General features: G+C 42.2%; 3 protein-coding genes across 11 annotated transcripts; 1 reads left to right on the top strand and 2 right to left on the bottom strand.

Annotated features, from left to right (window-relative positions):
- Positions 1-13,415: 13,415 nt before the first annotated feature.
- On the bottom strand, positions 13,416-34,250 carry xxylt1 (xyloside xylosyltransferase 1; the record flags this gene model as incomplete). Of its 2 annotated transcripts, none has more annotated exons than XM_080505820.1 (4): positions 13,416-14,364; positions 23,777-23,909; positions 30,992-31,139; positions 33,714-34,250. In XM_080505820.1, 4 exons carry the CDS (start codon positions 34,248-34,250, stop codon positions 13,968-13,970), a joined length of 1,215 nt encoding a protein of 404 aa, XP_080361946.1. In that variant the 3' UTR covers positions 13,416-13,967. The 2 variants fall into 2 exon arrangements, with proteins under 2 accessions (XP_080361946.1, XP_080361947.1); XM_080505821.1 differs by having other exon boundaries at positions 33,840-34,250.
- Positions 34,251-39,323: 5,073 nt separating this feature from the next.
- srsf11 (serine and arginine rich splicing factor 11) lies at positions 39,324-47,801 on the top strand. 7 transcript variants are annotated; one of them, XM_080506767.1, is made up of 12 exons: positions 39,324-39,650; positions 41,205-41,338; positions 44,766-44,875; positions 45,491-45,580; positions 45,668-45,714; positions 45,809-45,942; positions 46,074-46,155; positions 46,294-46,368; positions 46,497-46,586; positions 46,665-46,736; positions 46,826-47,003; positions 47,092-47,801. In XM_080506767.1, exons 1-12 carry the CDS (start codon positions 39,529-39,531, stop codon positions 47,308-47,310), a joined length of 1,353 nt encoding a protein of 450 aa, XP_080362893.1. In that variant the 5' UTR covers positions 39,324-39,528; the 3' UTR covers positions 47,311-47,801. The 7 variants fall into 7 exon arrangements, with proteins under 7 accessions (XP_080362893.1, XP_080362892.1, XP_080362891.1 ...); XM_080506766.1 differs by having other exon boundaries at positions 46,494-46,586; XM_080506765.1 differs by having other exon boundaries at positions 46,255-46,368.
- A 546-nt stretch (positions 47,802-48,347) lies between these two features.
- On the bottom strand, positions 48,348-70,037 carry dazap1 (DAZ associated protein 1). 2 transcript variants are annotated; one of them, XM_080506241.1, is made up of 12 exons: positions 69,913-70,037; positions 68,638-68,678; positions 66,775-66,941; positions 66,246-66,311; positions 65,021-65,128; positions 64,752-64,800; positions 60,584-60,666; positions 57,148-57,295; positions 56,950-56,982; positions 56,062-56,211; positions 54,349-54,513; positions 48,348-49,332 (listed from the first exon to the last, which is right to left on the bottom strand). In XM_080506241.1, the coding sequence occupies exons 1-12, from the start codon at positions 69,942-69,944 to the stop codon at positions 49,124-49,126; spliced, it is 1,251 nt and encodes a 416-aa protein (XP_080362367.1). In that variant the 5' UTR covers positions 69,945-70,037; the 3' UTR covers positions 48,348-49,123. The 2 variants fall into 2 exon arrangements, with proteins under 2 accessions (XP_080362367.1, XP_080362368.1); XM_080506242.1 differs by having other exon boundaries at positions 65,021-65,125.
- Positions 70,038-72,089: the final 2,052 nt, after the last annotated feature.

Below are 72,089 nucleotides of genomic sequence, written 5' to 3'. Positions count from 1 at the left end.
ACTCCAGAAAGACAAAAGGTGAAAGGTTGGAATTCAAGTATGTCTCCCTGGTGTTGCTGGTGTCAGCACACTGTGTCCAAGTGTAGTTGTCAATTTCTCCACGAATGGTCTGATCTTCAAACAAGCAGCCGTGAAAGGAGCCTGTCTCTTTAACTGTGAGACATCATTATCATTTCCAGGATCTTTTTTTTTTCTTGGTGTTTTTCTATCATTTGAGACTTGTATCATGTGTGTGCTGCACATTGCATTTGAATAGCTTTGCCAGGCTATTTCACTTTTCACAAACGAGCAGATAGGAGGTTGTTTTAAATAGCAATAAGGAACTGAAAGGTAGTTACAAATATAAAAGTCAGTATGAAAAATTAAAAACTTCATGGGGTTAAAAGAAATGCATTATGTTTGAGAAAAGAGCATTGGGCTTATTTTTGAAGGTCTTCACATTGTCTGTTCATCTTGGTAAAATGTTCTGCAACTGTCAAACAAACACTGAATGTATTATGGACTGCACGAGTCTCCATCTGTTACCATCTGTATGAGTCGCAGAGAAAGGGAGAGAGAATGCATGTGCATACAAATGAATTGTCCCATTTAGAGGAGAGCAACAGTTCCGCCCATCAGAGAGCAGCAGTGCCTCTCATAGGTGGCCTTTGGGATCTGTGGCGCCTCTTAATGCACCGTGTGAACAGAACATAATGTTCAACAGATATATTGAATAGCTGTAGTGCAACCTTTGGGCTCCTTTCACTGACAGCGATATCTATCGGCCTCGTAGTTTCTCATCTTTTTGTGGGTTTTTTGCTTTTTTTTTTGTTTAACATTTTTGGATTTTTGGCCAGCATATGGTATTTGATGCATTTTAATTTTTCCCTATTTTGGACTCAACTGGTTGCTGTACACTACAAATGACTATGGAAATCCAAACAAATAAAGGACTGCATGAATAATTAAATTCTCAAAGCTCAAAAAGAAACCAGTCCTGATTTTAAGGTGACACGACAGTCTTCACAGAACATATCACTGTCTGTGAGAAATGCCACTCAGTTCTGTTATTCGGATGAGCAAACGTAATTCTGAAGACATTTCTGTGTAATGCAGATGACAAATGGCTAAACAAACATCGTGTTCTGTCACCTCCTGCTACCAAGACTCTGGAGTAGCTGTGATCAAAGTGGCATTGATAAATCAAACTTCCTCTGCAATGATATCCAGAAATAAAGAGCTGTGACCAAAGTGACATAACACAATCAACTGGGAGAACCGCAGAATGCTTGAGCATCAAAATACTCTTCAGTGACTCTTTAATAACTGCAAATTGATAAAAGAAAAGGTTAAAGTTACACACTCTATGGGTTTCTTCAGCAGCTTGGTAAATTGTACATTTATCCGCCTAAAAAAAATTGCATGAAATCCAAAAATAAATATATAGATGAAGAGACACCCAAACAAACATGTGGCATTAGCAAATGCCAAATTGTGTGTTTGTAAAAATTATTTCTACAAAAACAAACCTGGAAGGATGAAAATGAGCATCTGCATCTGTTTATGGACAGTATGATCACTGCACACTGTTAACAGATCATATCAGTGGAGCACAAGTCACAACAGAGCTGCAGTGGCTGCTTTGGCGTTGTGCCAGGGCTGAACTGGCAGCCAGTCGGCGACCAGGAGGAGGAAGTGGCGGCGCCGCGGAGGAGGGACAGCTGGTTGTACTGCTATCAAGTAGACGGAGTATTTTAAGGCATCAAAGTGTGAAGACCGAGCCCGAGATGCAGTCAGATCATCCAGACATCATGTACGTGCTGTGTGTGGGGTGTGTGTAGACCATATGTGTCTCACATCTTAATTTCTAAAACACTACACACACACACACACACATACACACACACACACACACACACACACACACACACACGAGGACACTGCGTTGTCTGAGTTCCTCATGTGCTTTAAGGTCATCTGTGTCAAAATGAATCAAAATAAAGGACTCTTGGCTTCATTCAAGTTCAAGCAGGTGTCGTCCTCACTGTGGGTCTCTGCTGTTTGCTTTTCAAAAAGAAGTTGGATAAAATGTTGCCGATTTGAACAACTGAACCTTTGTTCGATTTCTATTTTCTAATTTAGTCAAATGTTTTACTCTTCTGCAAAGCAAAGCTCACAAATCTCATTTCATTTAAAACAGCTACACCTTTCAGGCTCTTGTCTGGTGCCTTGCCTGTTACTGATTGGCTGAAATATTGTGTTGTGGCCTATTCATTGTCGTTTTGTATAATTGTCATAAAGGCCCACTGGGGCCATTATGGAACCAGAGGATGAACCCACTACCTGCATAGACCCCCACGCACAAATGTTGGCTGTGTGAGCACCTTGCATGGCAGCGTCACTCCATAGTGTGACTGACTGTGTAAAAGGTTCTTGTGCATCAATGGGTAAAAGAGTTTTCAGTATTTTCCACCAATGCAACATGTGACTGCCCAGTCAAAGCCAGCTGTGGTGAATGGGAACTGGCTGTGAGGCTTGAATGTAGTTCTGCTTTCTGTCAGTAATTATTGCCTTCATATAAAGTTGAGTGACTCATTGCGACGCCACTGACTGCTGCTGTTCTCCTCAGTGCAGGAATGAAAATGGCTCCTGAGTGTGAATTTTGAGGCTGTGGATGAAAAATAAAGATTTTCTGACAACTCAATATTATTCAGTAGTTTTCTGACATTCATTTACCATTAGCCACAACAATGTCGTGAGTGTGTCTGTGATTCAGTTGATATAAGACTTGTGCAGGCATTTATAGTGTATAATTCATGCAAATTATTCATAATTAGTATGTATATTTTTATGAAGTTCATCCCAAAAAATATATGTATAGAATATTCTAAAAATCATTTTGGATAGAAGATAAATGTGGAATTAATGGCTAAAAGAGCAAGTGTTAATGAATTTGATAACTAATACATCCCTGGTATCCATGTGTACATTTAGTTTATGTGAGGAGATTGTGAACATGGTGTCTCCCTTTCACGGGTGTCAGTCCGATGACAGCACGGGCATCATTTTACCGGGCCTCAAATGTTTGACTCTATAAATGCCAGTGAGTCACCACCACTACAGAGACAGAGGGTGTGGACGCTGGCCATCTGGGCCAAGTAATGAGGACAGAGCCTGGGCAGGCCTGATGCCCACGGGGCTGTTTTGCTGGTGGTGCATAGTGACGCTCCTCAAAATAGAACTGACACTTGTTGATGAGAATGTCAAGTGTTTTGGTTCAATTCAACTAGTCAAGGAATTGATAGCAGAGTTTTCAGACAGGTGATATTTGTTTTTGAACATTCCCATCATTTCAACGAACACACACTGACTGCATGAACAGGTCAGACCGAACCAAGGTCGTGTTCTTTATCCATGCAAAAGTGAGGGAATAAACAAAACTGTGGACAACGTTGTCATAAGCACACAGATTCATGGGGATTGAGCATGCAGTCAGTTTTTTTTAGCAGTTTGCATGCTGTAGAGAGGTCCTGCATTAGTATTCAGTCACCATAGAAGCACCACAAGGCAGTAAAGATTCTGAAACACCAAAAAAGGGTTGATAGGGGGAAAAAAATCTATTCAATGTTCTTATTAATAACAGTGAATGAAAGACTGAGTCGTCATTGTAAGACATGTCAAGCTTCAATTGTGTCCAGTCTTCATCCCCTCAAATAGTCTTGGTTCAGTTTACGTGCCAGCATACCTTGCTTCAGCATGCTTGTCGGCACGCAATTCAAATTGTCATGCCGCTTTAGTCGTTGCCAGGTCAGCTCCTCTCCGTCGTGAGGGTTGAACCCACGTTTTCTGACTCACCGTCTCCATCTGTTCATGACACCAGTCTCCCGCCCATTGACAATACTGGACATAGTCCAATTCTTTAATTGATCAATTCAAACAAAACAAGTCAGCCCAGGATGATGTTAATGAATCACTCACCCACGCTTCCCCTCAGTACGTACATCCTCTCACTTTATCTGTTGACCTTGTAATCTAGGTCTGACTGGCTGTTAATCACCTCTTGATATTCCTCGTTGCTTGCCTGTTACATGCACAGTAGCACACTGACCTACTTCTCTGGTCTCCTCTTCCTGTATTTCATATCTCACCAATTCACGTGCAATCACCAATGTAGTCAGTATATCCGGGACTCGTTATCCCAGCCTTTCCTCAGGGTTTTGGTGTGAGACTATGGGGTTGTTTTTCTATCAACCAACATGTGTAAGGTAGATGATCGATGGGTATAAAAGTGAATGCATTGCATTTGTTCCACTGTACGTGTCATAAGGATGAGAGATGGACATCTGTTGTCTTTGTATTACAGTCATAATAATAATAAATCAGTGAAAACAACAGAAGCGGATTTATGAGCAATGCTGCCCTTTATTATTAAGTCGAACCGTCAGACATGCACAGCCAGCGGTCAGCTCTTTCTCCAAACTCTCAGAAATACCATCTTATGATCTGGCCTGAAGCAATTGGCCTCAATAAGAATCAGACGTCACCATACTGAGAAATACCAGAAAAAGAGGTCACAGATATTTACCCTGTCAGGCAACGAACACGTAAAGCTTTTCAAAGCCGTTGCAGTTGCACTTGTGGTTTCATAGTATACGCATACTGGCAAAGTACTTGAGAGACAATCTAAGAGACACTGATCTAAGACAGGTATCACTCTCTCCAAGGTAACTGAGCATTAGTGCTGCTCTTTTGTAAAGCCTTCAGAACGAACACACTTCATTTCTCTGATGACAATGGCATTTTATCAACTTGGTTATTATGATACAGAAAGATAATAAGTACTGTTCAATCTCAGCATCAGCTTGTGTCTTCAACTTTAAATGATAGATTATGAGTGTGGGATGGAGGCGAGGAGAAATTACTACCTAATTTGCAGTTGCAAAGTTAATTTAGTAATGTCACCAAGGTTCAGCTCAAATCATCAGGATATGTGGTACAGACTGAGATCACCCAAACTGTATTTTTTGCTTTTCTTTTCCACATGATGGAAGTTTCCATCATTGAAGATTTAATAGTTGTTGTTTTTTTGGTTTCTTCTTCAACTTTATCATTTTTATTTCATCTGTCCAGCAAAAGCTTTGAACACATACAGCAATAGGTGTCTTTGTACAACTAATAGTACTATAGAAAACGTAAAATTATAGGAAAAGTAAGTGTGGAGCGGCTCTGGCTCGGTTGATTGTGTGGTCATCTCTCAACTGGAAGAGGTTGCAGGTTCGAGTCCCCATCTCCTCTTGTCTACGCGTCAAGGTGTCCTTGAGTAAAACGCTGAACTCCAAACTGCTTCCAGTGGATGGACTGAACGCCGCCTCCACTGGTGTGTGAGAGTGTGTGTGTGTAAATGGGTGAATGTGAATGACAGTGTAAAGTGCTTTGGGGGTTGCTCAAGTGGTGGAAAAGCACTATATAGGTGAAATCCATTTATCCTTTTGAATCTGCATTTGTTTTCACATAAATCTAAAACACAGCAGCTTAATCACCATTAATTCATGTCTAACAGGCTACAATCTTATGTTGCTATTTCATAACATTTTAATAAGACTCTAACTGGATTATTATTGATGGGACACCTTTAGAATTTGTGTCTATAACCTTGTGAAACTAAACAGAATCTTCTGGGTTTTTTTAAACCTGTTTCTTTCAACTGGTGACTGAATGTTAGTTTTTTTATACTATTAAAACAATAAATTTCTTTCCAGAAAAAAAACAAACATGCAAATAACTTATACGTCTTGATCTGGTACATCAGGTGAATGAACTGCACTGCACTTAAAGCAAAGCTCTGCTAAATTCAGCTCATCCTCGAAGAATAATTTGCCACATCATATTGTCAACCAAATACAAGATTAGATGTGAACTCGGACATTTCTCCCCATGGACTTTGAAGTAGGGCAACACAGAGACCTAATTTCGACGAGCTGGAGCCATATCCTATGTGGGTCAGCCTCCTGCCCGGTGTTCACAGTTTGTGTACTCCCAGCAGCCTTTGTGAATCCATATCTTGACAATGAATGACTGTAATTTGTCTCGGTAGCTCTTGAGACAGACCCTTCCTATATCTTGCTGCGTGATCTTTGTGAGGCGGTGAGTTCCCTGAGGTTTGTGACGCACCGCCCACATTAATTCCCTGTTCCCACCTGATCTCACGCTGTTTATGTCATGTCATGTCATGAATAAAAACTGAATGCATGAGTGAAACAGGCTTATGTGTCTCAAGAGTTTTCATTCTTTCCGTTGATGTACCTGAATGATACTGTATGAATGTATATCCTTCGACTGTACAGAAACCTCAGGTACACTTCTGCACTGAAAAAACCTGCTGTGACATAATCCATACAGACTAATCCATATAGATTGATACTGCGACCACATTGCATTGACAAGTTCTTTTTCTTTCTATTATAAATGTGAAATAAATACCTAAATAATAATATTTGACTTCTACTTATTCACAAGTTGCTGCAAACAATCAAACTTTTTTCCTGAAGAAGAAAGCGACAAATCGTAATAGGCAGACGCCCAATTTCAAAAATATGCACAAGCTGCAGTAAAAATGAATAGTACTTTCGATTTCTGAAAAATGGCGCTGAACAGGACTCTGAGGAGAAGCTGTCGAAATCGCAGGCCACGCCCCCTCACAGCAGGCACACTTCTCTGAAGCAGCGTTTTAACTTTTCAACTTTTCACAGCTTATGTCTTGCTTCAAATGTTTTCAAACATACATTTCTCTGAACTGTTTCAGTAGCAAAAGAGAAGGTTAGTGTGCGAGCCGCCATGTTGGTCAGGTTTCAACCGGAGGTTTTAACCAGGAGCTGAGAGCTTTGAGTGATGTGTTCATCATTTAGCATGTCAGGGTTAGAGTAGTATTGAAATATTTGTTTGTTAACACACATTGTCTGCATAGATTTGTGTGTGAATCGCAGTTTCGTGGATTATAATTATGTCACATGACATATATTGGTGCTGCACACGTCAATGTGTCATCAGCCTCAGATGAAACAGGCAACATTGATCTATGATAACAAAGTTTCTTCAAGTTATGGACAGTCGCTACTTGTTGACACTAACTGTCTGTTCAGGTTTGAGCAGAAGTTATTAGATAATACGTATTACAGGAAAGAATTAAACAATTCATTCTGGTGAATACAATCTGTTTGTCTTTCTTCATAGTGTCTCCTCACCTGTTTCTGAGATGAAATGTACATCTTTTTTACCTTTTATCTTTATTAATTACCTGACGGTAATAAATACTTCTTCTTCTTCTTCTTCTTCTTCTTCTTCTGACGAGGAAGGAATTGCTCAGTTTTTATTGAATTTTTTTAGGGGTAAACCCTATGTGATGAATTACATTTGGATGAAGAGGACAGATTGACTGCCTAAGTGACTGCTGCTCCACTCTGTCCTGTATTTAGGTGGCGTGTTCTGCTTGATTCATCTTGTCATCTTGTGAACTTGAAGCAGTTGATCTTGGTTTGAAACGCCACCAGTTTTGTACACTTGTGCAGGAGCTGTCAGACATATCAGACGTGATGGGACTACTGATGTTAGTAGAGGACTACTGTTTTAGCTCTGACAGTGAAATATATCCTGCAGGAAATCGCGATAAGAAGCCTGTGGCCAGATAGATGAGAAAGTGTTAACCAGCTAGTTGACAGACACACACATAAAGCTTGAGTACTTGGCGATGATGGTGCAAGTGTAGCGTCATCTTATCGTCTTCACTTCCTGCCTGAAGCCATGGGAGCCACAGGCCCACGACAGCTTTTCATGAAAACGTTGTGATTTTGTTTGTAGGCCCTGTGATTCAGTTTATCATTGCTGACACTCACCTTGACACCCGCCATTGTTTGACGGCTGCCGAGTTTTCAGGAAATGAGTTCAGCCGCTTTTGTGGCAGAGCTCTGAAAGAAGGCGTCACGTGTGATGCCGAAGCCGTTGGAATTGGCGCGCAAAAATTTCTCACATGGTTTGACCTACTTCGGAGCGACTTGCAGCAACAAGGTGCTTTTTCATTCAAGTGTTCATCCTGTGTCACTGTTGTCAGGTGAAACACAATCCGGGATTTTAATGTAAACACAAGACTTCAGTCTACTCAGCAGTGCAGTTCTCTTTTCCTTAGTTCATGTATAAATCTTTTTTAGGGGTTTTTTTGTTGTTTTTTTTAAGTTCACGATGGGCTTACCACTCAATGTGACGGTGAGAAGGTGATACCCGCCTTCTCACTACGAACAGAGAGGTTTTCACATGCACACAAAATCACTCCCAGACACACACGCATTGTTTATGAATTAACTTATTTTTAATCTGCTGGGGTTACCCGATGGAAATGTGATATCGATTGTCTTTTTTTTCTTTATGGACAATGGAAGCTTGTGTTGGGAGTGAAGTTTGGCGTCAGGTCTCCTCCATTGTATGGCCATTAGGAATAAAAATAATCAATAAAACATTCTTGATTACGTGTGTGTTTGGTGACGCTGGATGCTCTGACGTGAGCCTCAGTTCTCTCCTGGCAAAGTCTCCCAGTCCTTGAACAAGCTTTTGTGTGACGCCTTCTCAAGGTTTTTCTTTTCTCTGTTGCTCGTGAGGCTTGAGTCGAGCAGATAGACGATACAAGAGCTGATCTACTCTGGTTTAACTTCAACTTATAGTGCAGGGGGACAATGACAGGTCTTCTGGACAGCTGTGAAGTCAGCCTGTCCCCCATGAACACAGTAGAGCACCTGAAGCTGACTGAGACATTCATGATATTGATACTATATAAATGTTTGTTTTTTGTAAATATGATCCTTACATACACAGTTTAATAAATGTTTTGGCCTCCGATTCCAAGCGGACACCGACAACATCTTATGTGAGTGTTTATAGTTCAGGTTGAATCCCAAGTTCTTCCAAATACTGTAAGACCACGTTGCATTGGTGCCATAATGATTGTCTTTGATTGTGTGGCTGAATAGAAGCAACCATGCAATTATCTGGGTCTCCTCCAGACCCTTCAGGTCCCTCATTAATACAGTTGTTAGGTTGACCGATGACTTTAAAATGGCTGCTGTTGTCGAAGTGTGAGGGGAATTGTTTTTGCCACTGACCGAGCTGCTTGTTTGGTGACTACCTTTTATACCTATATTACTGGAGGAGTTAAATCCATCTGATTTTTCCATTACAGCAATCATGAAGTAGTGCAGCTGCATCATCAATGTTATGTAATTATTTGGAAAAACATTTAATTTGGATTAAACTATACATGATATCTTTTAGGCATTTTTTTTCTTTTTCAAATAAACAACTGAAGGGCAATAGTGAAGGAAAGGGTTTGACAAATGCTTTCATTTGTATATCGTTTCCTGTTGAAACAACAAAGTCTTGTGAGAAATGGACTGACAGAAAGCAACTTTGTTTTTGTGTGAACCATCCTAAAACTAGCAAATAAAAAAAAAGAAAGTTACCACTCAGCAAATTCTTTTCCTCCATATAATTGTGCAGAACACATAAACATATCAATATTAATCTTTGAAAAAAAAAAAAAGTCTGAAAATGTGAAACACTTATTCAGTTCTAAATTCTATATTCTATATCTAGAACAGAGCACTCAGGTTATGACAAGTTATTGACCTACTTTTTTTTTTTCAAAAGGAGCAACATGCCAGCTGCCCTCACATGAATGGAGGTTAAAAGATGTCAATACGTCACATGCACATACTGACACGTGTGCACCGTTGCAAATGAATTTACGGTTAATGAGTCTATGGTCTGGAATGAGACCTCCATCTTCATGTAGTGAGGTAAAGGTTATAATCACTGGCCATACAGACTGACCAAATAAAGTCTTTTTCAACTTAAAAAAACCCCAAAACAATTAAAATCAATTAAAAAGCCAGTGTTTACAAGCCAGTGTTTACAAAATGTTCTTCAAAATTCAGTAATCACCTGTCGCAACAGTTTTGACTTGTTGCTTTCTACACAATGGTAAACATGTAAAGAATTAAAGTGAAGTTAAGTACTTAAGTAAAATTAAGTAAAAAAAATCTTATCCATCCATCCATCCATCCATCGCACATACTGTATATATGCTGTCAGGGGTCAAGACTGACGTATTTTCCTCTGTGCAGACGATTCACTGGCTGTATTGCAAACTTGAGTGACAGAAGTAGGTCGCCTCTTAGCTTGCAGCAAACAAACAACAGCACACAGACAGGCTTTTTATTTAATATATAACAAGAAACAGGATGGCCCTCTATTAACTTTTTTTTTTTCAAAATCACATCTCAAGCCTGATGTGGCTAAAAGGATCCTTTCTTTTTGTGAACGGAAGTGTTGACAGCATCGCCTCTCACAGCCACAGGCAGATGAGAAAGCCCAGTTCTCCAGCACCTGCTTGGAAACCACGATAATGAAAGATGCGTGTTACTTATTAGTTTCCATAACACAGCGACATACCATACAAAGTGATCATGTAATTTAATTAGGGAAAATGAACACTCAAGGTACATTTGAAAAAGAAACAATGAGTGAAAACAAATTAGACCTCTTTAATAAAGTGTACCATTGAGTCTTTGAGAACAGTGTTTGAGTGTAATCAAAAAAAGAAATTGAATAATAATTGTAAAATGTATTTCATGAGATACTGTAGCCCTTACAGAAATAGAAAACAACTGCTGAATGTCATGAAACCATGACTGGGCGATACAGCCAAAACTCTGGCAAGGTCAAAGTGAAATGACAGAACAGTAAGACACAAACATCTGTAACTCCAAATGTTTTAGTGCATCATACCTTCAAAACAAGAACAATTTCAACATCACGCCAATTTTAAATGATGTATCCTGGTGTAAAATACAGGGAAATGTCGCATTCAGTATGGCTGCAAATACAAATGCCACGACAACTGGACTATCAGCAGTTGCTCAGTCACCTCAGGAACCTCTGGACTCCCGGTTTTGGCCCACAGGTCATATGTTAGACCGCTTTTTGACACAATCACGTATTTGATGGGTGGAAACCTCACTAAGTCAGATTAAACTTTATGGCACTGCATGTAATGAATGTAATGTAACTCCTATTATTAATGTCTATTTAATTAAAGTATGCTCTGAGTTTAATCCTCACATCCATGTGTTCACGTGTCTTACTGATCATTCAAAGTATTTTTCAGAGGCAGAGCTGAGCATAATGACAGAAATCATTAATGAGAAGCTCCCGCTCACAGTTTCAGAGGTGCTGCAATCAATTTGTCCTGCACAAACATTTGGGCGACACTTTTTTTTTTGTGTTGCCTGCAGATTGCGTTTTTCTTCACATCAGATGAGTGAAATCATCATTTCCTCCTCTTCGCTTTTTACGTCGCACTGTCGCTCTGTTGTGTCTGTCTGCAAACTAGACAAGCGAGCGGCCGTGAGAGCAGGTAGGGGCGGGGTCATGAGAGCAGGTAGGGGCGGGGTCATGAGAGCAGGTAGGGGCGGGGCCATGAGAGCAGGTAGGGGCGGTGTCATGAGAGCAGGTGGGGCGGGGTCATGAGAGCAGGTAGGGGCGGGGCCATGAGAGCAGGTAGGGGCGGGGCCATGAGAGCAGGTAGGGGCGGGGTCATGAGAGCAGGTAGGGGCGGGGTCATAATTGCTGGGCCAACGTGCTTATTAAGCAGCTTCTAAAACTAAATGGTTCAGTTCCGTCACTACCAGTACTGGATCAACGGCCCACTTGTGCAAGCTTGGCAGCATGCGCGACGGGAAGTCTGCTTCCCCGAAATGTAGGGGACTTTGAGTCATACTGGGCTGCCGATGGGTTAATTGCATTAAAAATGTACAATTGGATTAATCACAATGACGGATGAAATCTGTGTTAACGCGTCACTTTTAAGCTTTACATGAAACACAATATCATAAAACAACATATAGAAGCTTCTTCCACGGGGTAAAAACATTCACACTGTAAACATCAGTTCCTTTACGTTTGCCACCTCTTAATGCACTATATCAAAAGTTCATTTGCCAAAAACATTAAAAAAACATAAAACTGATGACGTACAGCATGCACATACGTCAGAACAAAAAAGAAAACAATCATATTACTTGGGGGGGATTCCAACAGGTTTCTTTTTTTTTTTGTGCCCTTTTTAAAGTGTAAAATCCCAACTATACATACCACAGTCCTCTCACTGTGCTGGACATAGTTCACAATAATGGCAACCAGAGCAGCAGGTTGGATACAATGATTTCTACAACATAAAGCCACCTGTCTGACCGGTGGTAGGCTTCCACTGTGGATAAAGTATTTCTTCAGTCTTGCTCCTTTACGTTCATGTCACAGTTTTTGGAAGCGCTTTTAAAACAGTAATTGGAGCTCAAGCATCATCAGTGTTTATTATTCAATCTGCCAATATTCACATTGAACTGAAGACAGACTGCTGGCGAGCTTGCTCCCTATACTTACGAAACACTCTATACAGAATAGAATATCTTCTGTTATTCACCTATAGTGCTTACATTAAAAAAAAATACATAATGTACCATTGAAGGTCAGAAAATGTCTCTGGCTTCTCTGTTTGCCAGTTTGAGGTGTGGCTTCAGAAACTCGCATGCTTTTTCTCAAAGAAGCAGAAAAAGCATCGCCTTGTGTCAAGGCAAGTTCAAGGAAAGCTTATTGATTTGGAATAATGTCGAGTGCAGTCTTCATGCCTTTGAGTGCACTGTGGCGCCTGGCTCTCAATTGTTTTGCTCTCCCCGTGTGTGCGTGTGCATCACTTCAGAACATTTTCTGACCGATGAATATTGAGTGTTGACATTTCTTTAAATGCGAGTGTCAGTTCAGTAAGCGCAGCGGGAAACCTCAAAAGTAGGTCAGCAGCCGCAGTCACGCTTTTGACCACATCACCGCCTCGCAAATGTGTCTGACCTTGGCTGAACCGCAAATGCAGGGCAGCAACAGCAGCCATCAGAGCCTTGATTAACTGTTATTTCTCCAGCACACCTCCCCTTAAAACCCCTTCAACATTCTGAATGTGATTGATTTTTTTTTTCTCCCTTGACCTCCTACCAATGAGCCTGAAAGAAACTGTGAAAGTGCATTGTGCCGTACGCCCACGTGGCTCGTGAACACGGTTTTCTCTTGGTAAATAACCCCTCTACTTTTTTTTTTTTTTTTAAACACTCAACGAGGACGTAAATGACACCAGATTGGCCCCCATGTGGTGCTGCAGGTAGACAAGGTGCTGCAGGGTAATCCTGGGGTAGAACGTTTGACACGCAGATTTAAACTAAGCTTGAATGAATTCTTATAAGCAGGACACATTTTGTTTTAGAATCTCATCAAAACACCAACTTTATTATTGAAAATGATCCATACATCACCACAGTATAAACCTTTTCGACAGTGATATTGACAATTCAAGATGCATTTCAACTGCATTTTCACTGCCATTCGCTCCTTCGTTTACTTCAATAAGGGCAATTAGTGACACTGTGACAATGACTCAGAATCATTGACAAAAGTTTCAACTTTTACTGCAGCTTCATGTATCCCAGTTCACCCTGGCCAACCAGATCCATGCATTAGCATGTAAATAACCTTTTCTGTGTACCACAGTGCTCACAAAAACAGTAGTTTGTGACCTCTGGGAGTGTTTTGAACAGTGGGAATCATTAAAATTATTATATCGGCTATTCCAGCTACATAGACCACATACAATCTCATTTTCTTAGTACCTGAGGATACAACCCCACAGAGTCCGCTCCATGTACAGACACGACACACCTTCAACTTCAACAACATGTGTTGCATGAGAGGACCCCTTGACCAGCAGGGAGCAGGGTGTGTGACTGTGGTCAAATACAATCAACGGCCATAAAGACACAATAGTGATCCTCAATGAACTGGCAAACAATTTCCTTTCACTACATTGCAGATGTCACAGCCTCCTTTTCATCTCGAGTCTCAACTCAGTCATCTGGTATGGGGGAATTACAGTTCCCGTGGTAGATATAAATCGGTCCCTCACAACGGTAATACAACTGGAACACGTCTCCGTATCCATGGTCTCTCCACCAGGTGCACAGCTGGCGGTTCCAGCCGCAGGCCAGAGAATAAAACAACTCTGGATGCTCCATGCCGATCATGGTGAAGAAGTCCTGGTCGCCCAGGTGGCCTCTGAAGCGATACTGGTCGGCCAGTTTGGCCACATTGCTGGGTTCCAGCAGCTGGTTGTAGAGAGCCGAAGCCCTCATCGCACCAAGGTCCAGTAGCATCACGCCACTGTTGAATCCTGGGAGACCCTCGGGCGCAGGCTCTCCAACCCTGGTCTTTGGGTTCTCCTTACGATACTGCCAGAATGTGTGTCTGAGGATTGAAGAAGAGAGATCTTAGAACATAAAGGCAGACAGTCCCATGTATTACAAAGGCTGCTTTTGCGAGAGCTGCCAGAGAGACAACACCCAGCCCCGAGTCTTCTGCTGTGCCACTGATCCTAATGAATGTGAAGCATTTGGGGAACAGCCATGGCACAGAAGCTCCGACATGAAGTTGACGGTCTAAAAGGTCAGAGCTTGGTGTACTGCACAATAGGTGCTGGTAGAATGATGAATAAACCTAACTTTCCATGTTGATGGTTAGTATACCAGCTGCTGCACCTCCGCACGATTCAGGCTCGGTGATGCGGCAAACAACTGCAGCGGTTAACCATTTTATTTAGAGGTTCAAATGAATACACATCGAAACTTTTAAAACTGATGTCCAATTAGGAAATCTGATGATAACAGCAGCACCGAAGCAGCACAGACCACACAGACAGTCAAAGTCAGAAACATATCAAATCATGCAAGTATTCTCTAATCTGAAACCAAACAATGCTCAGGAAGGTGAGGGAGTTTGAACATAATTTTCCAGACAGAATTCCCTTTGAACAGCTGGGAACCTGTACTCCTACAGTGAAATCACTCAGAATGCATGTTTGTGCTGCTGTATATAAAATAAATAGATTAAAAAAAACGGGGCATTTCAAGTACGCATTTGCTGAATAAACAGAGTTGTGGGACGAGTGGAGACACGGGAAGAGAGCTGGTGTCGGAGTGGCAGGACATGTTGCAGTGCCAGAGCTTTGTGCCAAGGCAGCAGCCTGCCCGGCCAAGATACCTAAATAAGTGGCTGAAAGGGTTCATACAGCGCTGATCAACAAGCCTTTGTAGGCTAAGATTTGTATGTGAACAGCAAGTACACACACACACACACACACACACACACACACACACACACACACACACACACACACACACACACACACACACACACACACACACACACACACACACACACACACACACACACACACACACACACACACACACACACACACACACACACACACACACGGGAGTGAATTATGTTCAGTGGATGGCTATATTCAGATCATTACGAGGTGATGAGGTCCCATGAACTGTACCATTGGCATAAACGATTTCTGGTTCACTTGTTTAACAGCCAGCATATCCATCGGAATGTATTTTACACAACAGAACAATTCAGACTGAACGAGTCACATTCCTGGTTCTACTCCCAACAATGTGATATTATTGTCCAGAGATCAATCGCTGCATGACACCGCAGTGTTTTGGTTCGTTTCTTCTCATCATATAAGTGTCTTTCAGGAGGTGCATGTAAGGAATCAAGTAGTCAATCAAGTAGTTTGGCGGCACTTTCCTATTAAAAATGTATTATCACAGAATGCCGGCGGCTGCAGGCAGCGGTGGGAGTTCCTGACACTCAGACCATTTGGTCTGCTGGAGCTGCTGTTCCACAGTCGTGCCTAAAGCATAATCCAGCCCCAGTTATGACCTTGCAAGATCTCCTTCCACCTAACTTCGTTGAAGGTAAAAGTAAACATCGCAACTATTTTCACTGGCAAGCTCTAGGACAAAGAACAACAAAAATGAAACAGAAGAGGAAACCTTTCATATCCATTAAAAGTTCATTACAGTGAGAAGAGTGTGAGTTAAGTTGGTGTAATTCCTGCTGCAGAGAGAAGATTCGATTTTTCTTGCACTGACCGTTTACTATGCGTCCTAATGGTGCATGAAAAAAAAACACAGGGTCATAGCTACAACATATATTTTTGTTGCTGTACCAAATCTATAGAGACCCCCCCCCCCACTGCTGTGCTTGTACTATTTTTGCTTTGCTCTTTGAGGAAGTACAAAATGCTCTTTTCCATACCCTGACAGCTGGTGCAAAGCCGTTTTATTATTCCTCGACACGAGCATGAATGGGAATGTACACTTGCATGCTTGTGTACACGTACACACCACTGCACGGTCACACAGGCGCAGCTCATCCCATAACTCAAGATTATTCTTAGCATTGGTTAAAGCGGGGGGGGACATGCTTCTGATTAAATATTAATGAATAAATATGTTTAAAAAACAGAAGAGCGGGCGAGCTCTTGCTGAGTGCCTAGATTTATTACAGATTACAGCAGTGCTCTTGACCTCTGCTCTGTCTGCTCTCTTGGCACAGATAAATGCATGTGGGAAAGTTGAGCAGAATAATTACGCTTTTGTGTCATTCTCTCTCTCTCGCTCTCTCTCTCGCTCGCTCGCTCATACTCCGTCACGCCGAGTCACACCATCATATCATTACTGACCCAAGTTCCCAGCTGTATTTCGTCCCAGTTGCAAACACAGTCTGATGGTTTGGTGGCTGTGGAAAATGGCACAGACAGTAGAAGGAGTTTCTACCTAAAGCTACAGACATGTGGCTGTAGTGCTATATGTGACTTTTGAAGGAGCCAAAAAAAAAGAATTTGAAAATGAACTCTGGAAGTCTGGTTTTAGCATTTAATCACCAATATTGAGATTGGAGTTATTTCCCCAGTGTAATACAAGAGAGCCACAAAAGCCAAAGATGAAATTGATGAGGGATCAATAAACAATGGACAAGCAGCGCGGCACAAATGACCCTCCTGACTGCTTTGTTTACCTGAACACCTCATTATGTCTTCAGCATAACTCTGCATTGAGACTTGGGGACTTATTACTCTGAAAGCAGAAAGGACAGGACAGGAGAAAACAACATTTTATAATCATATATATCATTATAGATGATCTTGGCTTCACAGTTTCACAGTTCAGAGATGCAGCAAAATATTTTAAGTGAACTGTACATCCATTCATGAAAGCAGTGACAATCGTGTCCCTCTTGGCTGGACAGTGAAACGCTTCTCTCCGCCGCCGACTGATCCACAGGTGCTAATTTCCAACAGTCCTGAATGCTATGGTTCAATGTATTTATTGCTGGTTGTGAGTTTCAATGCATGTTTGGCTCGCTATGATCTGAGCAATCTCTTCCACATTTAAAGTCAGTGTGTAATTAATAATCATTAGACAAAAACAATGCAGCTCAACTCTGAAAATGTTGGCCAACTACATTGACTTGGATTAACGAGATCACTGACCTCAGGTTTCTGCTGTCTGCACTGTTAGTGGAGATTGAAAGGGTGCAGCCTGTGGTGGCCTGAGACTGCTGGAGAGCTGCAGAATGTCTTGTGTGGTATTGATCCAAATATTAGTCCACAACACATAACTACACTGCTGTTTTTAGCATTTTATTACCATAACAGGACATGGGGGTGCACTCATAGACATACCCATATAGCGAACATTCAGCATGGTCCTCCAGCTTATTTGTTTTAATTGTTGCTGGTATTAAACTTTTGTTTATAATTCCTATGTTTAGAATAAAAATGCACAATAGGCTTATTTTTGAAATCAATATTGAATTATACCAGAAAACAGTGCACTGCACAAATAGTTTGTCATTATTGGCGATAGTATCCCCATGTACTGTATTAAATACACCACTCTTGTTGGTCCATCCTCATGTGTACATTGAAAAATGTATCTTCTATTTCATTGTTCGTGTGCATGAGAAAACCGACTCAGGCAAACTACAGATGAAAGTTTGGAGTTGGGCTCACACTTCTATCCTCGCCTTCCTTCGGTTTTTCTCTGCCAGCCCGAGTGTCTCTCGCTTGAGAAATAATGAAAAGCATTAGCAGGTGAGAAGGACATTCTGTGCTGCTATTCCATCTGAACGTGTGCCTTCACTTTGTTCAAAGGAAGAAACAGGCTGCTCCCTGAAAGCTGTGCATGACACTGTGACGGGGACTTCTGGTTCGGGGCGAGTTAAATGCCCGGTCCATAGAAACGGTCACAACGCTGACAGAAAAAGGACGGGAAAAGGTCAAATAAGGAAGCTTAAAAATGTTGCTGTCGAAATCAAATACATCAAACTTGCATATTTGCATATCACCGGTATTGAAGATTCTAAGCCAAACAGATGAGAATTTAATTGAGAGTAGTGATCAGCTCTGTGGCCCCGAGTTTGCTTGTTCTCCTTGTGCGATTTCTTCGTAACTTTGACTTGCCTGTGTGGGAGGATGCGTGTTGAGCCTTGTGAAGGACTACAGATATCAATAAAGTATTATCCATCATAACGTAATTGCACGCTAATAAGAAGGTGCGTTGTGAAGAAGTACTTGATTACATTGAGAAATGTGAGGAATCTATCCGTAGACCTCCCCTTCACAACTCGGCCCTGATGTGAATGCTGAAGCAGCCTGTGTGTTTTATGAGCCTTCATAATGTTCTACTCGCCTCTCATCTCCCCCCCCCCCCCCTTTATGTTTTTCATCTTACAATAACCATTCAATAAAAAGTACGTTTAAAAAAAAAAAAGTCAATCTTATTGCATAATCTGTGAATACGTGAGCTATGTCATGGAAAGAGAACAAAAAACATCAAGACAGTGATTTCCTCCTGCAGCCATTGTGGCTCTGCAGCCGTGACACTTGTGTAAGCGGTGAAGAGGTGTGGAGCGTTTTTGTTTTTTTTTTGTTTTTTTTCCCAATAATGAACTTTTCAGTGGCAGGATGTGCTCTGAATGTGAGGCTGGTGGGAGGATGTGTTCTCCTGCATAATGCTCTGTCCATTAGTACCAAAACAGAGTGGGAGCTGAGACCGCTCTATTCAACACAGGAAAACACTCCATCGGAGGACGAATGCAGCAACTTGCTCATAGCAAGCTTTAAAAAAAAAAAAAATGGAAACATTACAAAGTCCTACAATACACTGTATTCTCCAGCTGAATTATCTACCAAACGAAATTAAATGATACAAAATGAAATGCTTAGATGTTTCCAGACAACGCTGGCTCCGATATTCAAGATTCACTATAAAGTAGCATATTGTGGATTGTTAGTTACATTCAATGCCAACAGCAATATCCTTCAGATCCTCAGTGATGCACAAACCAGAGTGCTGTCAACACTCTTTAATTTCTCTTTAACAAGGAAGAGCAGAAGAAGAAAAAAAGCCACTGCAGGCCGTGGAATGTGCTGTAAACTCCCGACATTGAAAATCTGCCAGTGGAGAGAGACGTCCTTCATACCACGGCAAGATGACAGCATGCCCACACATGTTCACACTCTCTCCTGCTGGTCTACAGAGATAGAGAGCCAGTTCCGACAGTCTGCGTGAAAATCGAAACCCGTGAAGCTGCTCGTGTATAAGAGGGGAAGAATCTCCTGCTATAGGAACAAAATCACGAGGGAATTCACGCGCTCAACAATCCACTGACAAGCTAGCGGGGCAGAGATATGGATGCAGTTTGGAGACGCTAAATACAAGTGGAACCTCGCAATAAAACTGCAACTCCACTTCTGAAACGACAGATTTAACCAAACTTGTATCTCACACTGAATGCTGCCAAAGACAAATCATTACTTTGTGAAACAAACACCACCCTTCACTGACTAGTTAACCCTTCAGAGGGTGCACACTGAAATTATTTGAAATCTTGATTTTAGCCTTGGGTGTAGTTGAAGCATATTACAAGACTTTGAGTTTGTAAAATTTTAAATGAAGAATATAACAACATTCCATTTACATAAACGTAAAGTAGTTCAGTTTCCAACCGATTGAGATTTTGGTTCACACATCCAACACTGAAGAAGCATACGCAGCAGGACACCACTGAGAATGCTGCTCATAATACAACAAACTGCTCATGATACAATAAACTCAATACTCCACTATGCTAAAAAAAACATTTTATTGACTAATGCATCAGCCCAACATTGAAGTATACGGGCCTCATCAGTTCCTGACGTTACCTCGACGAGATGTGAGCCGATGAAGCCGCTTGTCGAAGAAGTGAAACAGTCTGAGACGTATAACCAATATAACAAAGTCCCATTGTCCTACTTCAAATCACTTCAACATGACTCCGAACCTGGACAAATGTCATTATGTGTAGACTTACTCCTGATCACACACTCCCCACAAGCACTGAAATTATTGCTGCCAAATGGGGATCAACCAGTCATTCAATCCAGAACCATACATGTTCAATAAAGACATAAATTATCATTTTGTGGGGAAACAAATTAAGCACGTCGGTCAATTCTTGCCACCGTATCAGATTCTTTGTATCTTAATAGATTCAGATCATTTCTATAACACACAGGAAACCCAATGAAGTTATTAATCATTTTGTGAAGCTTTTTTTTTTCTTTTTAATTTCTCATTAAAATCAAACACTCTGACTCACTGTATCAAGACCCCAGAGGAAACCTCCTGCCAGTATGATTGCACCAGTGAGCAGCTGCTCCTCAAAAAATACCTCCCATCAGACTAGCATACACACACACACACACACACACGTCCTGTTTTGATGCCGTGGCTGAGTGGAAAACAGTGAAGTCTAAACGGACCAGGCCTTGTTTGTTTTACTATCTTGGAAAGAGGCGGAAAAATCAGCTGAGGAACAAAGAGCTTGGAAGTGAGAGCCTCTTGTTTGTGTGTGACACTCACATGGCTCGCAAATAACACACAGTTGTGTTTCCATCAAAATGAGCACGTTGCACCTGACAACAGGTTCACAACCGGTGAAATCTTTCATTTTTGGGACATTCACTGAGCAGGTCAGTGAGAGAAGTAGTAAAGCATAGAATATTCAACTGGCTGTTGAACGACGTGACAAAGACCTACATCCCCAGCCTGCCATGGCACAGATTGTAAAAATAAAGCCTTTTTCTATCATACATAGGAGAGCAACAATATAAACAACATATTGTGTTGAAATCATGGGAGAAGAACTGAATGAAGCAATTTCATGAATGAAATGAAAACAGATAAGATTCGGAGCACTGATGGACATCCGTCCACCAGGCATCAAGCTTTTAGATAATAAACAACAACAGTACTGCTCAACTGTGATCATGAGCTGCAATAAGGCAAAGCGCCTCAGTCATGAAAGGAGGCAGGTATCAAGATCATCCCAAAAAGGACTGCAGTTCATGCACACCAATATCAATTCTGAATGTAGACTGAAATAATTGTCTCAATCAGGTCTAATGGATTGGCTCATGGATTGTGCCTGAACTGGTAGATTTACATCAATCAGTTTTGTATTCAATAGACAGACTTGCTGGGTTTGGCTTTAAAGACGGCTTCATTAATTGTACTACAGTGTTGTCCTTCTCTCCAGCAGCCTGGATCAGGGTTACAAGAAGTGGATTTCAAGGTTCGTCTGCAACAGTGGAAGAGCTTGAATATAGTCAGAGATAGAACTATAAAAAATAAAATAAAAATGTGGGCGCTTTTCCAAGCCTATAAGCTTACAAATGGGAAAGAAATTTCACAAAGGTATAATCCCCTTACAATCCAGCCAGTTTTCTGTATTGTACAATGCCTTCAGACACTGGATTAGGAGATGAATCACTTCTGTCTTTTCATTCACTTTAAATGGAGAATTTCAATGTGAAAACACAATTTCAGACACATTTGTATTGGAAAAGAATGACTTCCTTTGATGAGGAAAATGAACACAACTTAGTTGTAGTATAACATGATGCAAACAAACAGACAATTAAAAAAAAAAAGTGTAGAAGCATCAAAAAGTCACCAAATATCCAAACAATAACTATCAGAGAAGACCATGCAAGACTCAGCTGCTGTCACTGGTAAACTTATTTATGAACCATAACAATAAGCCACTCCAGTAAAAACATATAAACAAGGTCGCTGATTTGCAGAAAAAAATACAGAAAATCTGGTGTCATAAGCGAAAGAGAAAAGATGGTTTTGCAGAACCGTCAACATGGGAAAAAAATGACGATTGAGATGCAAACTGATGAGAGCTCACTTTCATGACAACTTACTAAATAATTTCCAGGCTGACAAAATACTGACTGTGCACTTTATCTAAGCCACACAGAACATTTCTCCCTGCTCACTGAAATGCAAATCACAGCACATAATAACCAGTCGACAACAGCTTCACCATGTTTACCACACTTAAAAACAGCAACAACACTGTTAAAATGTTACTCCAAGTAATACCTGAAGAGAATCTGACCTATTATGTGCTGGTTTGAATAGTTGGTGCAACTGTTGTGCTCAATTATGAAGACAAGATCTGCTGAGGATAGAAACTCGTCTTTAACTCGTTTGTGAGCTTTTAAATGACAGAAGATAGTTTTCATTGTCACCATGAGACACTTTGTATGAACAGTATATTTACTCCAGGAAAATTGCAGAACAAAACATTTCTTCACAAGAGACATATTTTTTGTTTTTCCGTTTCTGAACGCTCAATTATTTATCAAGCAAGATGGACTGGGGGAGAAAAAAACCCCAAAACTAATGGGAACATCACATTATGCTGCCATTGTTGAACAATCTAGCGGCTGTGACTCTGGGACATTTTCTTTAATCAACATCATACTGCGCTGAATTTGTGCTTTCAGTTTAAAGGACGACTGAGCAATTTGTGGTTTGGTATATTAATTCATGCATGTTGGAGTGGATTCCCTTACCAAGTGACAACAGTTACTTTATCTTTTTAATTTGAAGAAAAGCACACAGTTGAACTTAAATATTCTGGTATTTGATTTTAATATTTTAGATTCACCTTTTAGTAATCATGAAAACCCTGCTTTGACAGCCCCTTAGGCAGCCATACAAAAACAATTTCTGTTAAATATTGTATTTGTGGTTCTCCCTTTGAGCGACTGAGGAAGACAGACTCTCTGCTAACACTGCTGAGCTTCCTGTGATTCATAGACTTCTGATGTTCTTCTCACTTAGAAACTGTGATAGAAGCCAACTGTGAACACGCAAGTAACGACCAAACTTAAACTCGAGCGGGGCTCACGGGAGTCAATGAGATACGAGCAGTGAAGCCCATCAGTAGTGTGTATAATCATTTTCGTGGTAAGATTTGTTAACAGGGGGAAAAGAAAAATGCATTAATGCAGCGTCTGATTCGGAAGATTGCAAAATTACCTTCAGTTGCTCGAGAGTAATGCCAAAACACAAACATAAACACGAGAAGGAATAGTTAATCAGCCCACTGACATAAAGCAGTGGAAATAAAGTCATTTGACAGCTATTCATTTCATGTCTCACTATCTTTTTACTCCATGATATAAAACCTAAGTTCTACTGTTGGTTGAAAAAGACGAGAGTGCATTTTGGCAAAGAGTTAAAGCCCTGCAGTCCAGACTTTCCCCTTGTCAGATACCAGTTTGACTCAGATTGAGCAGGTAAACATAAAGTCAAGAGCACCAAGGGAGCGGCCGAGAGCCTCACAGCTTCTCACTGACGTTTCGCGGAGAACTGTGTCAGCGTACATTCAAAGACTGAGAAACGCTGAGAATGTAGTTTTCTACTGATCGTGTGCGTGTTGAATTGCCCACCTGTAGACCGGCTGCATCTCCCTGGCGATGCCAATGACCGCTCCTGGAGAAAACCGCTGGAACTCCTGAAAGAGATCCCTGATGTTGGTCCTGTATTTCAGGTCCAGGTCAAGCTGAACGATGCGAGTCAGGCCTGGAAGCACAATAACAATCAGTAATCATAAAAATAAATACATAAAAAAGCATGTCAGAGTACATAAAGACATGTGCAACACCAAAATATTGACAGCTGGTTCTCAAAGAACGAAAATGCTTTTGTCCAGTTTGTGCAAAAGAACAAGAAGTCGCGATTGCAAACAATCCAAACTGAAACATTTCAGAAAAGAAAACCACGTTCTCCTTTTAAAATGTTTCTCAGAAATCTTCTGTGTTTCTGGGTCATCTGGACTCTGAGGATCAGTTTCAGTCACCGCCACCACGTCATCCAGGCTGCATAATATCTTCTGGTGCAGGAGGGAAACAGTCCTTCCAAGAATATGTAATTAAAGGACAGCAAATCAGATTTAATAGCCTCTTGATAAATAAAACCATCACACTGCAGCGCTGCTTTTGATGTTAATGTTAATGATTAATAATTCGTCGATGTGAACCCATCAGTAAAAAAAAAACATCGAGAATGTCATTGCTGTAAGCCATCCACTCAGGATTCTCTTGTTTGGGGTCGTTAACAACAGTAACCAGGACATTCATCACTTCATTGTTTCAGCTTCCTATATTTTGCCGGTCGGCATGGTGATGAAAGGATGGGAAACACAGAGCGACGATGCACCATGGGCATGACATGACTGAGCAGATGAAAACACTGACTCGCCGTGGCGGCTCTGTGACGTGCCGTCAAGAGATGACGGCCTCCAGTTGGCCTGCAAGTATTTATGGGCTGGTCTGACATCAGCTGTGGACTGCCGGCGTCGACAGTGGAAGTACAGATAATGAGCCAAATTCTTTGGTAAAGTTGTCAGCCCGTTACGATGTGCTGAGAGTGCGAGCCTTTATTCACGCTCAACAGAATATTTCGCATGTATTTATAGATTAGCAGTATTCTGGTTAAGATCAAGACACTTTCAGATCCACCTTCAGCCCCCGTACAATGTGCCTGGGGGGGGTCCTGGAGAAGACACCCTGAACATTAAAATGCATCTTATTCCTGTTGCACCTGGTAAAGGTGAGAACAGGGATTCAATTCATCCAGCTTTGTCAAATAAGAAAAAGAACTGGATTGCCAATAGTAAAAACCAAAGAGAGACTCCCAAGTAAAAGAAAGCTCCTCTGATGTTGTGCTCTGCAGGACTGGCCATAAAAATGAATCGTTACCATAAATACATGATTTAACAATAATGACCATTTCTATTTTTTTCTTGTTTTTATCAGTAAACAAGGCATTTTACAAGGCAGTGCAAAGCAATCCTGAAAACAATTAATGCTGTGACTCTTAGGGTGTCTGTATAAACGAATGACACGTTGCTCGTTGGTAACCGAATCAGTAACTTCATGCTGGTTTTGGTGATGCGTCAGATTCCACTATCATCTAACTTCAGGTGATAAATGCTGAGTTTCCATATGCATCCCAACAATTTAATACAACGATAACAAAAAGTCCTGCAGTTACATTCAACATGGACAGATTAATTTACCTTCACTGTCAAAGATAATAGTGTACCTGCTGCTTGATAAAATGCTGATTCCGTGTCAATAAATCTCCAACTTTATGATTTTCCTTGTTGTCAGTTTACAGATTAAACATATTGCAGCTCCAGACCAATTTTATCTGGTACAAAGTGGAAAAACAGCTCTTTTGGTCATAAAGACTCATTTTTCAAGGTTTCTCAGCACTATGATTGTAGCGATGTCATGTTTTCATATCAACATGAAGGATGTGAGTATGGGTCACTCGTTACACAATGCGACAGTGGTTCCATCTCCTTACACTCAAGTAAAGCAGAAATGGAAAAAGCCTCATAATGTGACTGACGCGCTTCACAATGAAGGACAGTCTTGCCCCTACAGGGAGAACGTGCTTAAATATTTTTACATAAGATACAGGGAACGTCGACTCCAAAGTAATATGGATTTCTGTGCTCTAAAAACAAGGAGGCCCATCATCATGCTTTCATGCACTGTGGCAACAGAGAAGGGATTTAAAAAAAAAAAAAAAAAAAAGTAATCTCTGCATAGTCAGCACTGTTTGTTTGCACTAATGGGGCTTAACTAGTGTGAACATAACAGGAAGAGACCATTCAGTTGTTGCAACACGGTGATGAGCCGGGTTTGATGTCGGTCCAATGACTCACCACAAAGTCCTGTGACGGAGAAAGTGCTGCTGCTTTTTATTTTTTTTCCACCTCGGCACATTTTTATGTTAGCCGTAAGGATCGCACAACAAACACCGCTGATTCAGTGGTCTTTTTATTCCGGTTAAATTGAATTTTGGTGCAGTTTTAACATTGGGATGGTTATTTCAGGTGCCATTTGAAAAGAAAACGCTGTTGTTTTCACCGTTACCTGGCACAAACGAAGGTTATGTTCTCTGTTCATGTCCCATTGTTTATGTTTTAGCATGCTTCCGCCTCTTCCAAGAACAGAAACCAATTAATGGCACAAACACATTGCAAAAGCGGTCATTATTGTAACTTCGGTTGTAGCCGAGGTAAAATCTCCTGAAACTACAACATGCTGTTTTTTTTTGTTCTGTGTCTAAGATTTTCGGGGGGTTTTTAAGACGAAAAGCTTTTTTTTTTTTGCATAGAAAAGTAATGACTACAAAAGTATTTCATCATCACCAAAAGTGTTAAAGTTTAAAAAGAAACTTGAAGGAGTGAGAGACAGATTCTGACATTATATTAAAGTCTTCTATTCACATATCAGCTCAGAGATTTAATGGATCTTCTTCATATGATCCTGATCATATCACTGTACTGAAGTATGTGATGAATTGTCATCCAGACACAATTCATCAGTTGCTGCGTCATTTTATCTAATTAGTTCACATATAGACCGGTTGCACACATCATTCAAGGGAAATAACATTTTAAGCATCTTCGTGTGTCGAGATCCTTTCAAGGGATTTATGTATTACACATAACTCAGAATCAGTCAATTGTAGGTAAGGTTAAATTTTTCATTTTTATTTTTGCCCATTGCTGAAATATATTAGCTTATACTTTACAAATATGATGAAACAATATAATGACTTAAAAACCTCTCATTTGTATCCACATCTGTAGAAAAACAGAGAATTTCAGGGCACAAGTTGACCTGAGCAAGCTCTATGTGTGCTGGCAGTTTACTGCAGGAATAATGTCATTATGGTGGCTCAGATTAGATTAAACCTAAACTCAGCAACAACAACAAGACAACGACGACCCTGTTATCTAAAAGAAAAAGGAAAAAAAAAAATCACATTTTTCAGGGAGTAAGTGGGTCAACCTCATTAAGCCTTAATACATGTCTTGATGTGAGCACTTACCGCCTATTTGACGGGGCGCCATCATCATCATCATCATCATCATCATTCCCAAGAAAGCAGGGTTGTTGTTTTTTTCCACTTCAAATACAAGTTTGACCTCATGAAGCTTAAAAGCATCAAAGCATTAAATATATACTCTTTGCGGCAATCTAAAGCATCTTTTTGTGAAAGAACTGATTCATTAAACCTGAAGGAGGGAACACAGCCTGGAAAGTCCTTGGTTTTGAGCATGGATGTGCTTCAAAACTTTACAGCTCTCTAATACAGTCTATGGGTAAAAAAGAAAAAAAAATGCTTTCGTAACTTTCAAGTTTTTGAAATCATTTGCAGCCATTCGCACTTTCATTTGCTTGCTTGTTTACCTGTGTTGTTTATCTTTAACTGCTGTGGTTCACTCGTCAGCCATTTTTATCCCCCGCCGTGGCTGATAGGCCCCGAAGGGGGATCTTGAAACAGTCTCCGTACGTCCGTCCGTCCGTCCGTTCGAACGTTTCTACCTATATCTCGGCAACCCCTGGGCCCACAGTGACCAAACTTCACATGTGGATACATCTCAGAGGGGGAAGGGATACTATGGTGACCTTGACCTAATTTGCATATTAAGTAGGTCACAGGGTCACGAAGTGCTTAAAAACACATTTTGGGCTCTGGAGGCCTAGGTTTTTGAGCTAGGGCTCTGAAATTTTATACACACATGATACACACTCCAGGGATAACCTCCAGTACACCAAGTGACCTGACCTTCACCTTGAAGATTGGTAGGGTCTGAAGTTTGCTCGTCATGGTTGCACAATACATGTATTTTCATATAAACATTTCTCCTCATTTCTCAGCAGTTCCTGGGCCCACAGTCACCAAACTTCACACATGGACACTCCACCTGGGGAGAAGGGGCACCATGGTGACCATGACCTAATTTGCATATCAGGTCACAGGGTCACTAAGTGCATAAAAACACCTTTTGGTCTCTGGAGACGTATTTTGACATAGCTTATGAAGAAGACCTTTCAGATTCTACATAATTATCTACTAGGACCCATGGAACACCCTCTAGTGTACCAAGTGTGCTGCCTTAGAGCTGGCTTTGTGAGAAAATATAAAGCCCTCCGGCGGGGGATTAGCCGAGCAACGGCCTTCTTGTTATTTTTGTTCACAATCAAACCAGACCTCCTACTTTTTATTAAATAACTCCAGTGAGAAGAAGAATCATTATGCCTCGGGAGAGTGGAGGGAGATCATTTGAATAGACATTTTATATAGAAAGAAAAAAGTGGAAAAATTCTGATCTGCTAAAAAAAAAAAACTGCACAGTCTTTGTACCTGCTCATTCAAAGATAATATTACCAAACAAATCCTACTGCAAACAGTCGGATATTCTTAACCCAACAGTTCACTACCTCACGTTGCTTCACACGTTAACTGCATCACTTCCTTGATGGTGAGAAACTGGAGAGTGATGCTGTAGGAGGGAGTCAAGTCCCAGCATGTTGAGACCTCTAGAGGGGACGCTAAACATGTAACACCGCTTGCAAAAATTGTGTTCCGTGGGAGCCTGATCCTTAATTGCAACAGCTTTTCCACTGTGCCATTTCTCATCCTCCAGGGCCAGATGGCATAAAAATAAGAGACTTGTTGTTTAACCAGCTATCAAAAACACAGTTTTCATTCCTCTCCATAAACTTGTAAGTGTTAGGATTTTAGTACCAGGGTTTATTGAACACTGTTACACAAGTGACTAAATCATATTCACCATAACCCAATTAATCGCAAACCTTTTAAACACATTTATTCCATCGCCAAATGCACTTTGCTCACATTTCTGGAAAAGTGTTTTGTTTTTTTAACTTTCAGATTTTCTGTGATTCAAGGGTTATTTCTTGTGCTTTATCATCACATCCAGAAGAATTGCTTCTGTGGTGATATTTTACTCTGGGTCAGAACAATCCTCATTAAAATCCCCCGTGTATAGGTTATAAAAGAGCCCCGTGAAACGAGGGAGATTTGAGTTTGCATTTCCTTTGAAAGCCAAATTGGTTCCAGGTGTATTGACATATTCTGCAGCCGAATGTGCTGAGTGTGCACCTCCGCAGTGCATGTGGAGGGAACAACCTGCAAGGTTTTATAAGCTTTTCTGTTTGACGCAGAGTCAAGTAATGCGCCCAACTTCAACACACACATCATAGTACAACACAAGAAAAAGGCCAATTAATGTAACATTTCTCCAATGATGTTTTTTTTTTTTTTTACATGTATATATGGCAAAACTCAAGATAGAGGGGCCGTTAACTCATAGGCGGCAATGTCATTTATCATCTCATGGGGTCTGGCAATAAAATAAAAACTCAAACACGTAAGAGGCTGCAGCAAGATTCAACTCATCAAGAGTCAATAGAACACAGGGGAAATAAAAAGCAGGCTTCACCCACAATTTAACCTCCTGTAAATGTTGATGCAACACTTCCCTTTTCGGGCCGTGACCTTGAGTCAACAATAGACAGACAACAACATTAAATCTGCTGAGAACACAGCATCTCCCACTTCACGATTTAGAGAATGTCAAAAGTTGCCATCCCTCCCACTTGCAGCGGCTATTTTTACTCACGCACATCACTTCAGTCCTCGCTGTGTCATTAATCATAAACGATGTTCCCCGCCTGCTGTGTGGCTCCCTTTAATGACAAAGCCATTTCAGAAAAAGTTAAATCAAAGCACGCGGTGGTGTGGAGAAAATCCCACTGGTGTAGGCCTGTGCACTGCCCTTAACAGAGGCCCCCCCACCTCTTTTAATACTGCCTCCGGCTGCCCTTTATAGATCAAAGGATTCTTTAAATAGAAACGTGTGGCCACTCGGACACAGATGGGGCGTCACATGTGGAGGATCAATATGAGACGTGACCGAATTTGACCCCTGGGTTATGAAACCCTGAGATATGAACACCGTTACATGTGAATGAAAAACTCTAAACCAGTCGTATAATTTATATGAAACATGTCTGTTGCATGTGACTTCTGAAGATAAAATGATTACAAGTTTGAAACCTGACTTTTGGTTCTTGACCTTTAAAAAAAGTTTTTTTTTTGTTTGTTTTTTTTGTATTTTTAAGCAATTTGATTGAATTTTCCTCCCTTTATTCTTTGGATTGTGCAAGAGAAGCAGACTTGGGATTAGAAGTTTGTAGCTTTGAATTCCACTGCAGCTCCTCGGGGACTCTTGAACCCAACTAGCTCCCGGGCTCTTGCACTGGCATATCCACGTTCATATTGGTTCCACTCTGGTTCAACCCTCACAATTTAATGGTCTGTTGAACCTGTGAAGTGACGCCGCGTGATGCAGGCCCGCAGCAGTGTACCCGAGCAGATCAGATCAGTGCCAGCACAGGGGGCACGGATGTGGGCAGCAGTTACCAAACTCAACCCCGCCCTCGGTGCTCTACGGGGCATCTGCAGCATGCCACGTGTGTACGATACACGTACTGCCATTTCCAGCCGTACACCAGCGGAGCCAAGGAAGAGAGGCAAACGTCTGAGTGACTTTAAAAACAACAACAGCAAAAAAGTCTGCCAGACCCCCAAAGAGTTACGACACTTTATTCTGTCTTAGGCGACAACGTGTGTATTTCCCTTTACTCTTAAAATATGAAGACGAGACCTTGTCCCTGCCAAAGAACTTAGATCGTATAAAAAATTTATTTTTTTCTAAATTCTTTTACTAGTGGAGTCCATCAAGGAAAGAAAGTATTGCAGGGTCTTACTTTGAGGCATAATGTGATGCATAGCTACAGACAGGAAGAAGATGGCGTCGCTGTAGTAAGCCCCGGAGCCTGCGCTGAAGTGCTTCTGCATGGCCTCCACGATGGGGAAGAGTTTCTGCGTGAGAGCGACCACGTCATGAAACGACACCTGCAGGTGGGACAAACAACAGAGGCCGTCAGACCGAGAACGAGCTCCACTTCTATTGACTTGATGAATGAAAACTTGGGCTTTTTGTCATGTTATTCAAATTAAAAAGGTGAAACGCTTCCTTTGGACAAAGCTCAGGCGTCACGTCGGCTTGAATATCGACGTTTTGAAATCGCACACGCCGGGTGATTATTCAGGCTGATGCACTGAACTATAGCTTAAAAAGGAAACCATGGTTACAAAGTAAATGTTCAACATATTGAGAGATGTGAACACAACAGAACAATATCAGCATTTAATGACCCGTTGGAGCAGCCGACTAATTTAAGTTCACTTTTCATTAAAGTGCTTTCACGACAATGTTCCATAAGATTGCCGTCACATTGTTCTCGGCCCGAATTTCCACTAAAAGCAGCCTTCATGTGTCCAGGTTACCTTCCCCTCCACACTGCTTCTGCCTGCTGTAACTCCCATGATATATATGAAGGCTGCAGTTTCTGCTCTGAAAAGCAGATATCTGTGCAGATTACCTATTAACATTATAAAATCATCAATGAGTTTAAATATATGTTTGAGATTTCAGCTAAAACCGTGTTGGTGGTCTTAGAAACTGACCAGAAGTGGCTCAACTGGCAAACATTTAATGGCTTCCAAAAGATTAAAGTAAGCCTTGAGCCTTTTACTTTATTCGAAGCTGTTCTGATGACTGTTAGCCATGTAGTTTGATGGCACATAAATCACTGGGTCATAAATACAATTTCCAAACGCCTCGTAAATAATGCAAATAGTCTGGGACTATAATTCAAATAGTCTAAAGTAACATTATGTATTGTTTTAACTCTGAACACATCAAGAGATGAGACTTGACACCAAGTCCAAGGGTTTCAACTTTTATGTTGTAATTTAGCAATATCATTAAAAAAAAAATGTACAGCATAGTGAAGAGTAAAGCACAATATTTTTCCTTCTCTCAGTTGTGCCTGAAGAACACATCTGAAACAACTTCCATCTAAATCCCAAATGCCTTTCCAATAATGCATTAAAGACAGTTGTTGCGTTTCGTATCAGTCCGACGTGGGACAGATCCAAAATGGCACTGGGCAGTGGTGGCAGTCCTGCATCGAAGACATCAAAGTTCATACAGAAAACCCACAAGCACAGAGAGATTGTTCAAACTACTCATCAGCACTCGACACAAAGACCAAAATACAACGTGTTGTTAGAAGGATGATCAGCACAGCATTGTGACACGGCGTCACAAATGCCAAAGTCATTAAATTTAATAGTGACGAGAAACCAAAATTATTGTATAACTGCTTTTTTTTTTCTTTTTTTTCCCCTGATGCTTTTCAGTATTCAATAATTAAAAAGAATGGGCATCAAAGTCAGCAGGCAAGGATGTCCACCTCTGCGTATACACAGCCTCTGGGGAGTCTCCTGTCCCCATCTGTAACAGTGGCAGGACTCTGGGTGTGTCTGTCAGTGACTGTGTGCACATTGGTAGAATCAGCGGCTGTGCTTCCGCCACTGGTGGCAGAACGCCGTTTCATGATTCATGATGTCAAAATAAGACGTTTAAAAGCACTAAAACGGAGTGACACTGTGACACTAACTAAAACAGTGAGTGCACAGCTTGCATGCACAAATCTGCAGACTGTGCATTCAACTTTGATTCTAAAAAGCACTTCATCTTGGAGACTATTTTTAGTTTAAGCCTGTCTCAACACACTTGCATTAATGCTTCAGTCAAACTGTAAATATTGCAGCAACGCAAGGGTACAGATGTGTTTTTTATGACCTGTTGGAAAAAAAAAAACCTCAGAGGATTCGAGGTGGTCAATGAGCAGACAATACATTCAAGGTGATTAACTACAAAACATACTTTTAGTTTCTATCTGAAACAAAAACAATCGCACAATTCATTCTTTTCAGCCTCTTATTTACTTGAACTGAGAAATCCCGGACCACAACGGATCTGAGTGGAGAGCCGACCTGGTACTGCAAGACTGCGTACACTTCAGCTGTGCTGTGTGATGACAGAGAATTCAAATCAAAAAAGGATACCGTTGCACACGTAGGCTCGGAACTGCCAAACTAAGTAAACCTCACGTCAACGCAAAGCAGCAGGATCGACCTAAAATAATAGAATCTGAAATCATCCACACCAGATGTTTCACATGACTGGGAGGATTTGAAGCAAGATTTAAAAAAAAAAAAACACACACATACAAAAAAAAAAAGTTTCTGATCATGTGTTGTGTGAGGCATACAAAAGAGGTCAAATGGGGCAGGACATTGCAGGCAACAGAAAGAGCAAGAGAAAGGGGCTTAAGCCTGTTTTCTGGCAGGACGTTCACAGTACGAGGTGGGGATATCCCAGCAAGTCACAGTTCCGCTCTGTAGAGCAACACTGCCCCCGTGAGGTTTAAACGGCACATAGCAGCTTGACCTGTTTGTTTGGTACAATCTATTTTTTTTTTTTTTTTTTTTCAATTCTTCAAATTGAGTCTGACAATTGGGGAGCATCTGGTTGAGTTAAGTTCACGTGTAAACACGTATTTTGTGGGTTCCTACCTCGTATTTAAATGTGGCGTCTTGGAGGAGTTCCTTCAGCATGGCCTCGCCCAGCTCCTGGCTGGCCTGGTCGCTCACAAAATGGAGTACCAGCACCTCCCCTTCATGGAAGCGTCCGTGTCTCACCATTGACAGCATGGCCACTCTGAACTTGTCCTGCAGGCTGCGGCTCTTGTCCACCTTGGTAAACATCATGAGTGCATGGAAGTGCCGGTCATCAACCTGCCCGTCCCTCTTCCGGTGTTTGAAGTCCTTGCTGTCCATTTCCAGATCTGGCTCCTCCCCTCCTTGCTCCTCAGAACCGTCCGGGTGCAAGAGCCTGGTGTCCACTGTGAGGTCTGCGTCGTTTCTGTTGGTATTGTGGCTCACCTGAGTCTGTTTGATCCTCTTTGTGGTGGTGGAGAAGTTCTGCTTCTCGGAGCCAAAGTAATAAAAAGCCACCACGGCGAGTGCAGCGGCTAGGAGGACCACAAACTGATAGGACCGGAATGTACTGATCCTCCCCATGATTCTGACTACCAGTCTGAGGAAGGCCATTTTCTTGCAGGTATCATTGGAATGGGCGTGCAAAGAGGAAAGCGTTCACCATCGTGGGTTCTTCTTTTTCAACGGTCATTGCTCAAAAACTGCTATTAAGTTCCTGCAAGAGGATTAAATGTAATTAGTTCAAGTTAAAGATAAGGAGAACTTGACGAAATAGAACAGTCAGAATTTCAAATATCGAGAGGCAATGTATTTTCTATGCTAAGTGCTTAAGAACATATTATGTAGAATTCATTCAGCTTTTTCAGTCATTAAGAATTTGACTTAAATGCATTTTCAATCACATGTAAATTACCTTTAAGATCTTATGATGTTTCAAACAATGACTCGAAACACAAGCACACACCACAATCAGCCGTCCCTCTCCATCAGCTGGACCAACATAGTTTGTCTTACATCAAACAATAATGAAACAGCCAACAAGAAAAGTGAACCACAGATGGTGTTCTGACAATGACCTGGACATTAACACCAAAAAGACTATAGACTACAGACGATTGAAGCATAAATACTGCTCTCTGCGCACAAAGCCAGTACAGGCTCAGATTTCTCGATGTCCACATCTCAGCTGAGTTCATCTGGACCACAAACAAACCCCAGTAACATGCTTGTCTCCATCATGTCCTGCTGATTAAGCTCAATTTGTGAAGAGGACATTTATGTACTCTGCTCCCTCCGTCTGGAACACGTGGAGTGCGTAGATGCTATATTGTATAGTGTCATCATCTTAATTGTTTTTGTAGTTTTACAGTGTGGGTTGTGGTCTTCTCTGCTATACTATGACTCTTTCCCTCCTCAGCATCCCTTTAACCTCCAGCCCTCTCACCTTCATCTTCCACTCTCCCATCCTTCACCGGAGTATGTAACATAACCCATCCACAACACTGTGGGCCTTTCTCTTTTTGTTTCTCCCTCAATCGTCCTTTGTTTTTAATACTACAAATTTGGCCAGGCCTCACTTGGAAAATAGATTATTTGATCTGATGCTACGTTCCTGATCAAATATAGTTAAAATGCAAAGATAATTAATTGGAGAAACTGGATGGAATATAGCAACCCAAATAATCTATCCTCATATATTTAGTTCCTAGTGATTTTGTCAAATATCCATATATGGTTTCTATAAGGTTCACATTACATTAGGAATTGCTAAAGAAACCAAAATAACTAATGTTATCGTATTTAAATACAATTTCAGAATATAAAAGGCTTTAAAAATCTCTCTATTGGGTTTTAAGTTTGCAGTTAAGTGCATTCGTTACTTTCCCTCGTTGTCATTAATGTTTTCTTTTATTTAGAGTCAAAGTTTCACTTAACATTGTTCGCGTACAGAGGATCTACTTCCATGCGTCACGTCAGGATTATGTCTCTTCACTTGGACAACTTGCTCGGGTATTAAACTTCCCTGAATGTTCCACATGCAACGCGGCGCAATTAGTAAGCAATTACTATTACAAGCCAATTTCCAATCACAAAATAAGTAAAACGAGACGAATAGCGATGCACTGTTGTGTTGTCATGCCACCGAGGCTGCTAAAGTTAGCAAGCTGCGGCTTTGCGCTCAGATTTAGGAGGCTGAGCCGCTCGCGGACAACATGAGAGGAACCGACAACAGGCTCGGGAGGTTTAAAAGATGTTGGAAAGCCCGGTGTGGGTGTGCATACCTCTGTCTGTCTGAGCCCAGCATGGCGCCTGCGTAATGCTGTATTGGAAGGAGAAAAACAACCTGACACACAAGCTGCAGCAGCCAGAAGCTAACAGCCTTAGCAACAGGACCCTGGCTGGCTGGGACGCAGCGTGGCCACGCCCACTCAGAGGGCAGCCGTGTTCCGGGTCATGATGCCTTCAAGCGCTGCAGTCCGCCTCGTGCTCGTCTCACTGAAGATCACTGATCCGACGCAAAGTAAATCAATTAGTTACCAGTAACAGCAGCGGCAGGAGGCATGACCGACCGTACATTATTTTGGTACTGTACTTCCGGTCGGCCACCTGACTTTTGGCAAAACATGCCAGCTGAAAGCATAGACATATAAACATATATCTATGGCCGAAAGCACCTGTTAGTATCTCTCTGCACCAAATGATTCTAAGGTGTTGATCTGGACTGCTGTTTAATTCTACCGTTTTACTCGTTAAGAAAACGTCCAAAGTCTGCATGACTTTTTAGTTTATTAAACAAAATTGTACTTTACAAAATGCATATGCCACATTAACATCGTTTTAGATTTTCTGCAAGGCTATACTTTACTTTACTAAATGAGCAGCAGAAGCAAAAACCTCATTTTGGAGGAGGCTCTGGAAGATCATGACAATGAAATACAGGAGGGTGTGCCTGAAGGTGGAGGTGATCTTGAGCCTAATTCTTATTCTAATGATTCTGATTCTGAACTGGGAATTGCTATTCCTTTTCCTTCATCCCCAAATATGCACCAGGGAAACTGTCTGCAAAAAAACTATAAACACAGGGCAAGGAGCTGAACAAAACACAGTTATCATTTAAGATTCCTATTGGTGTAGAGAATTGAAGGAAATATACGTGGGGGATTCAAACTTCAATGAATCTGGGGGGAACCATAACAAATACAAGAAATTATATGGCAAGTTCAATCTAGATTTCAATAATTATTTCAAACAAAATTCATATTGTATGTACACATAAAATAGGCCTATCGTGAAATACAAATGTACAGAGCTGGCTTTAGCCAGTTCATGTCTTGAAGTCATTTTCCTGACAATGGGGACTCCTCCAGTTGACTGCCCTCTTCTTGGAACGCGTTCTCACACAGCATCCATGATGCCACATGTGGCGTACCTCATACTCCACCTTCAGCTTCCCAACATTGACCACAATGTGGATGAAGTATGTTAAAACGTAGCTGGGTCTGATCCTCTCCATTGAGAATGGCTGCAGCAAATAGGATGGCGTAGAACATTCACAGTTCACAATCACAGTTCGACTGGCATTGCACGTTCATGATGTTCATCTTGTGTGGATGTGTCCTGTGATGAGATGGATGGTGCTGCTGCTGGGGTCCTGGTGTAGTGTGTCGTAAATGCTGACTGTTTTCTCGATGGCGGAGGCTGGATATGACCAAGCACACTCCAGGACCTTCTTGTGTCTGCTGTGTTTCAGTTCCAGAGTTTGGATGCTGGGGACTATGTTGCTATGTAACGCTGCCAGAATGAAAGACATGCAGCTACTGAGAGTCAGTGGTGCCTTTTTGAAACAAAAATAATACAATATAATATGATTATGTAAATATATCATTTCTACCATAACATAATAAAGTTCTGATATAATAATATATGATCAATAGTAAATATGATTTAGAATACATCATAATGTAACATATATAATTAACATTTGTAAAATAATATAATGAAACTACAATTATAAATATTTATTTAGAAATATAAAATTTATAAATAATATTATACAATATACAAATTCAATGTGATATCATATAATTTGGAATATACTGTAATATATCATTTGTAAGGGAAAAAAATCCTAAATATTTTTGCAATATTTCCAGTTATGGTGCAATATTTACATCATTCTTGTCTCTCATGCTGCAGATGTTGGATGATGGAGTTGTACTTGTCTTCTGATATCACGGAGTGCAAGTGTTGCTGGATATGTGGCTTGCAGTTGATGTGATCAGGGAAGCTTGCGCATGATATTTTGAATTAATTATTTGCTGTGCGCGATCGGCCAATATAATAAGTGCACTAATTAAGGGTCCATTATTTGCACAGCGCAATCAGTGGGTAGCGCCCTCTACCCAAATACGCTGCACAAATATATAATAGCGTTGGGATCTCGGGCTTCAACCAACCACGAACCCGGGTAGAGCCCGCCCTCTTTGCTCACAGCCAATAGGAATTGGTTCACGTTCCACAAAATAGTCTCCTCGGTGATTCTTGTGACTGACAACTCATTGGGCCAATCACAGTACAGCACTGGTGCCGATACGTTCAATGTACACTGTGAATCACACAACTAGAAAATTCCAGAGGACATCTTGTACGCCTGCCACTTTAAACTAAGTGTCTCCCTGGCAACATGATCTCCTCTATGAGGTGCCTCTTCCATCCACTTTGTAGGGGACTTTTTTTTAGGGACCTCGCCAACGGCTGGGCCCTAGTTTTTTTTTGCAGTTTTTTAGGATTTATTCAGAAGGTTAGCCAAATCATTAACAAAAGACAGCAGAACTTTCCACACATTTTGATGTGCTTTTTGTGTCTGTGCTTCCAATGGTCCAGGTTAATCTTAGTAAAAAACACAGAAATATAATTAAGCGGCCGCTGAGGATAGCAATCTGTACGCCTTGTCACTAGGGCAATGTACAACAATGAATATTTCAAACCGTCACAATATGACAATAATGTTCTGGATACATTTTTGGAATAAGTAAATGATTTAACAAAATCTCTCTGAACGTTTCACCATAGTAGCATTGCAGTACTTTGGCATGTTGTGGCCAGATTGCAGGGAATGCTGCGCCAATATCTGAAATTGTACTATCTTTGACTATAGCTATTTGTGAGTGTAGTATTTTTTGTAGTAGAGGCACAACAGTGTACTCAATTGTGGAATAAGATAAGATAAGATAAGATAAGATCGCCTTTATTAATCTCACAGAATACATGTTATATTGCAAATCACAATAATGTTTTGTGCAACAAATAAAAACACTTAGATGCACTCAACTCCGATAAGTTTTTATTTTTGAAAAACAATCAAAACCAAAAACTTTTATGAACATTTATGACCAAAATATGGTCACTCTAACACAGAGTTGGTAAATGTAAAAACAGTGGTCAAGGTAACTATCAAACTTAATGTAAACAATGTAAAATTATATCTATTTGACGACTTTCTTACTCTTGCTCAAGTAACTGTTTTGGATACCAATGTGTTACTTTCACTTGAAGTTACTTGGGTTCTGACTAAAGTTCTTGCGACCGACCTCTGCATGAAGCAGTTAAATTCACCATTCACTCCAACATTCAAAAGAACGAGCCTGCAAAGTGTACCGTGAACGCAGCGCCACAGAGCGAGGAGGGCAGGCACAGTAGCCGCATTGTTGCTCGTTGCACACGGTCTTTCGCGTTGTCTGCAGGCACATCGACCAACTTCTGTCTACAGGGACGATGGTAGCTTTTCAATTCGCCTAACTGCAAACGCTATAGATTCCGTATTTCTTTTTTTTTTATTTTCAGTCATTGCTAGCACAAGGTTCGGCGGCTTTACAAGCAGTGGACGAAAATGAACTCCAACACGCACGTCATCCAGGTGACAAATGTCTCTCCGAGCACGACGTCCGAGCAGATGCGAACTCTGTTCGGATTCCTCGGAAACATTGAGGAGCTCAAACTGTTTCCACCCGAGTGAGTATCTCCAGCCATTGGCGGCTAAAACGTAGTTTTATCTCCGTCCGTCTGATGCAGTCGAGTTCTGGCTTCGACTGAGGCCTGCTACGTCGAGTAGGCCTCGCTTCACGGCGTGCTAACATGCTAAAAGCTAACATTTGCCCGCGTCTTTATTTAAAGACCTCAGCAAGACTGCACTAAATTCGCATTACACATTTTTTTCTTATAACTTCGAGTCCTGTGTGTGTAAGCCGTTTATCTTCCATTCAAATATATATTTGTTACCTTTACTTTGGTAACTCGCCGTTGTCCTCTTTGACCACACTGCGTCATTTGCCGTGAAACAGTCGATTAATCACGAAAGCACGACGTGTTTTAGTTTATATGGTTTGATGAAGCGATTAATAACGGCACAACTTGTTATTTATACATCGCCCGTGTCCCTTTTATGCCTGTGGTCTTCAAGCAGCGTGTCAGGAAGTAATGGGCTGATCCTGTCTTATTGATTCATCTTGTGGAATCAAGAAACTAAAAATGTGAATTAAGCGGCACTTCTCTGTAAAACGTTGTGCTCATCAGTGCTGATGCACTTGTTTTATTTACTATTGCTTTGTTTTTGATTACCCAATTTCTACTTGTCCAAAAATATACTCCACCAATAATTAAAAAATGGGTTGAGTTTTTCGTACTATAAACGAGATGTTGGAAGATTAAAAGAAACTAGCATCTCGAGATGTTGTTTGGCAAAACACATTTTTCAGTCTCCAATACTATTCATGGGATTCCTCTGATCCCTCCTGTTTGAGCCACAAATGCAATATGAATGTGCTGGTGTTTTCCTATTGGTTGTACTGAAAAGTAACTGTTCTCTTCTCTGTTATTTCTTCTATTTTCGTTTCATTGAATTTTATCTGAATTACATTTCATACCCTAAAGGTAGGAAATGCCCATGAATTACAGCATACACTTAGCTGCTACCTCGTTCAAGCTATGTGGTCTAGATTGGCGACTGTCACAATGTCTTTACCATGGCAGTGGTGTTTGCATGAACTTATCGTAGATAACTTCACGTATGCTTGGAAAATAATTGTACCTTCATGTTTGAGGTGATTCCTTGTGGTGATGTTCAGCTGGGAGTTCTTGTATTGGCTCTTTATCCCCCTTTTCATTATAGTCATTCTTATGTTGGTAAATAGCCAAAATCCCATAGAAACCTTTATGTGGGTTTGTCAAAATTCAATGCCACTGAGATAAACTTGGAGATAAAAATGTTTTTGCAGGGAGACTGGATTAATTTGGTTGGTAAATTTAAATAAGACTTATGAGAGTATGCTCTAAGACAAGTCTATTTAGTTCTGATCCCAAGATTTACTGGGCATAGCCATACGTGCATATTGCATTATAGAATGGGTACTTATGTTTATGTGCAACACATTATTGTGCCAGAAAGCTGGGGGCGACCTGTTCTCATAACCACTTTCATTGTCCCTGAGGACACAAACCCAGTTTGAAGAAGGCATGTGTTTCTCTTGCTTTGTATTCTTTGCACAACATGTCTGTATTTTTTTCCAGTGACTCTCCCTTGCCTGTGACTTCACGTGTCTGTTTTGTAAAATTCCTTGAGTCTGAGTCGGTGGGAGTTTCTCAACACCTGACCAACACCGTCTTCGTGGATAGAGCCTTGATCGTGGTCCCTTTTGCTGAAGGTGGGTGTTCTTTTTTATTTTTTCCTGCACCACTCACATGACAATCTCAGATCGTATGTCACAATGTGTAGGTGTATTTGATAGAATTGCAAACACTATCTGAGCCATTGTGAGTTGTTCTCATTTTTTTATTTTTTTTTTCATTGACCAAGAACATTAGCTAAGCTTTTCAGTGCTTGGCATTTCTAGGTATGTAAAAGGGAAATGTACATTTGTGTCTGTGTCTTACAATCTAGCTGTAAACTTCTCTCTCTGTTATTTGTGTTGTGGTTTTCATAGTGGACAAGTCATTTGCAGAGAGCCCCTTCCTTGCTGGCTGAAAGTGGTCCTCTGCTGCCATCAGGAGATTAGAAAAAATATTGGCACCAGGCTCGCAAGCCCCTTCTCTCTCTTGTTCTGCAGTAAAATATTAACTCTTTATTTTTCTCTGTTCAAGGCATCTTTTCTTAAGAAATAGCCACATAACTCTTAAGACAAATGAAGTGGTGGGGAAGAGGGTGTAGGGCAATCTCAATTCCTCACATGTACAAAAGCTTTATTTAAGATTATTTTTCCCGATAAACCATCAGTAGGCATGAACAAATCAGGGATGCCCCGAGCAGCTGGAAATGTTCAGGGTCAATTGTAGGCCAGTATTAATTCAGATGAGAGCAACCATTTTTGATCCTCTGTTTATATTTCAACTATGCTTTGCCTTAGCCCAGTGGGAGGGGGGGCGCTTGAGCAAATTAATGTTAATGAATTTTTGCTGGTGATCTCGGCACTAATGCCATGCATGAGCACAATGAGCCTTTTTAGCTGGCAAAATTGATTTGTACCTTATTTCAAGGTCATTCACGTGGTGTTAGTCGATAACCACACATGCACTTGACCACAGGATCGGAGCCACAGTCTGGTGGCGCTGTGGGCACCTGGGCTTGTCCGATTGGATGATAACCGATAAACAGTTGTGGAATACCAAAGTGGCATTTATCTCAGTTTGGTTGATCTTGTATGGGTGGAGTTTTTTGTCATTTGTCTCCAACAGTGCAAGATTGAAATGGAAGCCAAAGGTTGTGATTAGCACCCTCTTTTTCCTGGTGAGGAAGTCCCTGGTTTTGAGTCCAGGTTCGGCCTCACCCGTCTCCAGGTGCCTGCATGGGTTTTCTCTTGTCTACTGGGGTTTCCTTTCACAGTTCAATACTGTGTTTCAGGCTAGTTGGTGACCTTAAATTGTCCCGAGGTGTGAATCAGTGTGTGGTTGTTGCCTCTCTTTTGTTCTGGTGGCCAGTTGACCCGTCCCGGGTGTACCCTACCTTCACCGTAGTCAGCGAGATGGACTCCAGTGACGGTGAGGATGGATGGTGATCATGTCAGTCGAGTTATTTTCCAAAGAATGCCTGAGAGTAACTCGACTCTGAAAGACAACGTCGGCCCAGTTTTTTCAAGCGGAAGAAAAACCTTAAATCTGTGCCATGTTTTGGCTGTTGGCTTTTCTCCTCAATTGGCCTCCTTGGGTGTCCACAGTGCCGTCCCAGATGTGGTTTGAAACCTTTTATGCCAAAGTTCACTGATTGTTGATTTGCCTACATGGCGCCGCTGACAAGACGCAGTTTCATTTACTGCACAGACACACGGCTGTTTTCAGTTGCTGGCTCGTTAGACCTATTTGTAGGTTCAGGTGTGGTGGGGCTGTGATGGCAGACCACCAGCCAGGTGCAAGGCCCCAAACGGATGCCGTGGCAGAGTGAGGGCCATGTCAACTGAGCCAAGGAGACGTCTACTGAGCCTAAAAACTGAAAACATCTGACAGAACGTTGGAATAGTTGCCAAAAACTTCCAAATGGGTGGAACCCGCTACTGGAGCACATTAGAGCTGAGAATATAAATACTGGATCGAAAGTTGGTGCTTGCACATTGTTATTGCTCATGAAATCAACGTGATGGCAGTGTTCGGGGCATCCCCATGCCAAACACCAAGCATGCACCATAGACCAACTAATCATCTCTGCATGCGAGACAGACTGTGAAGGTGTGTACCATCAGCTACACAGTGACACACAAGTGATGTTGTGGAATTTTGATCAGAAAATGATTTGATTATTGATCATAATAACCGCATAGGCTGCCTTTTTTTTTTTTTGGCATTTACTTGCTTCATGTGCCAGAGCCTTGTATATTTTTATTTTCTTTATTTTTTTCTGTGCATTTGTATTCCTAAATTGTCACTAACACATGAGAAGATACGAGTAGTTTTAAGGCTCTGCTTGAATGTTCGGTTAAAAATGCTTTAATTAAATTGACCCTCTCCACACATGACTGAACGAGTTGAGTGAATCTCACGTTTAACAGTGGTGTTTCTTTTGTTGTTGTGTTTTACAGTTCTTTTTCCTGGTTCAGCCAGCCCTATATACCAGGCCCTGCTGAAAATGCCACCAACAGTTTTGTCTTCTGCAGCCTTATCCTGTTTCTCAAGTGTCCTTTCTGTTTGTGTGTGTGTGAGTGTGTGCGCGCATGTCTCTCTCAATCTCTCTCTCTCTCTCTCTCTCTCTCCCCCCTCTCTCTCTCTCTCTCTCTATCTCTCTCTCCCTCTCCCTCCCTCTCCCCTTTTATAAAAAATGTAAAGACATCAGATTAAATGTAGCCTGTTTGCAGATTGCACAGCCATGGATGATCATCTCTCATAAAAATGTCTTTGATTGTTTGGTTTTCTTCAGCTTTGGGCATATTTTAATGACTTTATCACGTTTGCTGGCTACAGCCTTTTAATTGTTCATTGCAAATCATCTTGGACATTGTTTAGTGTGTTTTCTTGACATGCTGTTGGTATATCCTAGCAGTAGTATATCTGATTAGCAGGATTTGACCTTGTTTCCAAATAAGTTTCTCTAAAACCACTGAGAAAAGACCAGAAAAGGTAAAATGACTGAGCCTTTTCTGTTTTTGTATTGGTTATGGTAAGTGATGTTGAAATGTACCCCTGTGTCTACACCCAAATCATGAACTTTGTTTTCTGTATCTCAATGTTTTTGTGTGCTTTATAGCGAAGCAGCCGGCGCGAGTCGCTTGTTCATAAAACATCTAATGAAAGTTGAGAGCACATCCCACGGGACAACTGGCTGTGCTTGCTTACGTTTGGTTCATGACTTAAAAATCAAGTTCAGGTGATAAAATCTTGGCAGTGTTGACCACAGTGTGTATTGTGACTTTTAAACTCATAGCTGCTAATCCTACAATCATACTTTGACAAAGAATAAAAAAAGAAAATAAAAAGTCAGGGATCAAGATTTACAGACAAGACAAAAAAAAAAAAGTGGATTTTTTTATTATTTTCTTTTATTTTTTTACTACAGAGTAGTTAGCCTGAGGTGGCTTGTCTGCAAGTCTTGTCTGAGTGTTGTTGACTGTCTCCTGGAGCGTGGACTGAAATGTTGTTGTTTTTCTCCAGGAGTCATTCCTGATGAATCTAAAGCAATGTCGTTGCTGGCTCCAGCCAACGCCGTGGCAGGAATGATGCCTGGTGGCGGCCTTCTCCCAACACCTAATCCTCTGGCTTCTGTGAGTCTTCGCCGCCACGTTTTGCTTAATGCCAATGGCACCCTTGTGAATTTGTTGAAGCAAATATTGGAGAGGATGCAATACAGCACCGAAGATTTTTGCCACAGGGTGACACACTAGGTTATGTTTCTCCACATCGGGAGCAGGTGTGGCTGTACTTGAGCTTTACTGTGCATGAGGGAGCTGTTGTGTTGTAGAGAGTGGCCAGAAATAATTAAATGGACTCCCGATTGAGAGCTGCAGTGTTTGTTTGTTACGGACTGCTGCCTGTAGCCCCACGTTACATCTCTTGGTGTCGTGCTTCCTCCGGCTCCTCTGCGTCACGCAGACGCTCTGGTTTGTTGTCCGAGTGGCCCAGCAGCTCTTGTAACTCACGGCTCCAAAATCACAAATGAATGAGACCAACGCCATGTTCTTCAGTGCTGTAGCCTCTTGGTATTTTATCCACTCGTGAGTAAAGGATAGATTAATGGTGTCGTACGTGGAGGGCAGCCTGCTGGCTTTTTCTAACGGTACATCACAAATGGATTTAAAGAAACTTGAAAGGCTCTAAATGTGTGCAAGTGTTATCTCAATAGCATGAATGTTAATCTGTTAATCCCATCCGTGTTCCAGATGGGAGGGACGCCGTTTGGAGGTCTGGGTGCTCCCAACATGGAGCAGATGGCTGCTATGGGAATGCCGGGACCCAACATGAACCCTCAGGTGAGAATCTTTACAGTCGATCGTTTCAGAATGCCTTTCTAATGATGACCTCTATATTAATGATGCCGTCCTCTTGCTTGTGTCCAGGCTCTGTCTGCTGACTTCCTGAAGCTCATGCAGTCCATGGACCCCAAGTAAGAGAACACACACATCCTCAGACTCTGCAGGCAGCGAATAAGCTGCTGGAATATCTCTTGGAAATGTCTGAATAAATGATGGCACTTGCAGATTGAATCCATTAGCGGCTGGACTGAACTTGAATCCCGGGCTGAAGACTGATGCCTCCAACAAGGAGATTGAAGAGGCCATGAAGAGAGTGCGGGAGGCCCAGTCCCTCATCTCAGCCGCCATCGAACCTGGAAGTGAGTATAGTGACCCTCCAGACTGGAAAGAAGTCTTTAGAGACGACGCTCACAGATTCTAATGAGTGAATATGTAAGCTGGTGGTCAGTTCAACACTATCTGAACTGTCTGGTTCACGTGTCACTTTCAGATAAGAAGGACGACAAGCGCAAACATTCGCGCTCCCGTTCACGGTCTCGACGCAGACGCTCCAGGTCCCGCTCCAGACACAGGTAAGAAGAAGGAACGTGGTCGCTGTGAGCTCCGTCACAGGAATGACATGGAGAACACACGCCAAGTTGTCACACATTTACTCAATTTAATTTGAACAGGCGTTCAAAGAGCCGGTCTCGGCGTCGGTCTCATTCAAGGAGTCGAAGGAGGTCCAAGAGTCCTCGGAGGAGGAGGTCGCACTCCCGGGACAGAAGCCGGCGCAGTCGATCGAGGTCAGTAGCTCCTGTTGACGCCGAGCTTAACGTCCCGGCAGCTCAGACGTTCACACAATGAGAAGTGGGACCATCTCATCATTTTCATGTGCTAACGATGCTACTGTCTCGGTTGCCGTCTGGAGCAGGGACAGGAGGAAGGAGGAGAAGTCCAAGAAAAGGTCCAAGACGCCCCCTAAGAGCTACAGCAGTGCCCGGAGGTCTCGCAGCATCAGCCGGTGAGTCGCGTGAATATTGTGTGGAAACTGTCTGAGACGGGCACTGGGCGAGTTGACAACTTGCCTATTGTCTCACAGGAGGCACAGAAGAAGTCGCACTGCGTCTCGCTCCCCGAGGAGGAAGCCGTCCAGGTCTCCATCGCCCAGACGGTGAGCTTCCAGCCTGCTGTTACCTCCGATCAGAACCGTTTTCCTCTTGTGCAGCAGCAACAATCTTTTTTTTTTTTTTACTCTTGCAGCCACAAGAAGGAGAAGAAGAAGGACAAGGAACGTGAAAAGGAGCGTGACCGAGACAGGAGGGAGGACAGGGACCGCAGTCGAGACGAACGAGAACGCTCACCCAGCAAGAAAAAGAAGAGCAAAGACAAGGAGCGCGATCGAGAGCGTAAATCTGACAGTGAGAAAGGAGACGTAAAGGTGCGTGTCGCACAAAGCTTTTAGCCGCACAACACAAGCTCCAGTTGACCATTTTGGCTCTTTATAAATCGGTGACTTCACCGCTCAGCTTCTGTCGCAGGTGACCCGTGACTACGACGAAGAAGAGCAAGGTTATGATAGTGAAAAGGGAGAAGAGGAGGAGGAGGATGAGCGGAAGAGTGACTCCGACTCCGTCTCATCCCCAAAAGGCCACGAGGAGGTCGAGCGCTCCGAGGGCCACGTCCCAAAAAAGTCCAAACTGAACGGAGACGACCACCATCAGGAAGACATGGAGATGAGCGACTGAGTCGGGTGGCCACATTTTTCCACTGTCCTGTTTTTATTTTGAAAGGGCCACGACGTGTCTGTGCCTGATCACTCGGTTTAACAGGTTTTTTTTTTTGTCAACTGTTGAGATGTTGGGGGTTAGAAGAAAAACGCGGTCGGATCATTTTTGTAAAGACGAAACAAACTACGTCATCAATAACAAATGTGGTTTTTAAATGGTTGTTGCTGTACTTTTGTAGAATCTTAATGTTTTTTTTTGAGGGTTTGTTGCCTTTCTATTCAACAATTGTCCCGAGAGTAAAATCCTGTGCATTTTCAATAAAAATGCAGCATCTGTAAATATTGTCGGTCAAGAATGGCGTGTTCTTAGACTATTAGCTGTCCACCACCTCGCACCACATGCTATATTCAGTTGCTGAAATATTTTGCTTTTGACTGTAATGCAGACCTTCCTATTTACAGCCCTTTGTAAGTGTACATTGTAGAATAAACTGTGTTGTTCCCACATAACGCGACTCTTTTGGCTCTTTGCTCCGAAACCTGATTGTATGAAGTGTAAATTCTAGTCTTGATCTTTATCGGGGCGATCAGAAGTGTCCAGACCCACGGAAGAATGAGCTCCTGAAGGTTGTTGGTACCAACGTGTGAGCAGTGGGGGGACTCGCTGCAACAAAGGGCTCTTTAATGGCTTTATTTACAAACCTGATCGACACCGTTGGATTCAGGTGTGCTGATCGTAGGAGTTCATGAAGTTCTGGAGGTTGACTTTTTTTCCAACCAGCAGTTTGCAGTCTTTCATGTGTGGCATCAGGGTAGGCACTGTGTGTGCTTGTGAACTGATATGTAGACCTAATCACAATTTGTTTTGCCACTATATGGACTTTCTTGATAAATCCAAATAACAGGTCCTATTAAAGATTCCAAAACAAGGTCAATTATTTTTTTGTTGACCAAGTATCAAGCCCCATGTATCAACACTTTACTCAAAACACCAGAAACAAATGCAAAATCAAGCAATTTATTCTTGAAACATTGGTTGTTTTTTTTTTGTAACAACTTAATTTTTGCATAAGTGCAAAAAATGCACCCAAAAACAGCCACCTGAGGGAACTCTACATCTTAAATAAAAAAACAAGCAGTGTACATTTATAGTACAAAATTCTCTTTTTAAAAAATTGCACAGTTTGTGTATAATATATATATATATATTTATATATATTCAGAATCTCAGAATTTAAACAAACTTTAAAGGCTCAGAAAGTAAACAAAATTCACCAAATGAAAAAAAACATTTTCCCTTAAATTTAAAGCTGAGGAGACTTGAGACCCTGTTTTTAAATTGTGTCCACCATAAATATACATCTTCCTATGCAAGTCTCTTTACATATAGTCTCTGTGCTAGTGTTTGACCAGACAATCAAAATTATTGCAAAGTAGTTTATTTCTACTAGGAAACACGGGTTTAGGTGTGGGAAGGGGTGGAAGGAGGGGTAGGGGGGGTAGAAGCTTCTTTCTGCTGAATGTATCGCACGTTACTCATAAACAAAAACCCTGTTTTCTTTTTTTTTTTTATAGATTTTCTTTTTTTATGGACAACACCTCTCCTAAATGGACTTGTGATCCCTGCTGTAACAAATGTTTACGTTTCACAAACTGTGTGCATTCAACAATCTTTCAAGGAAAAAAAGAAAAAAAAATAAGAAGAAAATTACTTCCAGATTTGTTTTTCCAGCGCGAAAACAAGTTTCCCTGACTTCTTCTTTTTTTTTGTTGTGTTTGTGTTTTTTTTTGTGTGTTAGAATTGTACACGTTGGCCCAGCCGCCGCCGGTGGTCAGCGTCGGTACGGGTGGAAGCCCTGCACGTTGTGGTTCTGGCCCCTGCCGAACGCGCTGGCGGCCACTGCAGCCGCGGCGGCGGCGGCTGCTGCGGCGGCGGCGGGCTGCGGGGCGGCGGGCTGCGCTGCCGGAGCTCCGTACGACGCCGCCGGCTGGCCGGGATCCGCGAAACTGTGGCCGAAGGCGGTCAGATCCTGACCGTACCCTAGTAGGGGGAGGGGGGGTGAGGGGAGGGGAGGGGAGGGTGAGAGGAGGGTGTTACTGTCAGGGACCGTGTTCAGAGAGAAAGCTTGTGTTTTTAAATGGAGAATTTGTAATGATTTATGCAGAAAAAAAAAAGGTTTTATAAGGGTTTTCATAACTTGACAGCTGTGCGTCGACCTATTAAGTAGAATTCAAATCAGTAATAGATCTTCTCAACAGTGGATGTTTTCATAGTAATCAGATTGTCCAATATGTAATAACTTTCATATTGTTGCTTTATGCGCCTCCATTTGACTTTGGCTTTATTATACCTTAACTTCACGATCTTCAAACCAAACATGCAGAGTTTTAACGTGGATTCCTCCACTAACGCTATGAAGTCTTTTCAACATAAAAACACACAAATTGGAAGTTTTAGTTGAATTTATTAACACATTGAGCTGAGAAAAAACAGTTTGGAGTCTTATGAACGAACATGTGTAATGTCCCCGTTCATACACTGGGTGGCGCCATATCCCTTCAGCAGAGTGACTCCCCAAGGAAGGAGAAGTGCCTCAAGTACCTGATTATTATTATTTCTTTGCCCTGGTAACATCCAGTTAATGCAAGGGAGAGGATATCAGCATGTTATCATTAGATGACATTTAAGGGTGCAGTATAAAAAATCTGGGATGGAAAGACAAGAGAGAAAAGGGAGAGAGTAAACAAACACATAGTTCCTAGTAAAAAAAAACGACATCTCGGGGGCCACCAGGTGTCCCACCAGTCACCTGGGAGGAACTGAAATTTACTGGTGTCCTTAAAAATCTTCCTTACTTTCTCACCTTTGAAGCTACAGTGAGGAAACGGTACATGGGGGGGGTAAGGGGGGGGGGGGGGGGGGGGGGCACAACGGGTGAATGGACAGCTGATGCATCACGACAACTGAACCATGACGAGATTTCCTCACAATTAGATCATCCTTTTACAATCAGCAAAGCGATGCAGACAGAGAGACGGAGTGGACAAAGAAAGGAGGACATGGTTGGTCTTGGGGTAGTGAAGCCTCGGCCGCCGAGGGAAACCACGAGGTCCCAGGCAAATTTTTTTATTACACAAATTCTTTTTTTCCTTTCTTCTTCTTCGTCTTTCCGATCCACTCGGCTGTGTGACAGGCGATCGCCGGGCTTTACCACACAAAAGAGTACACCCAGTAATTTGTATGTACATGCAAAATGTACATGCAAAATACTACGTGGGGAGCCAGCGGGAGAGAGAGAGAGGGAGAGAGAGAGGGAGAGAGAGACGGCAAAGAACCGGGTTGCAGCTCTAGAAACACTACAGTACTGAACAGATGCGTCTGTCGTGGTTTGAGAAGACGATGCTTGCACCTACCTGCACTATTTCCTCCCTGTTCATCCTCACCATAACTCTGAGAAGGACGCGCTGGTCCGTAGGCAGAGGGGTCCTGAGGGTAGGTACCCAGGCCTAGCAGGGAGATGAGGAGACCAGGTTGACTGAACCCAGATACTGCCGCCGGCCTACTTTACATCGTTACCCCCCCCCCCCCCCCCCCTACCATTGCCTTGCATTTACTCATTTACTTACTGGGCCTACGCTGCATCTAGCGCTGCGTTACTCTTCCACCTCAGCTGGGAGTCGTACTACTGCGTCCCGAGTGTGAGCTCTAACTACCTGGAAAGCCTGTTTGTCATGGCGGCCTGGTCTCTGGGAATTCTGTCAAATGTGTGCAATACGCTACGATGCAGGTAGACAACAACCGTTCCCCCCCAAACAAGCAGGATTAATAGAACCAGTGGTTTTGCATGATGCAGTGATTAAAACATTGTTCATTGGCCCAATTTTGTTCTTGTTTGACATGTTTTTGTCCCGTTGGTCTTATTTGGCTATCAAAACCCTGAAGACTACAAATTCCTCAGAGTGGTGCAGAGAACCACGGCACTCTAATGGTTCTGCAGGCAAACGCTGAAGTTGACCAACTCCCTGGACAACAAGCAATTTGGACTGAATGAAATATTTGACCAACAAAATTCCGAGTTTATTTGCATTTCTGTCGAGTGAAATCATCTCCAGCATGCAAGTTCACACTGAGGCTTTTTTCTTTTTTGTTCTTGGCGTGACTTCAAAATATATATTTATATAAACTGATCAGTCTACAAAAGTTGGAACGCTGGAGCTTTTGTTTTAAAGGCACAACGATCAAGAAGCAGTACATTTGCTGAATTACCGACGACACTTATCACAACGACGGTGGAGCGATCGAGAGTCACGTTTGAAATACATGTCAGTGCTCAGACTTTGCTAAAAGATACGACGTCAACAAAGCTGGACATCATTCAGGGTTAAATGTTTAGTTAGAAAAAGGGCTGCAGTCCAGCTGTATGTACATTGTATACGTTAAGAACGACCATACAGGAAGACCACTGTTGCAGTGGGATGTGCGGCTTTGGTGGATCTGAAGCATCAGAATGAAGCATTAATGAATATACATGCAAAACCACCGGCTGGATTCCAAATCCATCGAAAGCGTCACTAACCGGATGTACCGTTAAGAACAAAAATACTTTGTCTAACTAACATTGACCAGGTCGTCACACAAACGTCAGACTGGTGCCTGCTACTATCATGTCTTTGCGGCCGTTTTAACAGCAGCACAGTGTCTGTTCACTCAATAAAAGTGTCGTTAGTGAGGCTGTGTTGGTTCTAGAATGAATTGGATGCCTCACACAGGCAGCAGACAGGAAAAAGCAGAAAGCTGGATGGGAGGTCGGCACAAGCAGGAAACACCAGACAACACGAGCACCTGCCATGACTGAACGCGGTCACGTGACTGCTTTTGATGTGAACTCGCCGTTTGAAGCAGCTGGAGAGCCAAAACAGAATCAAACTACCAGCCAGCCAACACGACCAAAAAACAAAACAAAACAAAAAAACAAAGAATTGGTTTCCAGATTTGTGCTCCTGTGACCAAATTCTCTTTTTCCATCGGGTGCTGGATAGTTCGGAATCAGGAAAAAAAAACAACTTTATTTATCCTCAAGGGGCAATTTGGCGGGCAAAGAGGGGCATAGTAAAGAGTAGGGGGAAAATTAATAGGGTGGATGAAAGAAGCAGATAATGTGGAGTGGCAGACCTGCTGCCAGGAACCGTACGAGTACCGGAGTCGCTGCAGAGGTTGAAAAGTAGATTAAAGGCTGCAATTAAAAACAGCAGAATGCTAATATTGAAGAGTGTAAAGTCAAAGCGACACTGCGTCCAACGGTGACGTTATACGACGACGTTGCCCAAAGTTTCATGTTATTTTAACCCCTGAGAGTTCAAAGTTTTCACAGTAATTCAGCCTTTATGTTGTTGCAGGTGTGAAACCCTGCAGCCTCCACTCCTGCTCCCAGCAGGACCTCAGGCTCTTCCTCCTGCACGAGCACGCGGCACCCAAACTACCCAGCAATTGCCTTACATCCGAGAAAGTTAATAATCGTAATTCTCAGCATGTATACTGAAGTGGATTAAAATGTTGTATTTTCATGTCTCTGGATGCAGAGCGCATGGTGGTCAACAGTTCATCAGTTCTGCTGGGATCCAGGAGGAATATGTTCCTGGCTCACCGGCCAAAGGCAACTTCTCTGCAAAAATTGTGCCCATAAAGCCAAATCTTCAAACAATTTCGTAAAAAAACAAAAACAAAAAAAACATGCAGGAGGATCCAGCTGTGATTCTGGAGGGTTGGCGTCCCGTATGTTTTATGGCCGCGACACACCGAGCAATTTAATCTGATAAGTTCAGAGCTCGCCTCGTTGTACGACGGGAATCTTGTCAACTTTGAAAACGCGAACCCACCTCGTACGCGAGTCAACGTGAATGTTCAAGAATAACATGTCTTAAGCCTGCGCCGCCCATTCATGAAACCGAAACATGAATGGAGCCTTTGAGAGAAATTCTCCAAAACATTTTTGTTTACATGTTACATACCATTTGGTGCATTTTGCCATTCTAGCTGCTGAGCATCGACTTGTGTTTAGCTACAGTGTTGATAAGTATCATGCTGCGTTTCTCATGGCTTGTTTTTGTTGCCACGAGACGACGACGACGAGAATCGGAGACCAGCGATGCCGCCATGATTCAGAATCACTTTATTAATCCTTGTGGGGGGAATTCTGATTCTCTCACGACTGTTATCTTTCATGTGGGACGGAAAATAAAATTGCAGTGTGTCGCGGGCATAAGACATCTCCCCATTTCAACACGCCTGAATCCAATGATGCCATCATCATCATCATCAAGCACATAAATGAGCCTCAGAGCAGAGTTTGGACACCCCTGCATGATAACTCTAGAACCACAAGCTAGAGGGGCAAAGGTTCCATTTTGCAGACAAGCATGCAAATCTTCAGTGAGATAAACTGATGAACATGCTGACAGGTAACTTGTGCCAGTTGTGCCTAATCTAGAAAAAGACGACACCACAGTCACCAGTGGAGGTGAAGCAGAAGAAGACGGGGGAGGCGGACCAGGTAGAGGAGGGAGTAATTCAAAGGGTTTTAATAGTGTAAAAGAAAAAGAAAAATCAAACATTTTTATAAATAGTATAAAACTGTACGTCGGTTAAAATCAAATAAAACAAAACAAAATGAAAATGCAAAAGAAAGAAAAACACCGCAAGGCAGGATGATCTAATTCAAACCTACCAATTTTGATCAAACCCACAGCCCAGCAGGAAAATCTCAACACAACTCACTGCTGGGAAACTCCTGGATATGGTGGAACTTCAGCAGCGTCGTCACGGCAGAGTTACAGAGCTTCATGTATGCAAGACGCACGTATGCATGTGTAGCTGTTGAAGCTAAATGGTCCGACAGCAAGCGTCTGCTGGTCTACAGCTTGTTGTCTTGATCTTCACTTATCTGCAGTTGCGCCTAGTAATATATCCTGGGACACGGTTGAGACAGAGGCGTGAATAAACCTAAAGCGGGAGAGGAAACGGGGCAGCATTCGCCTTTATGGATGGTGCTTTCCTTACCATACTGGCTATAAGGGAAATCGGGCTGCCCAGTGGGAGCTTTGCTCAAGTCCTGAGTTGGCGTTGTGGCGGGGGCAAAGCCCAGCGCTGCTGTTCCCGGAGTCGTTGGTGGAGGAGGGATTTGTGGCGCGTACTGGTCTGCTTGGGGCGTGCCGAAACTGTAACCTGTTCAAAACACATGACATCCATTACTTTTCTCTTTTGGGATCTTCTAACAATTCAAGGTCAGAGTAATAGAAGCAACCATCTGAAACCAGCACGACCAGGTCCAGTTAAAGCGGTCATATTACATTCAGATTTTCAACACATTAATATGGATCGAGTTGGTACGAAAATGTTGTCGTCAACGTTTATGGCCCCGAATCCAGCCTTTTCTTGATTGACCCATATGAGCTGCATTCAGAATGTGCTGTGTCTGTGTGAGCTGGACTGGCTCCGCCCACACACGCCCATCTATGGGAAGAGGAGGAAGTTCTTCCTCTCGTGGTGCCATGTGCCAGAGCAGAGCTGCCTAATTGTGGGAGGAGTCAAAGGGAGGAGCCTACCTTGATTAGGACTATCTAAACCCCAGACGACACCATAAAGGGCTTGACTTCCGATTTGCTCGTTGGAGCACAATTTCTTTTTTTCTAATGACAAGACTTTCTTGACTTCTGGGGCGTCATTCCCAGGTCTGGGGACGTATATTACCGTCGGAAAACCGTTAGAATGTGAATTTTGCATAATATGACCCCTTTAAGGAACTCTGTACCAGCCGACCAGATGACGACAAAACCGGTTTTAAACCAATTTGGTTCATTTCTCTCATAAGAAGATCCACAAGTGGTTCCTCCTGTGCAGTGTCACAAGGCCCTGGAGCCGATCCCAGCTAACTACGGGCGAGGACTGACGCATTCATTCTTATTTACAAAAAAAACAAAAGAGTTTTGGGTGAAGTTATATCTATTGAAAAGATAAATGGCCGTATTAAACTGCACCAACTCTGCTGAGCATGTAATAATTATTTGAGGTGTATGAATGGACAACAATTTAAAAACACACAGACACACACAAGAGTGAAAAGCCCACTACCATACAGGCAAAGTTTGAATACATGTTGGGTGTATACGAGTTGTACCGTCTATCCCTGATAAGACGGACGACCCTCCCTGACCACAGCTACATCAACTACTACTCTTATATTGAAAGCTCACAGAAGCTGAAATAAACACAATAACACACCCGTTTTATTAGAAAAGAAAACAACACTGGAGCTTCTGGGTGATAAAAAAATACCCTGAAAGTTGTAATTTCAAATAATGTTTCAAGGTTTTATGACAGAAACCTCTGGGACTACCAACATCAGTGTGTAATAAATTGTAAAAATCTGTAGGTCTGAGTGCTTCTCAGCTTTGCGGAACGATTCAGACAGTTTTGTTGGATCACAAAAAAAAAAAGGAAAAGAAAAAAGATGTTTTGTTCAGTATCCAGGTATAAAGATTGGATCTTTATCGTTTAATTTGATATAAAGACTTATTTTTTTCCTCTCCAACAACACAAAACGTGTAAAAGTAACAGCAACAGTAACAACATAGACCAGATGAATAAACTGTTATTTTACGACACGACCCACAAGTTGACAGGCTGCAGTGTAAGTGCAATGAGCTCAACCCGACCTATGAAGGCCCTCGATAAGAACATTTTTGTAAAAAGAAAGGGAAAGAAGCAACTGACCAAACTGAGGTGCTGTGCTGTAGGCCTGCTGAGGGTAGGCTTGAGGTGCAGCAAATCCACCCGCTGGGGTTGTGACCAGGAATGCGTTGAAGGGTGACGGAGGCTGCGTGGGGGTTCCCCGTGCTGCCGTCAATGGAGGGCCATAGCCACCTGTCCCAACATACAACACATTTACTTGACGTCTAAACTGTCGGTGGAAGTTTTTTTTTTTTAAATAAATGACAGAGAAAAATACTGGCAAAGATGTTTAATATAGTTATTGTCTTGTTGAACCGTTTATAAACAACAGCAAACGATGAAAAGTGTAGACCAAGGTGGCTGATGGGTTGCTAACCCTGGCTCAAACAGAAGGGTCGATACAAACAAAAGGACTTGGAACTGGAATTATTCAGAGAGATCGTGGCAACTAGTCCGTCGTATTACTCCGTGACCTTGAAGTGACTCTCAGAGTCAAAAGGGGGGGTGATGGTTGAAACACTGAGGGTGGAGGGGAGCCAGACAAATGAAAGTATGTTCTGAGCGAGCAGAGGGCCGACGCTGCAGCGAGCACTGCGGGTTGACCCGGAGGTGGAGACGTGAAGCCGAGTCTGACCAATGGCGGCGAGGGGAGAGGGGGGGTGGGGGGGGGGTCCAGTCAACGTCGCCATCTGTCTCAGGCTGCAAATTATCAGCACCTTCAGCCATTATGAATCTGTGATAACACGCACTGTTAACCGTCACCAGCCTACTGGCCAGAACCGAGAGCAGCTCTGCTTCTGTCACAAGAGCTCGTCGAGATAAGAAAATGACCACGTCTATCTGGACGCTCGCAGCCGCCCAACATGTGAGACGCACAAAGAAAAACATATGAAAGCTTTGTGTGTTGGCAAGGCGAGGGAGCACACCTACCTATTGGCTGGCCAGTAGTTGACACCCACACTCCTTCAGAAGGAAAAACAAAGAGTTGTTTTTTGTTTTTTAACTAAAGATAATCACAGAATACACTTCCAACATTCAGAGTGACAGTACGAGCACGACTTAACACAACCAGTGAAGAATTGTCCTGTAAACAGCACGCTCCTCACACTTCGCTCTGCTCCCACTCACCCTGTGGCCCATACGCCTGTTGCCAGCCCTGGGCAGGCTGTGCCGTCCAACCATTAGCTGCACTCAAGATGCCCCTCGGTGCCCACTGGCAAGGGCCAAGCTGGCCAGGAGCTTTGCTGTCGCGGGGTTCGGCCTTCTTTACTTCCACCTGGACAAAGGACAAGTGGGGGACATTTGGCAACACCAGTAAAAAGGTCAACGGAGTCCCTCACCTCTATAGACCTGTCCTACCTAGGATACTTCAACTTATTAGGTTGGGCCTGTTTGAAATGAAACGTTACGTCTATTCGACTAATCTAGGGCAGCTGTTTAAATTAATATTACTGTGTAGCCGTTAAAGCTGTGTCGCTATGTGTCTCAGGTACGAGTCAATAAAGGCAAACTTCAGGATTGAAGATTAAAACTCCTCTAGATTTGAAGGATAAAATGTTTAAAATGACTCCAGATTACAACATTTTTTTAAATGTACCCGAGAAACATAGAAATCCTTTTTGTTACAAATTACCCTATATAATAGAAATCCATCTAATGGAATAGCATGACTTACCTTTATCCAGCTAACGCTTATAAGGAATTTAATATTCATCTTATTTGGAATAAGTTTTAGAGGGGAATGGATGTAGAGAGAACTCTGTATCTCAGCTCTAATAGAATATAAAGTAAACATGCAGAAAGTACAAATTTGATTTTTTTCCCCCAGTCGATCGTAAGGTGAATCTTCATACTGTGTCAAAAGTGACTAAATATTTTTCCAAGTGACATTTAGTAGATAGAAGGTCAAATTATGGTTAACTGTCCTTATAAAAACCAAGTGTCAATATTTATGACCCCAAGTGTCAGTTCAGGAATCTTTATGGTAATATAAAAGAAATAAGCCACACAGCACATTTAAACTAATTGCCACTGACTTGAAGTATTGGCTTAAAAAGGTCAAAAATGTATTTGCAGCCCCAATAACAAAAGTTTCTTGCCGGTAACTAGGCAAAGCTACCGGCATTAACCAGAGCAAAGAAACCAGCTGAGACTAACGGGGAGCCGAGCAGAAATAGACTGAGGGGTTGAGTTATTGGGGTCACCTTGCAGGGAGGAAAACGAATCGCGAATTCCTTCCCCGCTTTAAGGTGTTACCACCTTCCCCAGCCTCCCCTCTTCCTTCTCTGTCGACCTAATTACATGCACATGTTTCCGGCAGTGGCCTCGCCGCCGCCGCCGGCAGTTACCTGAGCACTTTCTCCCGTGGGCATCACGGCTACGAGTGATGGATACCATGACTCCTGCACAGTCCCCAACAGCAGAATTGGGATTTGTTCCACAGTTTGATGTGCTCCAATTTCTAATTTGGTAACTCATATCTCCCAGCATCCCTCAAGTCCCAGCAAAAGGTAATGTCGACTCAAGAACAATGGATTAAGCCAAGCCTTGATTCCTACTTGAAACGAGGGCAAAGTCAAGGGGGGGCAGGCGCCACCGGAGAGTACCAGCACAGCAGTTTGCTCTGAATCATTTACCAGGGAGACGGGATTAGGTTCATCTTCTTAATGTGATAACTGGTGACATTTCAATACAAATCTGACAATTCTAATAGAAAAAAAGGTCCCATTCAGGAAGGCTCTACCTGTGTCCTCCACTCTGGACACGGAGCGACTTAATTTAATCAAGTTGCTTCAGGGGCGAGATGATGAACACATAAAGACTCATGTTGGTCACATCTCCTCACACTCTACACTTCATACCTGCGGTCGTTACTCTCTGGATCTTTGTCTGGGTGGAGCTTGATTCGAGCTACACTCTCCACAAAAATGGCAGTAGAACTTGCCGGTTCAATTTCAAAACCTCACACAAGTCGTATCATACATGAACAAAACGTCTCCTGCGTGTCAAATATCCTAGATTGACCTTCAAACAGATCAGCTACTTGTGTATTCATGCGAGGATCAAAGACAGAAACAGGATACACGTGATGACATGATATACTGAGTAAATGCAACTCTACTGTGGAGGACTGATCATCATCTCCGGACCACAATCACCTCCTGGCCATACGTACCCCGACGCTGGCTGCCGCCCCCTGATATCTCTCGTTACGCAGTCCAGCAATTGCTAAACACAAACGTACTCTTTTGGGGGTGAAGCGCAGTGGCGTGCGGTTAAATAGGACCTTTACAAGCCTTTAAAACCGACCTGTCAGGACATGTCCTCACCACATAAGTACAAACCCCGACTTGAACTTCTCAGGGTGGTTTCACTGAGCTGAGGCACCAGGTGCACATTGTTTACAATGTGGGGAAGAAAAGAAAAAAACAATTTGCCAAAAGATCTAACAAATAGCAGTCGTTTCCTCTTGAAATACGACAAGAAAACCTGCTATTGACACAAGAACAATTGATATTCAAACTGCAGGGATGCAGGACAGGTCTGCAGTTTCTCCCCCTGAATTCTATCTCGATAAGTTTTAAGACAATTGGACTCGAAACTCGACAAATATTTCTTTTGTAATATAGTTTTAGTAGTGTGCACACAGAGGAGACAATAGCAGGCGCACCAGAAGGTTACAAAGCATGTATACACACGGCACCACAGTGAATTTAGTGCCGCTTTTTTTTTTTCCCGCCACCCATCTGGTGCGCCCACGGAGTTAAAGCAAACACCACGGGGCGGCGACACGTCACTCTGTGACTCCAGTTTCCTTTAGCTTTTTGATTCCTGGTGGGGAGCACTGACAGACACAGTATGGAGATTCTTCAACTGAGGTCACCGAGTTCCACTTTTTTCTTTAACATTTCAAGAGAAGAAAAAAGAAAAAAGGAAAGGAAAATTAACCAAAAAAATGTTGACGTGTAAGTGAACTGTCAACAAAAAACACCAGAAAACAAAGAGGAAAAAAAAAAAAGGAAAAAAAAAAAAAAGAAACAGAACTGATTGGACCAATCCTTTAGGTGGTTCGTACTCAAACATACCGAGCATCAAGATTAAACCTTTAACTGTAATCTTTAGTTTCTTATCAGTTTTCGATCAGAACATCAAATTCAGTTGAGACTCAACAATGAGCTATATCGTCTTACAAAAGTTGACATCCTAAAGGAGTGGTCGGTTTAAACAAAGCCTTGGGCGACAACTGAAACTGTAATATAACAGCAAGTGAAGAATGAGTGCGTCTGGAAACTAAAAGCACAAGTGTAAATGGGGGTGTGCACTGCAATAAAAATAATTCAAATAAGTAAATCACTTATCGTGACTAATGTCAAATGTCAGAGGCTGAATTTGTGACGTATGATGCTGCATTCACTGATGGGAATCTAGAGGGAATGTTAACTTTCATCCAACCCCCCCCCCAAAAAAAGAAAACAAAAACAAAACAGCATCATAGTATGATTCTCTCTTCGTCGCCCAAGCCTCCGTTTGATTTTAAGGGTAAAATAAAACTACAACTACACACTTTTTTGCCCATGATGTCGTGAAAATGCATGTTGACAGCCTGGTCCACTGATTGTTCGGCCTCGAAAGTAATAAATCCAAAACCTAGCCAACGACCAAGAGTGAATCAAGGTAGCAGGGGGGTTGTGACAACACAAGATGAACAGTATTGGGGTTCAGCAGAGTGAGGATCTGTCAAGGCTGAGCAGGAGGCTCCTGGGGTTCGGATGACGTTGCCGACGTGCAGAACAACACAAATCTAAGACTATCGCAATGAGGGCATTGAAGGGAGCCTTTGTCTTTAGTGTGCGGAGAAATATTTGGCGAAGAGGGACCAATGATGGATCGCTTAGCTGTTAAAACATCAAAAAGGTGACAAGTACAGCATTTGGCTCGATGTGAAATGTCACGTTAAAAAAAAAAAAACAAAAAAAAAGGTTATAAGTTAATTCTAGTGGCTCGAACAAGACTGAATATGTCGCAGACGAATGCCAATTGAATCAATATCACATCTTGTTACTTCATGCTGTTTCATCCAAACCCCACCTTGATCTGTCCCTTTGGCATATTGCTGTAGAGCACACACTCGCAGCAGCCACTGTTAATGCATCACAAAAAATATGGAGAAACACAAACTGTTGAATGCCTAAAAGCTTTCTCCAAGCCTTCCCAATTTCAGGGTTTTACTTTTGAGTCAGCCAGGATAAGCCTAAAATGGACAATTGAAATACTGCTCACAATGGTAACACAAAGATATAGGCCATTGTTCTCCCAAACGGACAAGCTGCTAATTTGATGGTTCTTGTGGGGCGTACACAAAGTTTTATTTTAATTTTTTGAGCAGCTACTCAGCTTCACTATTGGTTCAGTCCTTCGCTTTTTTTTTTTTTTCCTGACAACACAGATTTTAAGCGCTAACCAACTGCTGCGCGCTGCAGTGATCCACTTTCAATCTGATTAACTTTTCACTGTGGCAGAATTGGGTTGTGGGCACATCTCTACTTAGGGACCTAACCTGAATCCAATTAAAGATCCTGTGAGACATCAGAGGATTTAAAGACCTCTCGCACCACGCCAGGCAATCCCCAGCGTCATGATCTATGACTATTAATAACATCTGTCAATGACCGTCTCCAGCCTCAATTCAGAAACAAGTGAGCAATAGATTCTTTCCAATTGTGAGAAAACTGTGAAACAAATCACGTGTCAGCTTCTAACTTATTGCAGATTCACTGCAAGTTAATCGGATGAAGCACTGAAAATTTGATTGTTTGCAGGATTGCGGCAATGCTTTGATAATTAATGAAAACATATTTGAAGGAATTTTGATATTTATAAAATTCCTTAAAGTGACTTTTACCCCCAAAAATGACATTTGAGGTTGTGAAAAAGCAAACCATGTTTACGCTCTGACAGTATTTCAAAGAAAAACATCTATTTGTGAAATGTCTGGATTTTAATCTGCGGGCACTTTAAATGCATTAAACAACAACTTTTCTAAGTTGTGTGAAAAGAAACGTTTATTGAAAAAAGGACCAGATTTTGTTGAGAAAGTACACGGTCGATATTATTGGCCTATTCACCAAAAAAAATGGATCCACATTAAATAGTTTAACCCAATCAATGTGTTGCTCTTTAGGAAAAAAGATCAAGAACGTATGCAGCTTTGTGTACACTCCATTTCAACCGAGTGCAGAATCAAGGGGCTTTTAAATTTGGCCTGTACCTCTGTGCTGCCTGTCAATGCACAGTAACCTAAAGGAGAAAAGACAAATCTTAAAAGACACCGTTAATCACATTCAAACCATTCACGAGGAGAAGGAGGGACAAAAAAGAAAAATAGAAAGGGCTTACTTACAAAAATACTTAACTCTCTACATATGGGAAAACACATACTATGCCATTTAAGATACATTTATCAGTTACGTCTAAATCAAGGTAAAATAAAACTTATTCCAACATTGAGCAGCTCATGGTTTTTTTTTTTTTAGTAAAAGAAACCGATTATGCTATTAAAGATTATGTAATGACTGTTACTGGTGCAGTACGTCATGTTAAATCCCAAAGACAAACTATTCTGGGTTTCTCCCAACAGAGAATGAATGGGCTTTTGAAGGGGGGAGCACTAATGCATGTTGCGGGTCATTGGCCGCTGCGTCGTCGCTATGTAGGACAAATGCAGATGAAGCAGCTGTGACTGTAACTCGGCGAACAGTGCGCGACACCGACACCGCCGGTGGCACGGGTCTGATTCCCGGTGGGGCCGACGGCGCTCAGAGTGTCGGCACAAGTCACAGACTCATGACACATTTATGATTGAAGCGCAGGAACAAAAAGTCTGTCGTTTTGAAACGGGTTGGCAAAACTGACAAGATATCAAAAGACCTCGAGTCCATTAAAATGACTCCATTGTTCTCTGAGTAACAATCCTGCATTCACCTTTTAGTATTTTGGGCCACGGTAAACCACGCCGAAAGACAAATCCCTGGATAGATGCTCAAACTGATCTCAATGTGCCACTTGCATGGTTGATTTAGTGCTTCGTTTTTATGGAGCACCCATTTTTCTGTAACCCATCTTCCTTCTTTCTTGACGCTCTTGATTAACTTTCCAAAAACAGGAAGAACTTCTTTTATACAGAAAGGTCTACAGGAAGAGTTGATAGATTCTGAATCATAGTTCTGATTAAAGGCTTTTTTTTTTGTCTTTTGGTGTATTTTAATTGATCAAATTTTAGATACTGGCACCATGGACATCATTTCCATCCTCTTAGTTGATATTTCAACTGAGTGCTGGTCTAACATCATCTAATGACACATTTTAAAAACGTAACTGATTACTTTACGAGTTAGTATGAATAAAAAAAGATGTGAATGTGACTTTCTGACTGTACTGAGGCATCTGTAGTGTTTTACTTCAACATGACTGGTCTATAGGAGCATATATAGGACGCTAGAATGAAATGGAAGAGTTCACAAATTATATTTGCATGAAAGTGGAAATTCCATAAATTTTAGATTAATCGCATAGACCTGATTTGTCATAAATGAGCGTCGCTCAGAAATCCTGAACATATAAAAACAGTCCTTCAAATCATTACAATATTTCACGACATCCTATTTTATAAAGCGTATATTGAATTCTAATATGTTGAAAATGCTTAAAACGCGTTACTCGCATGTAGAAATAAATGTCTAAACAATGATCTGATGTTTTTAGACGGAAAATCATTGTATGTGACAAACGTGAACGGGAGAAACAATTACATGAAGACAAACCCTTCAGATGGGAAGGTGAAACTCTTGCTAATTAGGAAAAAGACAGATTTTAAAATCGTCCTTCAATGTAGTAACGGCTCATGAGCCACTGTGACGAGGGCTCCTACGTGCATCATTAACTGTACTAATAAATGCTGATGGAGATTTCATTATTGCTGCGGGCAAAACAATATAACTCCAGGAAACATTAAGTGGTGCAGACTTGAGTGTTTCCAAGGGTCTTTAAGCTGTTTGAGGAGGAACGTTTATCACATGTCAATTGTTATGAAGCCTCCTGAAAGGTTTGAGCCCAGCCAGTTGTTTTAAGCTCAAATAAAGACTTCTTATATATCTAATTGCCGTGCCCTGCTTCAGTCTTTTTTCTTTTTATATACTGAACACAATATGCTTAATAGAGTAGAAGTGCACACATGGAATGGACTTATGTCGTTTCACAAGGTCATGAAGAGCAGTGAAAATAAAAGTGCTTGGAAACGGTGTGCAGATGGAAAAAAAAAACAATGCATGCTGGGATATGGATTTCATTTTGTGTTATCTGACATGGTAATCTGAATCTTACCCCAGAAAGACCGTAAATTTAATACATACTTAAGAAATTAAATCAGCCCCTTTTTCAAGATCTATTATACTGGGGGGAGTGGATTATTTATAATTTTTTTTTAAATAAGATCTGTTTTATAAACACAAGGTCACAAGCTGGTAAGGTGTTTACTAATGATGGTGTTTTTTGCCATTTGTCTTGGTGTGCACATTTCCCCACACACAAAAACCCTGATAAAGGTCACTGTGTTTTAATTGAATTAAATGACTTGGGTTAAATGGGATTTTTCTCTTTGGGCCAGTATAGTTTGTCATGAGATTTAAGATGGTAAGGTATGGAGAGGGGAGAGAAAAAACGGGATCAGCTTTTACCTCGGGGCCTCTGCTTCTCCGCATCATAGATCATTACCACCTCTGTGACCTTGAATGGGACAAAGGGAAACAGTGGCTCCATTTAGAAAAATGAACAGGGTCCCTTCGTGTTCTAATTAAATATTCTGCCTCAATATGGGCAAATAATTCATTATCCCATCCCACTATAGTATCATACTGTATTAGTGACCATGTTCAATTTCACATCTATTCAAGCACACTTGACAACAATATGAGCTGACTTGCATTATGCACTTGGAAATACTCACCACTCCGAATCTATTGAAATAGTCCCTGAGTTCAGGCTCGCCGCAGTTATGGGGGATTCCACCTACAAATATCTTCTTTGATTTATTGCTATCGGCTTTGCTGCCCTTCTGAAAGAAAACAGGGAGTGTATGGATTTGAGTGTCTGTTAAAGGAGTACTCTGGGAAGGGGCCAGTTAGCCATCATCTATTCAGACAGTACTGAAGAAATTAGGTTCTCCTCTTGCCCTGGGGTATAATTCTTAACATGTCATGTCAATGCAAACACTAGTCTCCACAGATCACAGAACACGGCTTCTTGCGCTCACTCACAACCGCCAAGCATTTTACCGCGGCTGTGTTCGAACTGGAAATGCGAGGTTCAGCGCACAACAAGCCATTTCTAACAATCCCATCATTTGTTTCCTGATTAAAATGTTCAGTATCGGCGGCTTGACTTCATCTGACAAGCTTCTGCTTATAGACAAATACGAGACCGTTAAAACTTGCTTTGACAGCAGAGATTAAACAACAAAAGCTTCCACTGCCTGAAAGACACAAAATGATGGTAATAGGTCTGCCGAGGCTTGATAGCATTGCTGATCTTCCCCACAAATTATCCAAGTTGGAGCAGAGAAATCTGCCTTTCAGAATGAGCAGAGAGAAAGAAAAAAAAATCACTGCTGAAAGTAATTACATGCAGCACAATAGCCAACGCCTTCAAATGTTTTAACAGTTTACCTCAATAAAAGGTAACACATTATATATTAATAAAAAGATCTTATTTACTTTACAAATATATATATATAATGCGACTGTACATCTAGTCGACTGTGACGACACAGACTGAAGACATCTCAGGAAGATGTGAGGTTATATCTAGGAAAGTGTGACCTTATTATGTGTCAGTAGACAAGTGGAAGCTGCAGCAGAGAGCTGCTGATGGGATTGCAGCCCCTTTGTCACACATAAAGGTTATTTAAAGTCAGAGACTCTTCGATGAGACTGTGGCTTAACAAAACCTAACTTTGGTCCAGTACACTCAAGAGGTAGGAAGGTTATGCATTGGAGCCAGAAAAAAAACTATTCTTTCAACGAAGAAACCATTTTTAAACTTGGCTTAATGTCTCCTGGACGACCAGCAAAGGAAGAAATTGATAAATCTAGAGTCCAACCTCAGGAAGAGGAGCCTCGCTCCAGCCGAAACACCTAGCCTAGCCTTCCCAGTAGAAATTAGACTCCTCTTACCCAGCCCTCCTTGGTTCGAGATTTTTCAGGCTGCATTCCTCTGGGAGTGCATGGCTTCGGGTCAATCTGACAGCAGAGAGAGGAAACGTTTGATATTAGCCCCAAATATGAGCAAAGGCACCTTCAAATGTTCCTCCCTATGTGCGTTGCAATACACTGGCTTTCCGACACTATAAAACACATATACTTATACATTCTCCTGGACGATCAGCATAATTTAGCCAAAATGCCAATGACCAAAGGCTCAGCGTGCAGAATTTAATGGACAAGCAAGGACTCGTTTAATTTCATTGCTAATTAAACTCGGAACATGGAAATTTAGATCTGCAAACATCAGTCCCCACAGAGCACATCGTTTGTATTATATCATCTGGGAAACTACAACTCAAACAAAAATGTGTCTTTCTCCAATACTGCTGTGAAGGGCAAAATAAAATACAACTTGAGGTTTTTCACATTGCTCACATTAAGCACCGGCAATCTCTGTCACAGTAATTAACTATCTGGTTCTCAGATTTAAAATACTCACATTTCTTCCATCGAGATTATGTGGCTTTGTCTCCAGCACTGTTCGTACACAATTGGGGTCTTTAAACTTAACGAAGCCGAATCCTCGCGACTGATTTGTAGTTTTGTCCTTCATGATGACACAATCTACTACCTCTCCATATTGTGAAAAGTAGTTTCTCAGTGTTTCTGAGGAAAGAAAAGAGTAAAAACTCAACAGTGGAGTTTAAACAAGAAAGGAAAACACAGCAGATATTGAAATTATAATACAAGACTCAACTCGATACAGTATGCCTCCAAACAACATAAAGAAATGGTTGATGAATCCCATGTCTTCATGGAGCTAAATGTGACTATAGAAATAAAAAACTGAAACTGGGACCCAAACCACAGGCACCACTCAACGTCACCTACTGAAAATGTTGCCGTGACCTTGATTTTGAGTTATTCTGCAATAGCTGGAGACTTCACCATCTCTGAACACATAAATATAATACTTGCACCATACTTTTAAAGGGCCGACAAATCACTGACCCGCTGTCATCTTGCATTGTACCAGATACACAATCACAAACAAATGCGATGCTCCCGCTCCCGCCCACAGAGGAAAGGCGAAGCGTGCAAGTTTGAACAAATGAGGAGTCACTTTGGAGCGTTACCATAATTGCTTTCCTCATCGCTGGAAAACCCTCGGGCACCGCCACAGAAACAACCTCAGACATTCGTGGCGCTGTGGTTCAGACCTTAATGTTAACAGTGTTGTTAACACAGACAAGCACTTGTGCAAAGTTACACAATGGCCAACCAAGCATGAGCAGGCGAAAAGCCTTTAAACAAACTAGATCATCTCCGGGTAGGACTGAACGAGAGGAGTGGTGAGACGCCGACCGGACGTACAGTTTAATGTCGACTCCACCGCCAGCGTCTACGTCTGATAATCAGCAATTTTTTGCAAGGATGAAAACGAACAGTAGCAATAATCACAATGACACAGTGATCGAGACGCAAGAAAATAATAGTAAGAAACATCAGCTGCAAGCTGATCATGACAGGAAGACGTTTATAGAGCATATTTTGTGAAACATACAGACGCACAAAGAGCTGCAGCGATAGAATCTCCAGCAGATTAGTTCTACATTAAACTCAGGCGTTGTAACAAATTGTAATTTTTCATTCGCTGACTGAATATTTTAACAGTAACTGAAGATTTAGAGAGCTGTCCATCATTTTAATAGAGCAGATCTTTGACCGACTCATTCTGTCAAACAATCAGAAAGTCCCAAAAAAATGTTTTAAACTATGAACAAAATGCATTACTTTGTCCACTTTTCATGTCAGACGCAATAAACAATCATCTCTGACATTTCAACAAAAAAAAAATTATATTCTTAATGCTGCAAGTCAAAATGTGCGACTGATGAATGTGTTAAATATTCACTGATATTTTACATATACATCCATCTGTCAATAAAGAAAGGCCACCTCAGAATTGATAAAGAAGTGGATTATTAGCCAATGATCTGAAATCAGCTGCTTACATTAAGTCAACACACTCTTCTGTTCAGGAATTGCTCAGTCAAAGATGAGTTCAGGAATTCATCAGTCTGCTGGCCGTGGCCATGTCCACACCAAACACTGACCACATGAGACACCCTTCTTTAAATAATCACACGAAAACACCGACCGTCTCAAAGACACCATCACCATATTGACATGAGGGAAGAACTAAACAAGACGACAAATCGCCACCTTAGTTTAGCATTACTGCCTTGACTTACCCTGTGTTGTGCAAAATAACTATACTTTGAGCAACCAGTCAGAGCGCCACGTCTGCTCCTCAACAAACCATTAGATGTACATTCTTCCACTGACTGGTGGGACTAACCTTGTGTGGTACTCCAGTCCAATCCACCCACAAACAGCTTCCTGAAAGTAGAAGGCACTATTACTTAAACTGAGGGGTAAAAAAAAAAAAATACAAATACAAATGTCTTACTCTGATGAGGTTAGAATGACATTCAGGGAGAAGAGGCATGACGTGAACAATAAAACAACTGAAAGCATTTTCTTTTCGAGGCACAGCTGATTAAACAGCCAAGCACACAGAAATTACACAACATGCACAGCCACTAAATCTGCTGCAGCATCAGTGAATACACACACACACACACACACACACACACACACACACACACACACACACACACACACACACACACACACACACACACACACACACACACACACACACACACACACACACACACACACACACCGTGTTTAATGTGACTCATGTGCAGCCCGGTGCTCTGTGGATGTCAGCTTTGGGCTTGAATGCAAAAATCCGGAACAATAAAGGTCTTTTTATGAACCTCCTGCCACGTAAGTCACCCCGGGACAGAGCTGTGGTGTGTTACCAGGCGAGCGCACTCTGCCTGCAGCCGGCAGTGTACCGGCCGGGACCTCTGAAAGCCCCCCTCCCCTCCCCTCCTCCCCTCCCGTGTTGTCACCGTGGCAGCGGAGGAGAGAGGCTGCCTGCCCGCCTCCATCCATGCGGACCACCGGGCTCAGACGCCGGGCTTTGCGCTCCTGGAACTTCAGCGGCAATTCAAACGTACAAAATCAAACGGGTCGACTTGGGGAGGACGTGCGCGTCGAGGACGGCTGCTCGGAGCGTTGCGTGTGCGGAGCGCAGGGGGGGGGGGGGTCGGCGGCGAGGCTCCATCCCCCGGCAGTGCCCGCTAAACGTCCTCACGCCGGCGGAGTCGAAGGGAGACTTTCGCTTCGCTGGCAAGCGTTAGCCGGACTAGCTCGGCGGCTCCGAGCTAACTGAACACAACACGGGGGATAAGTGACCGCAACCTCCGCACACACCCCCCGACGAGCACGGCGGCGGGACCCCACAAAGACGCCACGTGCGCCCCAGCGAAGCGCCAGCGCTGACAGCCGCGCGGCGCCGAGAGCCGCTCTCACTTTTCCTGCGTCTTTCTCCGGGCTAGTCCGCGGAGCTAGCTTTAGCTCGCTAGCTAACGCTAGCGGCTGGATGGCAGCTGACGACAGCGCGAGCCGCTCGCGAGTTACGATCCCCCCACCACCACCACCCACCCCCTCATACAGTCCCCTCTGCTTCAGCGGAGAGCGGCGGTCAAGCGCGTCTTACCCGACTTCGTCTCCGACTAAGTTGTTGTTCATTTCTGAAGCTAAAGCGAGGGGGGAGTGTGGGAGCTGTGACCGGCGTGCTGCTTCGGCGCTGCCCCTCTCAGACTGAGAGCGGAGGAAGGTCACTCCGCTTTTTGGTTCAAACTGTTTCTGCGCAATGACGACGCTGCGGGAGGGGGAGGGAGGAGTGTGTGTGGGGGGGCAGCGGCCATTAAAGGAACATTACACCCATCCGCTGCTCCCACCTTGGTCACGCGCTGCCAGGAGCCACACGACGAGTTCCATCAGTACGAATTATTATCAGAAAATAAACAATAACAATAAAACACCAGAGTTACAAACTGCGTGGGACCTGGATGGTGCTCATTAGGGACAGTGTATACTGAAGCTCAGTTAACTCCATTGACAGTCGTATCCAACTCCAGGGCCACATGAAGCCGGGGTTTGTGCTCTTGCCTCACAGCGAGAAGGTCGGGGGTTCAACTACCAGCCAGGCCTTTCTGTGTGGAGTTTCCATGTTCTGCCCATGGGTTTTTTCCAGGTACTCTGGCTTTCTTCCCACAGTCCAAATATCTGCATTTGAGGTTGATTGGTGACCCAAAGTAACCTCTAACCATGAATGTCAATTTGTCTGTCTTTCTGTTTGCCTTGGATGGATGGATGGATGATGGATGGATGGATGGATGATTGGATGGATGGATGGATGGATGGATGGAGCCAACTCAGGGTCACAGGGTGCTGCAGGTCCCACATGAACAGACTACCGGTCCATCACAAAGCAAACACTGGCAGATGACCAGTCATATCACGCAGCCGGAGTGTGACAGGAGTTTTAAAACGTTTTAGTACTGTGATTGTCAAACTGTGCTTCCTCTAGTGATACCTGGGGACAAGTTATAAATATATAAAAGTAGCAAAGAAGTGCAAAACTTATGTTAAAAAGATAGAAAACATATTGAATCTATATTTAAAATAAGTATATAAGTAATAAGTCCATAGCTGATTCAGTAAGCCTCTGTTACTGACTGTTCATGTCAGCCAGAATGACCATATAATAACTGTTTTAAATGTGTGACAGTTTTCTAATGGTGCTACTTGCGGAACTCAGTATTTTCTTATGTGGCACAGCCTGTGAAAGGTTTGAGAACCACTGTGTTGAACTGTGGTTCACCATGTAAGTGCCCCGGAAATCTGATGAGTATCAATGTTTTAAGTTATGGTATGCCATGGTATATTAAATGTTATTTTATGTTATGTTATGTATCGATTTGTTTTTGCTCTACTGGTTTTTTTTGTTTTGTTTATTTTTGTTTGTTTTGGCCATTTGTTTGTGCTCAAGTGCTGCGACCAAAATGCCATTTGAGTATTGAAGTGTCGTTTTCCTGTTATGTTGATATCAGCAACAGATGTTCAATGTTATGTGGCATTATCCACCCTCATTTTAACATTCACCAGTTTGCCATAGCACTATGACCACCTGCCATTATTCCATAGTCGACACTTTTCCCAGCCAAAACATCCCTGACCCAACAAAGCCCAGATTCTCCTGACCTGCCGTGCTGTGGTGTATCTGCACCAAGATATTTGTAGCACACCCTTTAAGTCCTGTGAGTTGTGAGGTGGAGTTTTCATGGACCCTCTTAAATCAGTGATTTAAGAGGGTCCAGTGCCGCCCCATCGCCCACCAGTTCAGAGCCTTTCCATCCATGGACTGCTTTTGATTGATAGTGAACACTTCAGACCGACAAATTCCCCAAAGAACTACGACTTTGGACATGCTCTGACCCAGTTGTCCAGCTGTCCCGTCCATTTTTCCAGTTTGTCAACTTTGATGTGTTGTTCACACTACTAATTAATGAAAGTGACAATGTCAAACAAATTTCTGTTAAAACTGGCATATTTTATTTCAACCCAGTGGATATTAAATATAAAATCAAGAAAAAGGAAACAGTGACACATAGCTTTCAAAGTACCTGTATTATAAAATCCTCCATGGAGGAAACGTCTTAATTCTTTATCATTTATGTGCAACTTGTTCCATCTAAGAAATGTTGTATTTAAAACATGTTGAATTTACTTGTTGAGATACCCCTGGTATCACTTTTTAAACTGGGTGCTTGCTGATTGTGTGGCTCCAGCACAGGTTCATACATAAGAGAAAATCAGTACCTTGTACAG

Source organism: Blennius ocellaris, assembly GCF_963422515.1.
Source record: "Blennius ocellaris genome assembly, chromosome: 12".
In the NCBI taxonomy this organism is placed as follows: domain Eukaryota; kingdom Metazoa; phylum Chordata; class Actinopteri; order Blenniiformes; family Blenniidae; genus Blennius; species Blennius ocellaris.
The sequence above is the reverse complement of the archived record's forward strand: the minus strand, read 5'-3'. Positions and strand labels throughout refer to the sequence as shown.

Bases quoted from the DNA above. Each gene is read 5' to 3' on its own strand.
- srsf11 (XM_080506764.1), top strand. From the start codon at position 39,529: ATGAACTCCAACACGCACGTCATCCAGGTGACAAATGTCTCTCCGAGC. The intron at 45,581-45,667 runs GTGAGAATCTTT...GCTTGTGTCCAG, and splicing joins GACCCAACATGAACCCTCAG to GCTCTGTCTGCTGACTTCCT. The intron at 47,004-47,091 runs GTGCGTGTCGCA...TTCACCGCTCAG, and splicing joins GTGAGAAAGGAGACGTAAAG to CTTCTGTCGCAGGTGACCCG.
- dazap1 (XM_080506241.1), bottom strand. From the start codon at position 69,944: ATGAACAACAACTTAGTCGGAGACGAAGTCGG. The intron at 66,942-68,637 runs GTTAGTCCCACC...TTCTTTCCTCAG, and splicing joins GGACTGGAGTACCACACAAG to AAACACTGAGAAACTACTTT. The intron at 60,667-64,751 runs GTAAAAGCTGAT...GTCGTTGGCTAG, and splicing joins GGAGAAGCAGAGGCCCCGAG to GTTTTGGATTTATTACTTTC.